Source organism: Nicotiana tabacum, chromosome 22 (assembly GCF_000715075.1).
Source record: "Nicotiana tabacum cultivar K326 chromosome 22, ASM71507v2, whole genome shotgun sequence".
In the NCBI taxonomy this organism is placed as follows: Eukaryota; Viridiplantae; Streptophyta; class Magnoliopsida; order Solanales; family Solanaceae; genus Nicotiana; species Nicotiana tabacum.
Genome location: NC_134101.1, coordinates 46,246,166 through 46,318,254, shown reverse-complemented (window position 1 = coordinate 46,318,254; position 72,089 = coordinate 46,246,166). Strand labels below are relative to the sequence as shown.

Here is a 72,089-nt window from a genome sequence, read left to right as displayed (position 1 = left end):
GGAATTACATGTATGAAAGTTTAGTTGTTGCATATGAATATAGAAACCCCATAAACTCAATGTTTAATACTCATGTAAGTGATGACGATGAGCACCTTACAAATGCAGATTGGGCTAATGTTAAAATGCTTGTAGATTGTTTAGAAAAAATTCATATTGCTACAAATGAATTTTCTGAGAAATATTATCCTACTATTTCTAACTGTTTATTTATATTGCAGAACTTGCAAATTTGTTTGATCATTTTTCAGAGGGTGGGGAAATTTATCAACTTGCTATTGATTCCATGAGAGAAAAAATTAAAAAATATTTTTTTCCTATTCCCTCTATTTATGGTGTTGCTGCATTGTTAAATCCTACTATGAAATTAGGAGGTCCTCAATTTTGGTATAAAACTGTTTATAATGGTTTAGCACTTGAAGATGAGGAGTTGTCTAAACTTCCGGACGCAATAGCCTCAATTAAAATAAATGTTCAAACTATTTATAATGCTTATCAAGTTGCATTAGATCATGCTAGACCAAATGTTCCAACTCCTTCTTCTTCTAGTTCTCAATCATCTAAAAGAACTGCGGGAGTAAGAACACTTAGTGCTTGGGCAGGGTTCAGGGGTTCTCAAGGTTCTAGTACTAGTGATTTTTCACAACTAAATGAGCTTGAAGTTTATTTGTCACAGAAAATTGAGGAAGTGAATCCCGACGGCTCCTTTAATATTTTGGAATGGTGGAAGGACAAAGAAAAATACTTTCCGATTCTTTCAAGGATGGCCCGAGACATTTTAACTATTCAAGCTTCAACAGTGGCATCAGAGAGCGCTTTCAGTCAAGCAAGACTTCAACTCGGTGATTATAGAGCGTCTATGAGGGAGAGCTTGGAAAAATCAGTACTTTTCAGAGATTGGATCCGTTCGAAAAAAAGAAATTTTGGACTTGCTGAATCACAACCAAAGGTAGACGAAGCTTACAAAGAAATGCTAGTTGAACTTGAGGAGGAGGATGCTTCGCCTAGAAGCGGTGATGACCAAGCTTCATTTCCGCCGCCACCAACGAAAATTCCTCCGGACCTTGAAGGATTTATGAAATTTGTAAGAGATACCATATAAATTAATATGTAACTTGTATTTTGGCACATCTTGATTAGTTTCTTTTTCTTCTCAATGGTGGTATTAGCACATTATTGTGCTCATTCCATAGGGGGAGGAAGACTAAGAAAGATATTGCCATGATTTTTTAATGCTATAATAAAAATATAACGCATTGCTTTGAATATCTCTTTACAATATTTTTGTCTTTTTATATATCTTAAGCTATACATATAGTATAATATAGTATATACTATACTATATATATATATATATATATATATATCTTAAGATGTATATATAGTATATAAATCGAATATTAATGTATAAATCTTAAGATGTATATATAGTAAATCGAATATAGCTTATATATCTTAAGATGTATATATAGTATAGTATAGTATATATATTATAACGCATTGCTTTGAATATCTCTTTACAATAAATATCTCTTTACAATATTTTTGTCTTTAAATTTGAATTAAAAATTTTAGGTGACAATTCAATAATATAATTTACTAGGAATTGTCTTAGATATTTTTATTACCATTTCTTTTCTCTAACTTGTATAAAAATAATTTAAAAAATAAAAAGTATTTGTTGGGCCCGCTTAGGACCATTTGGGCCCGCTTAGGACCGGACCGACCCACTTAATACGGGACCGTTAGTTCGTGATCCTGGTCTCGAACCGGTTCCAACAAGAAGCTCGCGAAGTCCGGGACCGCTTAAGACCGGCCCGCCTAGGACCGACCCACTTAGGACCGAGTCCGGCCCACATACCACCCTTACCTAAAGCACTCTAACGTGTTTATTATTCAGGCCCGACCCACATACCACCCTTACCTAAAGCACTCTAACGTGTTTATTATTCATTCTCTCCTTTAAGATTATTGCAGAGGCACGGAGTTATGGAAGTAAAATCGTGGCGAAGATGTTATGAATTTCATTGATACTTGGCCCGTGTAGTAGTTAAAGAAAAGAACATCATATATATTTACAATAGTTGGGCCAACCAATTTGTGAATGGACCAGCAAACTAAGTGCAAACGGAGCAGCTATATCTAGACTCAATTAAATTATACTTAAAAGGTCCACTCTCCAATATGACCAATTATCCTTGAAAGAGAAGCAAATTCCCCTGCCCACTTAATGAAACAATTTTATTGCAATAGCTAGTCCCAAGCAGAGCTTTCCCGTTTTTATAAAAGCCAAAAGCTCATGACCCATCAACACTTTTTAATTTGTTCACCAAGCAAATTATAATCCAAACAATCACAAAAATAGGATAAACCAATGCATTGAACTTTCCACAAAAGCACAGCGAAACACTAACTCAAGCAACTAATAGGACAAAGCAGCAAAAATCAGAAGAAAACTGACAATAAAAAATGTATTAGGAGCGAAAACAGTAAAGAAGAATGAACCTCAAACGAATCTGAACAAACAGAACAAAGAGCCTCCAAACCTAGTCTTTTACAAACTCTTCGATATACTGAACTTCAGATGGACTCGACCGGAGCTAACGAACCACGACCTCATCCGCAACCTCAAACTCGACTTAAAACTTGTGTTCCAAGGATTGTTCGGTTGGAATTTTGGTAGTATTTTGGTACTGTTTCACGGTAGAATTAGCAGCGATTTGAGCTACTGTTTCAGGTCCCTTCTTGCTCGTTTTTGGGTGGTTTTGAGCAGCGTTTTGGGGTGGATTTGAGCAGTTTTGGAGGCTGATTTTGGTGCATTTCAATGGCAGATTTCAGCTGAGTTTTCCCAGCTGATTTTCACGTTGGTTTCAGGTGGAATTTTGAGGAGTTTCATGGTTGTGTAACTTGTGTTATGGAGTCATTTTCGCAGCTGCTTTGCTGGTTTCGAAGGGCTGTTTTACAGCTGGGTTTGGAGCTGAATTTCAGCAGGAGTTTGGGATGGTTAATGGCTGCTTTACATGGTGTTTTGGGGACTGTTTGGTGCTGGTTTTGTACCTGGGTCGGCGGCGGATTTGAGGTCGTTTTGGTGCTTTAATTGTGCTGATTTTGCTGCGTTCTCATGGAGCTTTAAGGGCTATTTTTGGGGCAGCAGTTATGGTTGTTTGATGATGATTTCCATAGTGTTTTGTGGGAGTAAAGGTGCTGTATTTTTAGGGGCTATTTACAGCAGGTTTTTGCTGCCTTTTGGACTTATTTTCACTGGAGTTTGGTGAGGGATTTGAAGTTTTGTTTGATGATATTGTGAGGAAGAAGAAGAAAGCTTCCTTTTTTGCCCATCCCCTCTCAATGTGTCCCCCTTTTTTTGTATGTGTGTTTATATAGGAGGAGTGAGAGTGCTTAAGAGTGTAAATTGGAGAGCAAATTCTCAGAAGGTGCCTTGTGGATAAGGACGTGAGTCATGCATTGTTGAGGAAATCTTTCTCCATATGCTGATCAGTATTTGTGAGTCTATTTCTAACGTGCATTGTGTATTTTTAAGTGTACGGGCGAGTGTGAATTAATTCTTGTCCAAGAAAAAGAGTGCATGTGATTTTTGAAGGAGAGCAAGTGAGTGTGTTATAAAAGACAAGGAAGAATCTTGCCATATGAAAATGACTCATTGACTCTTGCTTTATTTAATATTTTTACTTTTATTTTAAGAGTGTAAAATAAAAATACTAGCTAAATACTTTAAAATCCAGAACATATAATTTTTTTTGTGATTTTTAATTTTTTTAAATAAAACTTACTAAAAAATGAAATAAAGGTTAAAATATGTATATTAAACTTAAAATTATTTACATACTAAAAAGTGTTGAAAAATCCCAAGTATGGTAAAAAAATTAGGTGCTCACACTAAGTAATAATAGATCAACTCTGGTCTCAAAACCACCAATAACAAATAAAAACGACCGATACACGCGGTCCACAACGATAGAATCTCCCACAGGCGTGTAAACATAAATAGGAGAACTCAAAGAATCACGAGATACATCCAAATACAAAGCAAAGTAAGATGACACATATGAATAAGTGGATCCCGGATTAAATAAGACTGATGCATCTCTATGGCAAACCGAAACCATACTTGTATTAAGTGAGTCTGAAGAAACTGTCTCTATCCTACCCAAAAAAGCATAGAATCTAGCATGGCTTCCCCCTCTAGGGTCACCTCTACCGCCTATCCCCCACCCCTAGCTGGCTATACGGGTGGAGCGGCAACAAGGACAGCAATCATGGCCTGAGAAGTCTACGGACCTGACTGAATTTATGGAGCATGAGCAGTCTAAGAAGGTGCACCCCTCCTGAGTCTGGGGCAGTCTCTGACCATGTGGCGGGTATCGCCACACTCAAAGGAAGCTCTCAGTGGGCATGGAGGCTGGGAATGGCTTGGGCCTGGTCGGTTGGGCTAACCGCTGAAGGCACCCCATGCATGAGGTGCACTAGAAAGTGGCTGAGCAAAGTATGCAACGTGAGACCTCGAAACAATCGGAGCACCACTAGAAGCTGAAAGTGCTGAATGAACTGGACAACTCACGTAGCCCCTACCATGATGGGTTGTAGCTGCAGCGTGACCACCACTAAATCCTCTTGTACCACAAGGCCTTTTGGCCTCCCTATTATCTCTCTCACGGCCCCACATACCCTTTAACCACCAAGCAATCTTTACCTCCTGTCGATATAGAGTATCTGCCTCCAACTCTCGAGCCATACTGAACCTAATACTTGTAACGACCCGGTCGGTCGTTTCGAGAGTTATAACCCTATTTTCCCCATTCCTACTTCTTTTTGTGTTATTCAGCTATATTATGTTATATCGGGTTAGTTGGTTCGAGTCCGGAAGGAACTCGGGGTGAAATGAGACACTTAGTCTCATAATTGAAAATTTTAAGTTAGAAAAGTGGACAGGATATGGACCTATATGTAAACGACCTCGGATTTGAATTTTGATGATTCCAATAGTTCCGTATGGTAATTTTGGGCTTAGGAGCATGTCCGGAATATTATTTGGAAGTCCATAGAGGAATTAGGCTTGAAATGCCGAAAGTTTTATTTTTGAGAAGTTTGACCGGGGGTTGACTTTTTGATATCGGGGTCGGAATCTGATTCTAAACATTGGAATACCTCTGTTATGTCATTTAGGACTTGTGTGTAGAATTTGAGGTCAATCAGACGTGATTTGATAGGTTCCGGAGTTGTTTGTAGAAATTAGAAATTTCAAAGTTCATTAGTCTTGAATTGGGGTGTAATTCATGGTTTTAGCGTTGTTTGAGGTGATTTGAGGATTCGACTAAGTTCGTATGATGTTTTAGGACTTGTAGGTATATTTGGTTGAGATCCCAAAGGCCTCGTGTGAGTTTCGGATGGTTAACGGATCAAAAATTGAACTAGAACAGCCGCTGCAATTTCCTTCTGTTGGAAATTGCTTCTACCCAGAAAATGAGCCCAGATCGAGCTCAGGGTTGAGGGCCACGATCGAAGCCCAGATCGAGCTCAAGGTCGAGGGACACGATCGAAGCCATGATCGAGCACAGAGTCGAGGGCCACGATCGAAGGCACGATCGAGCTCAGGGTCGAGGGCCACGATCGAAGCCCAGATCGAGCTCCGGATCGAGAACCAGGATCGAGGGGCAGGACCGAGGACCAGGATCGAGGACCTTGATCGAAGGCCAAGATCGAGGGCCAAGATCGAGGAAGAACCGAGGATGTCTGGGCAGAATTATAAAAATAGGTACTTCGTCCCATTTGCCATTTTTGACAAATTGGAGCTTGGGGAGAGACGATATTTGATATATTTTCAAGGAAAACTTGAGGTAAGTCCCTTGTAATCATTTCTACTCCATAATATTGAATTATCATCGAGTAATCCGACTAGATTACATGATTTTGAGGCGTAAATCAGAGATTGAAACTTAGAAAATTGGAAATTAGATTTGTAGATTTTAGGGTCGAGTTGAGGTCGGATTTTGCTAAAATTGGTATAGGTAGACTCATGGTTGAATGGGCTTTCGGATTTTCTAACTTTTGTCGGGTTCCGAGATGTGGGCCCCACAGGCGAATTTTGAGCCAATTTCGGGTTTTAGTCTAATTTTGAAGCTTTTCTTGTGGAATTCATTCCATTAGCATATATTGATGGTATTATACTGATTATGAATAGATTTGGAGGATTTGGAGGCCGAGTCGAGAGGCAAGAGCATTGCGGGGTAGAGATTTGACCAGTTTGAGGTATGTAACGATTGTAAATCTAGTCCTGAGGGTATGAAACCCCAGATTTTGTATCATTCTACTATTTTTAGTGACGCACATGCTAGGTGACAGGCGTGTGGGCATGCACTGTTGGGGATTTGTGACTTTGTCCGCCCCGTAGCAACTGTAAATATGCATACTTTGTTGAAACCATTTGATACTTATATGTTTTAGAAAGAATTTCAGTAAATTGGGCTGAATGCCATGTTTGGGCCTTGCGCCAATGTTGTTTGGACCCTTAGGGGCTGTTTCTTATCATCATCTCACCATTTTCGATTGAAAATCTATACTCAGTCATGTTTATATTTGTTTACCGCATAACTAAGTTTTATGACTCTATTTTGATGCATATAAATATTTTGGGTCGAATGCCCTGTTTTACTGGAATGCCCGAGGGCTTGATTGGTGAGGATGAGTGTGGATCGGGGATGCCCGTCTGCAACATACTTTATTATTATCGCACGTGAGTTGTCCGTGCAGATTATAGCGCTTGGGCTGAAGGAGCCCCTCCGGAGTCTGTACACACCCCCAGTGAGCGCAGGTACCTACTGAGTGCGAGTGCCGAGTGCTGAGTGACTGGGAGGCAAGAGTGATTGTGAGGTATGCCCGAGTGGCAAGAGTGATTGTGAGGTATGCCCGAGTGGCACGAGTGACTGTGAGGTCTGCCCGGGTGGCTGTTTATGATTTCATCATTTTTGCTCACCTTTACATTGAGCCTTTGTTTGAAAAACTATTGGAAAATAAAAATGATTTTTGTTGGAACTAGGTTTAAACGAGATGTTTGATTCAAATCCTGATTTTTAAGAGCATGTGGTATTTTACTGAGATTTCCTGATATGAACTTTATATGCTTTATTGCCCGTCACTACTGCTCAGTCTTTATTTATTGTTGTTACTTACTCTGTTGGCGTACTCACGTTACTCCCTGCACCTTGTGTGCAGATCTAGGTGTGGCTGGACACAGTAGCGGTTATTGAGTGTTCTGGTTGCAGATTTTCTTGGAGATAACAAGGTAGTTGTTTGGCGATCGCAGTCCCTGCTCTTCTCCCTCTTATCTTTCTCTAGTAGTATTTAGCTATTTTTTTTCCAGGCTGAGTTAGCCTTGATATTGTTAGACAGATTATAGTAGATGTCCATGACTAGTGACACCCCCATGTCAGGCTTTTCTTTTCCGCACTTCTGTTTTTTTTTATTTGAACTCATTAAATAGAGGTTTTTATGTTAAATAACCTTGAAATTATCTTTGAAATGAAAATATCATTTTGTTTTGGAAATGAGTCGGCTTGCCTAGTTCCACGATAGGCGCCATCATGACAGGGGATTAGTTTTGGGTCATGACAGATTGGTATCAGAGCCTAGGTTACATAGGTCTCACGAGTCATGAGCGGGTTTAGTAGAGTCTTGCGGATCGGTACGGAGACGTCTGTACTTATCTTCAGGAGGCTGCAGAACCTTTAGGAAACTCCATATTCTTGAATTCTTGTCGTGCGAATCTGTTGATTCTAGTAACTAAACATCTGTTGTTTCATTCTCTCACAGATGGTGAGGACTCGTGCTACCGGTCAGGAGGGCCAGCTACTAGTACCACCAGCCAGGGTCGCGAGAGGCCGAGGCCGCGGTAGAGGCCGTGGTAGGGGCAGAGGTGCAGCCCGTACAACAGTTGGGGCAGTACCTACAGATCCACCGGTTGTCCCAGATCAGGACCAAGTTCCAGTTGTTGATGCACCAGCTCAGGCACCACATGTGCCTATTGTGATTACAGGCCTTCAGGAGGCCTTAGCTCAGATTCTGACAGTGTGTACTGGCCTTGCTCAGGCGGTCTCTATTTCGACGGCCGCAAAGTCTCAGGCTAGGGAAGGCACTCAGACTCCCATCGCTCGCACACCCTAGCAGGTTATTCAGGGACTTCAGACACCAGAGGCACCACCAGCCTATCCGGTTTCTATTGCTCAGGATTATGTGTTTCCTGCTATGCCTGAAGATGATTAGCGTAAGTTGGAGAGGTTTGGGAGACTTCAGCCACCACCTTTCAGTGGCACAAAGAGAGAGGACGCTCAGGACATTTTGGACAGGTGTTAGAGGATACTCCGTACTGCTGGTATTTTGGAGACTTGTGGGGTCTCGTTCACTACCTTTCTATTTTTTAGGGATGCACTCAGATGGTGGGAGACTTACAAGAGGCGTAGGCCTATTGGTGCAACACCCCTTACTTGGCAGCAATTCTCCGTGGTCGTTTTGGAGAAGTTCATGCCTCGATCCCGCAGAGAGGAGCTGCGTCAACAGTTTGAGCCGCTACGCCAGGGTGATATGTCTGTAATGTAGTATGAGATGCAGTTCTTCGAGTTGGCCCGTCATGCTATCTGGTTGGTTCCCGCGGACAGAGAGAGGATCATGAGGTTTATTGATGGCCTAACTTATCAGCTACAGTTGCTCATGACCAGGGAGCGAGTTTCGGGTGCTACTTTTGATGAGGTTGTCGACATTTCTCGGTAGATTGAGATGGTTCGTAGTTAGGAGAGGGTTGAGAGGGAGGCCAAGAGTCCTCGTGGTCAGGGTGGATTCAGTGGTGCTCCTTTTGGGGGTCAATTCCAGCACGGTAGAGGTAGTCATTTCAAACAGGCTCAGTCAGCTCGGCCATTTCATCAGGGTGCATCATCTGGCCATGGTTCTCACAGTTCTCATCAGGGCCACTCATCACTTAGGGCCCTTCCAGTTCAGAGTTCGTCCCGTGCTCCACCTGTTCAGGGCTCTTCCATGTCAGGTTCTTCTACCAGTCATCCCGGTGCTAGGGGTTCCCTTCAGTTTCTGCCGCCAGCACCAGGGAGTTGTTTTGAGTGTGATGAGCTTGGGCATATGTGGAGGCAGTGTCATCGTCGTCATGGAGGTCTATCTCAACAGAGGAGTCAGCCTCCGACTACAGCCCCAGCTACCTCACCATCCGCCCAGTCAGCTCTGGGTAGAGGTCAGTCAGCTAGGGGTCGCCCTAGAGGGGGAGGCAGATCAGGGGGTGGTCAGGCCCATTTCTATGCTCTTCCTGCCAGACCAGATGCTATTGCTTCAGATGCTGTGATTATAGGTATTATCTCAGTATGCCACAGAGATACCTCAGTTTTATTTGACATTGGTTCCACGTATTCATATGTTTCCTCGTATTTCGCCCATTTTTTGGATATGCCCCATGAGTCCTTAGTTTCATCTGTACATGTATCTACTCCTGTGGGTGATACTATTATTGTGGACCGCGTATATCAGTCATGTGTGGTGATTATTGGGGGTCTGGAGACCCGAGTAGATCTATTGTTGCTCAGTATGGTTGACTTTGATGTGATATTGGGTATGGATTGGTTATCTCCATGTCATGTTGTTCTAGATTGTCACGCTAAGACGGTGACGTTGGCGATGCCGGGAATTCCGAGGGTTGAGTGGAGTGGTTCTATAGATTATGTACCAAGTAAGGTGATTTCATATTTGAAGGCTCAGTGCATGGTTGAGAAGGGTTGCCTATCTTATTTGGCTTTTGTGAGGGATGTTAGTGCAGAGACTCCTGTCATTTATTCTGTTCCGGTGGTACGTGATTTTTCGGATGTGTTTCCTGCAAACCTACCGGGCATGCCGCCTGATAGGGATATTGACTTTGGTATTGATTTGGTGTCGGGCACTTAGCCCATTTCTATTCCACCGTATCGTATGGCACCGGCGGAGTTGAAGGAATTGAAAGAACAACTTTAGGAACTCCTTGATGAGGGGTTTATTCGGCCTAGTGTCACCTTGGGGTGCACCGGTTCTATTTGTGAAAAAGAAGGATGGTTCCATGAGAATGTGTATTGATTACAGGCAGTTGAACAAGGTCACAGTCAAGAACAAGTATCCTTTGCCTCGTATTGATGATTTATTCGACCAGCTTCAGGGATCGAGGGTGTTCTCCAAGATTGATTTGAGGTCCAGTTATCACCAGCTGAAGATTCGGGATTCAGATATTCTCAAGACAGCTTTCAGAACCCGATATGGCCATTATGAGTTTATGGTGATGTCTTTTGGGCTGACCAATGCCCCAGCAGCATTCATGCATCTGATGAACAGTGTATTCCAACCCTATTTGGACTCATTCATCGTTGTATTCATTGACGACATCCTGGTGTACTCTCGTAGCCAAGAAGAGCACTCTCAGCATTTGAGGGCTGTATTGCAGAGATTGAAGGAGGAGAAGCTTTATGCAAAGTTCTCTAAATGTTAGTTTTGGCTCAGTTCAGTAGCATTCTTATGGCAGGTGGTGTCCAGTGAGGATATTCAGGTGGATCCGAAGAAGATAGAGGCGGTGCAGAGTTGTCCCAGACCATCCTCAGCCACAGAGATTAGGAGCTTTCTTGGTTTGGCGGGTTACTACCGTCACTTTGTGGAAGGATTTTCATCTATTGTATCGCCCTTGACCAAATTGCCAAAAGGGTGCTCCATTCAGGTGGTCGGATGAATGTGAGGAGAGCTTTCAGAAGCTCAAGATTGCTTTGATCACAGCTCCAGTGTTAGTTTGCCATCAGCTTCAGGTTCTTACACCGTGTATTGTGATGCCTCGAGGATAGGCATTGGTTGTGTTGTGATGTAGGAGGGTAGGGTGATTTCCTATGTCTCGCGCCAGTTGAAGACCTGTGAGAAGAACTATCCTATCCATGATCTTGAGTTAGCAGCCATTGTTCACACCATGAAGATTTGGCATCATTATTTGTATGGGGTTCATTGTGAGATCTATACTGATCACCGGAGTCTGCAGTATCTGTTAAAGCAGAAGGATCTTAATTTGCGTCAGCGGAGATGGTTGGAGCTTCTTAAGGACTTTGATATCACTATCTTGTACCATCCGGGGAAGGCCAATGTGGTGGCCGATGCTTTGAGTTGTCGGGCAGAGAGTTTGGGAGTTTAGCCTATCTTCCAGCACCAGAGAGACCTTTGGCATTAGATGCTCAGACCTTGGCAGGCCAGCTTGTCAGATTGGATATTTTGGAGCCTAGTCGGGTATTGGCTTGTGTGGTCTTCAGGTCTTCTCTTTATGACTGTATCAGGGAGCGTCAGTATGATGACCCTCACTTGCTCATTCTTCAAGACAGGGTTCGGAGAGGTGATTCTAGGGATGTGACTATTGGTGATGACGGGGTGCTAAGAATGCAGGGCCGGATATGTGTGCCTAATATAGATGGGCTTCGAGAGCTGATTCTTGAAGAGGCCCACAGCTCGCGGTATTCCATCCATCCGGGTGCCGCGAAGATGTGCCAGGATTTGAGGTAGCACTATTGGTGTAGGCGGATGAAGAAGGATATAGTTGGGTTTGTGGCTCGGTGTCTAAACTGTCAGCAGGTTAAGTATGAGCATCAGAGACCAAGTGGCTTGCTTCAGAGGTTAGAGATCCCATAGTGGAAGTGGGAGCGGATCACTATGGACTTTGTAGTTGGGCTCCCACGGACTTCGAGGAAGTTCGACGCTATTTGGGTTATTGTGGATCGGCTGACCAAGTCCGCGCACTTCATTCCAATTGGTACTACTTACTCTTTAGAGCGGTTGGTTGAAATTTACATCCGAGAGATCGTTCGCCTGCATGGTGTCCCAGTTTCCATCATTTCAGATAGGGGTACTCAGTTCACATTGCAGTTTTGGAGGGCCGTGCAGCGAGAGTTGGGTACTCAGGTTGAGTTAAGCACAACTTTTCACTCTCAGACAGACGGGCAGTCCGAGCGCACTATTCAAATATTGGAGGACATGTTGCGTGCTTGTATCATTGATTTTGGGGGTTCATGTGACCAATATTTGCCACTCGCAGAGTTTGCATATAACAATAGTTATCAGTCGAGTATTCAGATGGCTCCGTATGAGGCTTTGTATGGGAGGAGGTGTAGATCTCCGGTTGGATGGTTTGAGCTGGGTGAGGCTAGGCTCTTAGGTACAGACTTGGTCCAGGACGCATTAGATAAGGTGAAATTGATTCAGGAGCGGCTTCACACGGCGCAGTCAAGGCAGAAGAGCTACGCGGATAGGAAGGTCCGTGATGTATTTTTTATGGTTGGGGAGAAGGTTTTGCTGAAGGTATCACCCATGAAGGGTGTTATGAGGTTTGGGAAGAGGGGCAAGTTGAGCCCCCGGTTCATTGGGCCTTTTGAGGTGCTTCAGAGGATAGGAGATGTGGCTTATAAGCTTGCCTTGCCACCCAGCTTGTCGAGTGTGCATCTAGTGTTTCATGTTTCATGCTCCAGAAGTATATTGGAGATCCGTCCCATGTTTTAGATTTCAGCACGGTTCAGTTAGAGGGTGATATGACTTATGATGTGGAGCCGGTGGCTATTTTGGATCGGCAGGTTCGAAGGTTGAGGTCAAAGGATATAGCTTCAGTGAAGGTGCAATGGAGAGGTCACCTTGTGGAGGAGGCCACTTGGGAGACCGAGCGGGAGATGCGGAGCAGATATCCACGCATATTCGAGACTCTAGGTATGTTTCTAGACCCATTCGAGGACGAACGGATGTTTAAAAGGGGGAGGATGTAATGACCCGGTCGGTCGTTTCGAGAGTTATAACCCTGTTTTCCCCATTCCTAGTTTCCTACTTCTTTTTGTGTTATTCAGCTATATTATGTTATATCGGGTTAGTTGGTTCGAGTCCGGAAGGAACTCGGGGTGAAATGAGATACTTAGTCTCATAATTGAAAATTTTAAGTTAGAAAAGTGGACCGGATATGGACCTATATGTAAACGATCTCGGATTTGAATTTTGATGATTCCAATAGTTCCGTATGGTGATTTTGGGCTTAGGAGCGTGTCCGGAATATTATTTGGAAGTCCGTAGAGGAATTAGGCTTGAAATGCCGAAAGTTTTATTTTTGAGAAGTTTGACAGGGGGGTTGACTTTTTGATATCGGGGTCGGAATCTGATTCTAAAAATTGGAATACCTCTGTTATGTCATTTAGGACTTGTGTGCAGAATTTGAGGTCAATCGGACGTGATTTGATAGGTTCCGGAGTTGTTTGTAGAAATTAGAAATTTTAAAGTTCATTAGGTTTGAATTGGGGTGTAATTCATGGTTTTAGCGTTGTTTGAGGTGATTTGAGGATTCGACTAAGTTCGTATGATATTTTAGGACTTTTTGTATATTTGATTGAGGTCTCGAGGGCCTCGGGTGGGTTTCGGATGGTTAACGGATCAAAAATTGAACTAGAACAGCTGCTGCAATTTCCTTATGTTGGAAATTGCTTCTGCCCAGAAATTGAGCCCAAATCGAGCTCAGGGTCGAGGGCCACGATCGAATCCCATATCGAGCTCAAGGTCGAGGGCCACGATCGAAGCCATGATCTAGCACAGAGTCGAGGGCCACGACCGAAGGCACGATCGAGCTTAGGGTCGAGGGCCACGATCGAAGCCCAGATCGAGCATAGAGTCGAGGGCCACGATCGAAGGCACGATTGAGCTCCGGATCGAGAACCAGGATCGAGGGGAAGGACCAAGGACCAGGATCGAGGGCCAAGATCGAGGCAGAACCGAGGATGTTTGGGCAGAATTATAAAAATAGGGACTTCGTCCCATTTGCCATTTTTGACAAATTGGAGCTTGGGGAGAGGCGATTTTTGATATATTTTCAAGAAAAACTTGAGGTAAGTCCCTTGTGATCATTTCTACTCCATAATATTGAATTATCATCGAGTAATCCGACTAGATTACATGATTTTGAGGCGTAAATCAGAGATTGAAACTTAGAAATTTGGAAATTAGATTTGAGGGTCGAGTTGAAGTAGGATTTTGGTAAAATTGGTATGGGTAGACTCGTGGTTGAATGGGTTTTCGGATTTTCTAACTTTTGTCGGGTTCCGAGACGTGGGCCCCACAGGCGAATATTGAGCCAATTTCGGGTTTTGGTCTAATTTTGAAGCTTTTCTTGTGGAATTCATTCCTTTAGCATATATTGATGGTATTATACTGATTGTGAATAGATTTTGAGCATTTGGAGGCCGAGTCCAGAGGCAAGAGCATTGCGTGGTAGAGGTAAGTAACGATTGTAAATCTAGTTCTGAGGGTATGAAACACTGGATTTTGTATCATTCTACTATTTTTAATGACGCACATGCTAGATGACGGGCGTGTGGGCGTGCACTGTTGGGTTTTTGTGACTTGGTCCGCCCCGTAGCAATTGTAAAGTTGCATACTTTGTTGAAACCATTTGATACTTATATGTTTTAGAAAGAATTTCAGTAAATTGGGCTGAATGCCATGTTTGGGCCTTGCGCCAATGCTGTTTGGACCCTTAGGGGCTGTTTCTTATCATCCTCTCACCGTTTTCGATTGAAAATCTATACTCAGTCATGTTTATATTTGTTTACCGCATAACTTAGTTTTATGACTCTATTTTGATGCATATAAATATTTTGGGTCGAATGCCCTGTTTTACTGGAATGCCCTAGGGCTTGATTGGTGAGGATGAGTGTGGATCGGGGATGCCCGCCTACAGCATACTTTATTATTATCGCACGTGAGTTGTCCGTGCAGATTATAGCGCTTGGGCTGAAGGAGTTCCTACGGAGTCTGTACACACCCCTAGTGAGTGCAGGTACCTACTGAGTGCGAGTGCCGAGTGCTGAGTGACTGGGAGGCAAGAGTGATTGCGAGGTATGCCCGAGTTGCAAGAGTGATTGTGAGGTATGCCCGAGTGGCACGAGTGACTGTGAGGTCTGCCCGGGTGGCTGTTTATGATTTCATCATTTTTGCTCACCTTTGCATTGAGCCTTTGTTTGAAAAACTATTGGAAAATAAAAATAATTTTTGTTGGAACTAGGTTTAAACGAGATGTTTGATTCAAATCCTGATTTTTAAGAGCATGTGGTATTTTACTGAGATTTCTTGATATGAACTTTATATGCTTTATTGCCCGTCACTACTGCTCAGTCTTTATTTATTGTTGTTACTTACTCTATTGGCGTACTCACGTTACTCCCTGCACCTTGTGTGCAGATCTAGGTGTGGCTGGACACAGTAGCGGTTATTGAGTGTTCTGGTTGCAGATTTTCTTGGAGATAACAAGGTAGTTGTTTGGCGATCGCAGTCCCTGCTCTTCTCCCTCATATCTTTCTCTAGTAGTATTTAGCTATTTTTTCCAGGCTGAGTTAGCCTTGATATTGGTAGACAGATTATAGTAGATGCTCATGACTAGTGACACCCCGATGTCGGGCTTTTTTTTTCGCACTTCTGTTTTTCTTTGATTTGAACTCATTAAATGGTGGTTTTTATGTTAAATAACCTTGAAATTATCTTTAAAATGAAAATATCGTTTTGTTTTGGAAATGAGTCGGCTTGCCTAGTTCCACGATAGGCGCCATCACGATAGGGGGTTAGTTTTGGGTCGTGACAATACCATAGTTGAGCCCCTCGATAAGACTCGCTCATTAACTGTAGAAACCAAAGCGGGTGCAGGCCCGGACAAATCACTGAATTGGACAGCATACTCCGACAGTGTCATAGCACCCTGGCACAACTGCTCAAACTTCGCGCGCCATGCATCCTGAAGGGTCTGATGAACAAACTCTCTCAAGAAAACTCTGAAAACCGATCCCATGTAAGTGAAGCTGCATCGGTTGGTCTATCCACCTAGGATGCCCACTACCACTGATATGTCGCTCCCTTTAGTTGGAACGTAGTAAAAGCAACCCTACTCGTCTCCATAATACCCATAGTGCGGAGAATACCGTGGCACTCCTCAAGAAAGACATTTGCGGTCCTCTGAAGCCAATCCACTAAAAGTAGGAGGATGATACTTCTTAAACCTCTAGAGCCTAAGCTGCTCCTTCTCAGACGTTGGTGCCCTAACCAGGGGCTACATCGGAGCAACGGTTTGTACCGGTATAACCTCTAGGGCCTAATCAATCTGGACCTGCTGCTCTGGGGTACAGGCCACAGGAGTTTGTGCTCTTCCCAAAATCTGAGATGTGGCTGGTGCAAGTGAGATCAACCCCGCCTGAGCTGAGGTACCGAACATACTCAGTAACTATGCGAGGGTCTCCTGAAGTGCTGGGGTGGCAATAGGCGCCTCGAGTGCCTGTCCCCTGACTGGAGCTACTGGTGGCTTCTCTGTCGCAGCTCGGGCAGGTGCTCTGGCTGTACCACATGCCTCTCCTCGGCCTCGGCCTCTGCCCCGGCCTCGTTGTCTCGCGTCTCTAGTAGAGGGCGCGAGTGTCTGATCGTCGGATCCAGCGGTGCGTGTCCTCACCATCTATCAGGGAATAGAAAGTCAAAGATTTAGTTTTCTAAATCAACCAATTCTCACGATAAGGAATCAAAGAAGTGATGTTTTCTTAATACCTTTGTAGCCTCTCGAAGATAAGTACAGACGTCTTTGTACCAATCTGTAAGACACTGCTAAATCTGCTTATGACTCATAACACCTATGAACGTAGAGTACCAACTTGTCACGACCCCAGTTCGCCCTCCGTGAGCTATCGTGATGGAACCTAGTCTCTATGACTAGGTAAGCGTAATATCTGATAACAATTGAACAGATGTAAATAACAAAATACTTAAACCCAGTTTGATAAACTCATATAACTTCTGAAAAGAAAAATCTCAACCATACAATCCCCAAGAACTGTGGAACAGAGTCATAAGTACAATTGAATAAACTAAAATATCTAATACATCATTGTTTGAGAGAAAATACAATAGTAAATGAGAATAAGGGAAGGTGACTCCAAGGCCCACGGACGCTGAGTAGACATACCTTGAAGTCTCCAATAAAGGCAGCTAGCAGGTAATATCTAACGACCGGCATGAGCAGACACACCTGGATCTGCACAAAAAAATTATGCAGAAGTGTAGTATGAGTACACCACAACGGTATCCAGTAAGTATCAAGCCTAACCTCAGTAGAGTAGTGACGAGTCCAGGTCAAGACACCTACTATGATATATTTAAACAGTACAAAAATGCAGTACAGATATATAATAGAAAGTGAAGAAACAACTTATATGAAACAAGGTAATAGCATGAACTAGTACTGGAAATCAACAATGGAAATACCATAAAAGAAGCAACTAAAGGGGATACAATGATCATGTACAGACAACAACTGCTAGAACAATAAAGAATGAAAAAACAAGAAATATTCCCACCATAACATTTTGCAACATGAAATAAACAGCAAGAATCACAACGAGGTACTTCCTCGTGTATATTGAAATCAAAACCGAGGTACTGCCTCGTATAATCAAGAATCATAACCGAGGTACCGCCTCATATTCACATTACTCAATTTCAATTACAATTTTTCCTTATACCGTCGCGTGAGCCTTACATTTGAAAGAGGTTTTTGAAAACATTTCTCCTGAAATAGCTACACGCACTTTATCCCACCTTATGACGCCGTGTGGCTTCACGTAGTTCCCCGACAAGCAACACGCACATAAATCCCACCATATACCACCGCATGCACATTAACCCCAAGCCTTATACCGCCGCATGCGTGTCAATATCATATCACAAGAACAATTTGCACCACAAGTGCCCATATATCACAACTTGCCAACAACAACAACAATACCAATGTTTCCACAATAATAGCCCATGGCTGCACCACAACGTATATGAAAAATGTTTCCACAATAGTAGATGAAAAATGCTCAATAAGATAGATGTTTCAATAATAACCAACATCGCCTCAACGTATTAACAACTTTCACAACTTCAATACCAAATAACTCAACAATGAGAGAAATAATGTATAACCACGATATTAGATAAGATTAACTCACAATAAAAGAGATAGCATTTAACAATGAGTCTCAAATAATGGAAATCAACAAGTAAAGGGATAACATGAACAATTGTTTCAAGTAACGAAAAAACAATAAGGAAAGAGATAACACGAACAATAACTTCAAATAATGATAATTAACAATGAAGAGATAGCATGTAACAATAAAAGAGGCAACAAGTTCAACTAAAGCATGAATATAATTTAGCAAGTAGGATATAGAACAAGTACTAAACAAGTCAATTAAGGCATGTAAGGATAATCTAACACAATTAAGGATAAATTGACAATGAGAATTTAGAATATGATATGGCATTTCGATTAAAGCATAAAAATAGTGTAAGTAGCCTAAACCGGTCAAATACCACGTACAACCTGTGTACCCACTCGTCACCTTGCGTACACGGATTTCACTTAGCACAATTGAAGCAAACAATATCAATCCTAAGGGGTAGGTCCCCCCCCCCCCACACACACACACAAAGTTAGGCAAGACACTTACCTCAACTAGGCTAACTCAACACTCGAAAATAGCTTTTCCCTTAAAATATGCCTCCACACGGCTCAAATATAACGAAAATCGACTCAATATAATCAAACAATGCTAGGGAATTCAATTGCAATAGATAAAGTTAAGATCTTTACACTTTTCCAAAAAAGTCAACAAAGGTCAACTCGGGGCTCACCCAATCAAAACCCAGGTCCATTCTGTCGACCCATGATCCCACGAGTTCATATATGTGATTAGTTTCAAGATCTGAGTCCAAAGCGACTCCCAAAACCCAATTTCTTATTTTTTAAAAACTTAACAAATTTTCACTTTGATTCACAGGATTTTGATGTTAAAATCTAAGATATGTTGATGGAATATGATTAGAAATAGATTAGAATCAATTACCCAAGGTTTGCAGGTGAAAATCCCCTCTCCAAATCGCCTTCTACCGAGTTTAGGGTTCAAAAATGTGAGAATGAGTTCAAAAATCCCGTCTCCCAGCACTTTAACCAGTTGCAGATGTCGCATTTGCGACACAGGGTTCGCATTTGCGAACCCTCGCAATTGCGGACCAGGGGAGGTTTCATTTGCGACAACTGCCCCTCACTTGTCGCCTTAACAAATATGAGCTTGGTGTTCGCATTTGCGAGAGCATAAGACATTAGATTTTTTCCCATTTCAGTCCAAACCACTCCGGAACATGTGTGAACCTCATCCAAACCTATGGGTGTCACGACCCAAAACTAAACCTGTCGTGATGGCGATTATCATAAATTAAAAAAAACTAAAACACGTTTACATAAGTAAAACATCTCATAAAAACTGATAAAAACCATCACAACTCGATACAAACGTTTTCCCAAAACTAGGGTGTCACTAAGTACATGAGCATCTATACAAATACAAAGTCTGAAACTATGTCAAGAAAGCAAAAAATGATTAAATAAATTGAGCAATAGGGGAGGAGAATCAAGGTATGTGGACGCCAAGCAGCTACCTCGATAGTCTCTGAATGACTGAAAACTCTGATAATCAGCAACCACCATGATCGGAAACACCTAGAGTTGCACACGAAGTGCAGGGTGTAGCGTGAGTACAACTAACTCAGTAAGTAAAAAGCTTAACTATTGGGCTGAATGCATTGACGGGCATCACAGGTACAATTCAATTACAGAAATACAATACAGAAAGGTAGACACGCTTCCAAATTTAACAATTAAAGCTCAAACAGGTAAGATATGTAATGTTCAATTGAAACAAGATATGGTACATCTCGATATCTACATGTCAGTTATGTATGCCAGCTGAAGTAAAAAATAGTGATGAAATCATAAGCATAATCTGAGAACTTCAATCACCCAATCCTCTCATTCACTCCATCCTCACAGTCACTCAATCCTCACAGTCACTCAATCCTCCCAAACGCTCGGCACTCGCACTCAGTAGATACCTATGCTCATTGTGGGTGTGCAGACTCCGGAGGGGCAAATCCAACCCAAGAGCTATAACAAGCCAGTCATGGCATGAATCAATAAAACATGTTGCGGCGTGCAGCCCAATCCCATACATATCCTCACAATCAGGCCCTCGGCCTCACTCAGTCATCAATCTCTCCAGTCTCTCGGGCTCACAAGAATCATGAAAATCAGCCCAAACAATGATGATATTATATATCAATAAATGGCACAGAGACTGAGATATGATATGCAAATAATATATGTGAGTACGTAATTGCAATTTTAAGCAAATAATTAGACATGCAATACGACCTTTGTGGGTCCCAACAATACCATTGTATAGCCTAAGCATGATTTCTAATATGACTTGTAGCTAAATTTCTCTAACACATGGAGAATATACGGATAACGACAAGATTATTCAACTATACAGTTCCACGGAATCGACCAAGTCACAATCCCTACGGTGCACGTCCACACGCCCATCACCTAGCATGTGCGTCACCTCAACACCAATCAAATAACACGCAAATTCGGGGTTTCATACCCTTAGAACCAAGTTTAGAAGTGCTACTTACCTCAAACCGTGCAAATCTCTACTCCAATAAGCCCTGGCCTAACGAATCGGCCTCCGAATGCCTTAAATCTAGCCATAAACAATCTGATACAATCAACACGAGCTAAAGGAATTAATTCCATAAGAAAATACTAAGTTCTTAATCAAAAGTCAAAAAGTCAACTCTAAAGTCGACCCCGAGCCCACGTCTCGGAATCCAATAAAGTTTTAAAAAATCGGAAGCCCATTCAACCACGTGTCCAACCATACCAAATTTACTAAAATCCAACACCAAATCATTACTCAAATCCCCAACTTAAACTCTCCAAATCTCTAGCCTTAAACTCCCAAAATTCCACCTAAATAACACACCAACTAGCTGAGAAATTCAATGGGGAAACAATATTATTGAATAAAAATGATCACAAGTGACTTACCTCGAGAAACCTCTCGAAGTCCCTCTCAAAAATCGCCTTAGCCTCAGCTTGAAATTTCCAAAATAATAAAATTCAAGAAACCCTCGAGTTTTAAACTCTGCCTAGTGCTTTCGCACCTGCGGGCCAAAATTCCGCTTCTGAGGGACCGCATCTGCGGTGAAATCTCCGCACCTGCGCCCCAAAATCCGCATATGCGGAAGTGCTTCTACGCCCGAACTTCAGCTTCTGCGGAAACACCTGACCACCTCAGCTTCTCCCATTCTCCGCTTCTGTGACCTTTTTTCTACATGAGCGACTCCACTTCTGCGGCCACCTCTTTGCACATGCAAAGCTCCCTTGGCCAGACTAACTTTTCTTCTGCGCCACTCCAGCCGCACCTGCGACCTATCCCCTCGCAGGTGCGATCACACCAGAAGGCCCCCAGCTTCAGCAATGCTTCATGTCTCATTTTTTATCTGTTAACCATCTGAACTCCACCCGAGGCCCCCGGGACTCAACCAGACATACCAAAAAGTACGAAAACACAATATGAACTTAGTCGAGCCCTCAAATCACATCAAAAACTCGAATCGCACCCCAATTCAAGCCTAATGAAAACTAAGGAATTTCAACTTCTACAATCGATGCTAAAACCTATCAAATCAAGTCTGATTGTCCTCAAATTTTGCACACAAGTCATAAATGATACAGCGGACCTACTACAACTCCCGGAACCAAAATCCGAGCTCGGTAACCACAAAATCAACTCTCGGTTAAACTTCTCAATTTCCAAAACTTCTAATTTTCCAACTTTTTCCATTTCAAGCCTAAATTAACTGTAGACCTCCAAATCACTATCCGGACACACTCCTAAGTCCAAAATCACCCAACGGATCTATCAGAACCATCAAAACTCCATTCCGGATCCATTTACACATAAGTCACCATTCGGTCAACCTTTTCAACTTAAGCTTCCAACCTTGAGACTAAGTGTCTCAACTCATTCTGAGACATCTTCAGAACCGAACCGACTACCCCAGAAAGTCACATAACAACAATTTAGCATAGTATAAGCAGTAAATGGGGGAACGGGGCTACAACACTCAAAATGACTGGCCGGGTCATTACATCCTCCCCCTCTTAAACAAATGTTCGTCCTCGAACGGGTCTAGAAACGTACCTAGAGTCTCAAATAGGCGTGGATATCTGCTCTACATCTCTCGATCGGTCTCCCAAGTAGCCTCCTGGACTGGCTGACCCCTCCACTGCACCTTCACTAAAGTTATGTTCTTTGACCTCAACTTTAGAACCTGCCGATCCAAAATGGCCACCGACTCGACATCATAAGTCAAATCACCATCCAACTGAACCGTGGTGCAATCCAAAACATGAGACAGATCGCCGACATACCTTCGGAGCATAGATACATGAAACACTGGATGAACACTCAACAGACTAGGCGGCAAGGCAACTTGTAAGCCACATCTCCAATCCTCTGAAGCACCTCAAACAGCCCAATATACCGAGGGATCAGCTTGCCCTTCTTCCCGAACCTCATAACACCCTTCATGGGTGAAACCTTGTGTAGTACCTTCTCCCCAACCATGTAAGCAATATCACGAACCTTCCGATCGGCGTAACTCTTCTGTCTAGACTGTGTTGTGCGAAGCTGATCCTGAATCAATTTAACCTTGTCCAAAGTATCCTGAACCAAGTCAATACCCAATAGCCTAGCCAGCTCAAACCACCATATCGGAGACTGACACCGTCTCCCATACAAAGCCTCATACGGAGCCATCTGACTGCTCGATTGGTAGCTATTGTTGTAGGAAAAATTTGCGAGCAGTAGGAACTGATACCAAGAACCCTTGAAATATATTACATAAGCGCGCAACATATCCTCCAATATCTGAATAGCGTGATCGGACTGCCCGTCCGTTTGAGGGTGAAATGATGTACTCAGCTGAACCTGTGTGCCCAACTCTCGCTGCACGGCTCTCCAAAATTGTAATGTAAATTGCGTGCCCTGATCTGAAAATGATGGACACCGGCACACCGTAAAGGTGAACAATCTCGCAGATGCAAATCTCTGCCAACCACTCTGAAGCATAGGTAGTCCCAACTGGAATAAAATGTGCAGACTTGGTTAACCATCCACAATCACCCCAATAGCATCAAACTTCCTGGAAGTCCGCGGGAGCCTACAAAATCCATGGTGATACGCTCCCATTTCCACTTCGGAATCTCAAGCCTCTGAAGTAATCCGCCCGGTCTCTAATGCTCATACTTCACCTGCTGACAATTTAGGCATCGAGCTATAAACTCCACTATATCCTTCTTCATCCTCCTCCACATATAATTGCCTCAAGTCCTAATAAATCATTGCGGTACCCGGATGGATGGAATACCGCAAATTGTGGGCCTCCTCAAGGATCAACTCACGTAGCCTATCTACATTAGGCACACAAATACGACCTTGCATCCTCAACACCCATCATCCCCAATAGTAACATCCTTGGCATCACCGTGCTGAACCGCGTTCTTAAGGACAAGCAAATGGGGATCATCATATTGGCACTCTCTGATGCGATCATATAAAAAAGACCGAGAAACCACACAAGCCAAAACTCGACTGGGCTCCGAAACATCTAATCTCACGAACTGGTTGGCCAAGGCCTAAACATCAACTACAAGCGGTCTCTCACCAACAGGAACAAATGCAAGCCTACCCATACTCACAGCCTTTCTACTCAAGGCATCGGCCACCACATTGGCCTTCCTAGGATGATACAAAATGGTAATATCATGGTCCGTTAGCAGCTCCAACCATCTTCGTTGCCTCAAATTTAGATCCTTTTATTTGAACAAGTGCTGGAGACACCGATGATCTATAAATACCACACAAGACACACCATAGAGATAATACCTCCAAATCTTTAATGCATGAACAATGATTGCCAACTCCAAATCATGAATAGGGTAGTTCTTCTCATGAGGCTTCAACTGGCGCGAAGCATAAGCAATTACTCTATCCCCCTAATCAAAACACACCCAATACCAATATGAGAAGCATCACAATACACTGTATAAAAGCCAGAAGTTGAAGGCAAAACTAGAACTGGAGTTGTGGTCAAGGCAGTCTTAAGCTTCTGAAAGCTCTCCTTACATTCATCTGATCACCTGAATGGAGCACCCTTCTAGGTCAATTTGGTCAAAGGCGCTGCAATAGACAAGAAACTCTCCACGAAGCGACGATAATAACCGGCCAAGCCGAGAAAGCTCTGAATCTCAGTAGCTGAGAATGGTCTGGTCCAACTCTGAACCGCCTCTATCTTCTTTGGATCCACCTTAATCTCTCCGTTGTACACCACGTGCCCCAAGAACGCCACCTAACTAAGCCAAAACTCACACTTGGAGAACTTGGCATAAAGCTTCTCCTTCCTCAGACACTGTAATACAATCCTCAAATGATGGGTATGCTCCTCCTGGCTACGTGAGTACACTAGGATATCATCAATGAATATTATGACAAATGAGTCGAGATATGGCTAAAATACACTGTTCATCAGATGCATGAATGTTGTTGGAGCATTGGTCAGCCAAAAAGACATCACAATGAACTCATAGTGACCATAACGGGTCCTGAATGTCGTCTTTAGAATATCTGAGTCCCGAATCTTCAGCTGGTGATATCCAAACCTCATATCAATCTTAGAGAACACTCTCACTCCCTGAAGCTAGTCAAATAGCTCATCAATGCACGGAAAAGGATACTTATTTTTTATTGTAACTTTGTTCAACTACCTATAGTTGATGCACATCCGCATAGTACCATCCTTCTTCTTCACAAACAGAACCGGTGCACCCCACGACGATACACTAGGCCTGATAAACCCCTTATCAAGAAGTTCCTAAAGCTGCTCTTTCAATTCATTCAACTTAGTTGATGCCATACGATACGGAGGAATGGAAATGGGTTGAGTGCTCGACACTAAGTCAATACCAAAGTCAATATCCCTGTCAGGTGGCATGCCCGACAAGTCTGCATGAAACACATCCGAAAAGTCTTGCACCACCGGAACAAAATCAATAGTAGGGGTATTAGCACCAACATCCCTCACAAAGGCCAAATATGTCAGACACCCCTTCCCAACCATCTGTTGGGCCTTTAAATAATAAATCACCCTACTAGGAACATAATCTAGAGAACCTCTCCACTCGATCCTTGGCAACCCCGGCATTGCCAATGTCACGGTCTTAGCGTGACAATACAGAATAGCATGACATGGAGACAACCAATCCATACCTAAAATCACGTTGAAATCGACTATACTGAGCAATAAGAGATCAACTCTAGTCTCTACTCCCCCAATAGTCACTACACACGACTGATATACACGGTCCATAATAATAGTATCGCACACCGACGTAGATACATGAATATATGAAACTAAGGACTCACGGGGTTTAGAAGTGTTATTTACCTCAAATCGTGCAAATCTCTACTCCAATATGCCCTGGCCTTACGAATCGGCCTCCGAATGCCTTGAATCTAGCCATAAACAATTCGATACAATCAACACGAGCTAAATGAATCAATTCCATAAGAAAATACTAAGTTCTTAATCAAAAGTCAAAAAGTCAACTCTAAAGTCGACCCCCGAGCCCACGTATCGGAATCCAATAAAAGTTTAAAAAAATCCGGAAGCCCATTCAACCACGAGTCCAAACATACCAAATTTACCAAAATCCAACACCAAATCGTCACTCAAATCCCCAACTTAATGTCACGCCCCGAACCTAGGAGCGAGACAAGCACCCCGTGCCTCACCTAACCTGGCGTACCAAATTGCGACTAAGGGACTCTGAACACATAATGTCATACTTTGGCCATGGGGCCACCTTGCAAGACAATTTGCGAAGCAAAATATAAAACTGAATGGAAACTAGCACTAACTAAATATCAATATAAAGCTAGGCCGACAAGGCCGTCATAGCTACTACAGCTGACAAATCACCAATTTATACAAACCCAACATACTGCACTAACCAATAGGATATGCCTACAAGCCTCTACTGATAGATGTACTGTGATCGGAACAGGGCCCCGACCTACCCATAACATATATACAGATATACATAAGATGTACAGAAAACTCTAGTCCTGGCAACTCCGAAAGACGTGGAGCTTACCGATCAGGCGGAACTCGGGAAACACCTACTGAGGAGGTCTACCCGTCTGTCTGTCTGAACCTGCACGCATGAAATGCAGCGCCCCCAAAAAAGGGACGTCAGTACGAAATAATGTACCGAGTATGTAAGGCAATAAAATAACTGAAATCTGAAACTGAACTGATAATATGATAACTGAAATTAACTGGGAGTCAAAGATGATCTGGAGATATACTTACCTGCTGATACTGACTCAACTCCTTCAATATAGTAAGTAAAATAATTGTACGGCCTTATAAAGCTCGGTATATATAACTGCTCTGCCATAGTAGGCTCGCTTATAGGCGCTCGGCCATACTAGGCTATGTATCTCGACCATGCTGGGCTCGCTCATAGGCGCTCGGCCACAGTAGGCTCGGTATATAACTTTCCATCTGATCAGAGGTTGCCCAATAGGGGCCTGCCCATCGATTATAGCTCGATGGTAATGAAAATACTGTAATACTGTATATATAGGCTTGCTGCTCTCTTGACTGAAAGAAGACAATACTAAAATTGAATATAGAGTCTCGATAAGGAATAATATTGTAACTTATGAGACTAGAATAGTGTGAATAAATTCATGAATATGAACTTCTCTTTTTGTCACATTACTAACACATGTAGCTACGAGATCATGCCAAAATGAAGGAAGGCTTAGCCTTAACATACCTTATCACAATCTTTTCAATCACCAAGTTGAACTCACCTCTTCGCACCTTAATCTACAAGAATGATAATAATACTATCGTTAAGTTACGAAAGGTACAACTATCGCACAACGAACGACAAACCTATTTTGTATTAAAACGGGCAGCATCTCCCCTATAATATGCCCTTCCTCCAACTTCAAGATAACACCAACAATACAAGGACAGAACAATAACAACATATATACATCATTTTCCAGCCCTATATACACCATCAAATACTACAAAACAGCCCAACACACCCCAATCTCTTCGTACACAAAACGACCACCGTAGTAGTGTCAAACGACCCGAAAATGTTATGACGAACGACCAGCCAACCACCCTACATTTATATGGTGTTTATAAACCCCCTTCCTCCTCCAAAACTCCACAAAATAGTAATAAAACACGCAGCCCAACAGCAACACAAAACAGTCCACAAAACAGTCCGCTACAAGTGAATAACTCGAACTCACGGCTTCCGATCACCATCCCGTGAGTTCTTACAAGTATAGAACGACTTACCATGAATTTACAGAAGAAAAAATGGATGAAAGAGAGAAGTAAACTCACCTTATTTGTTGGATAACTCAGCTCCTATCTTGGTTCTTCAAACTCTAAGTTTTACCTCCAATTGGAACTTGAAAGGGAGAGAAAATCAATTAGGGTTTGTGGGAAATTTTTGGGAGGATTCTTTGCAGAGCTTATGTCTGGTTATTATGCTCTATTTTAAGTCTAATATATGAAGAAAATAGGCCCTTAAAAGGCCTCTTTGGACGACCCGAAATGGCCCATTTTTGGGCTTTCATTTAAGCAAGTAGGTGACACACCTACTTGTCACCTAGCAGCTTGCGCAGTATCGCAAAAATGCACATATCTCTCTACTCCGATGTCGTATTGACAAATGGTTTAATGCGTTGGAAAATAGACTCATAGATCTTTAATTGGATTGGTGGAACACACCATAACTCTAAGTATATTGGGAGAAAATTGCAGTTACATTTGACCCAAAGTTTCAGTAAAACTTATGAATGTAACTTGTGATGACTTTCATCGACTTTTGTTCCACAACTCGCTTGACTTAAAAACATAACACACGGATGTAATATGACTAATATAAATCATAACATAATCTCTTTATCATGTTAATCACCCTAGTCTCACCCCAAAGGTACATGTTATAACATTCCCAACTTGTCGACTTTCGATGAAACATTGTTTTATTTAATTGCTTTAGCTTCTGAACTGTCCAACCCTCTTTGTACTTGTTGTTCATGATCTTCAATATTTGTAACCTCAGAGGTAACATGATTAACTTACTTTATATACTTTTAAATATTATCTCATTTTTTTGTCCTACATTAGTTTGCTTACGATGCATTTTTACATACGAAAATATAGGGTGTAACATCACTCCCCCCTTGGGAACATTCGTCCTCGAATGTTTACTCTTGGAGACTTTGGAAACTTTTTCCAGAGTATCCTTCGTACACTAGGTTAAAACCAACCTGCACGTAGCCAGAAACATACTATGCATGCCACACATGGCCAATTTTTATAAATAGCAGCAATTTGCCTCACCGACCGTAAATCATAAATATTGAAAGTGAAAAATAAAAGCTTACCTGATGACCAGCTAGCCTACATAGAGCTATGTTGTAGCGTCCCATCTCGAACCATATCTTCATTTTGAAATAGGTGGGGGTATTTAGACTTCATTTCTTCCTCCGATTCCCACGTCATCTCTTCTACATTCTTGCTCCTCCATAAAACCTTTACGGAAGCTACCTCCTTATTTCGTTGATTGCGGATTTGTCGGTCTAGGATGGCAACTGGAATTTCCTCATATGACAAGTCCTCTGTAATCTGTACATCATCCGTGGGCACCACTCGGGTAGGATCGCCAATGCACTTCCGTAGCATAGATACGTGAAAAACCGGATGGACAGACTCCAATTCTGAGGGCAACTCTAACTCATAAGCTAGTTGGCCCACTCTCCGAATGATCCTATAAGGCCCAATATACCGTGGGCTAAGCTTTCCTTTCTTGCCAAACCTCATCACGCCCTTCATAGGTGATACCTTTAAGAATACCCAGTCATTAATCCTGAACTCTAAGTCTCGTCGCCGCACGTCAAAATATGACTTCTGACGACTCTGAGCTGTCAACAGTCGCTCCCGGATAACCTTTACTTTCTCTATGGCCTGCTGAACCAGGTCTGGCCCATGTAACCCAGATTCTCCAACATCAAACCACCCTATAGGAGATCTGCACTTACGCCCATACAAAGCCTCGTACGGAGCCATCTGGATACTGGAGTGGTAACTGTTATTATATGCAAACTCGATAAGAGGTAGATGTTCATCCCAACTTCTTTTAAAATCCAACACACATACTCGTAACATATCCTCGAGCGTCTGAATTGTGCGCTCGGCTTGTCCATCAGTCTGTGGATGAAAAGCTGTGCTGAGATTCACCTGAGTCCCTAGACCTCTCTGAAATGACCTCCAAAAATGTGCTGTAAACTGAGCCCCACGGTCAGATATAATAGAAACTGGTACTCCGTGTAGCCGCACTATCTCCTTAATATATAACTTTGCATAATCTTCTGCTGTATATGTAGATCTGACCGGTAGGAAGTGAGCTGATTTCGTGAGCCTATCGACTATCACCCATATGGAATCGAACTTACGATTAGAACGAGGTAAACCCATGATAAAGTCCATGTTTATCGCCTCCCATTTCCATGTCGGGATCTCTATAGTCTGCATTAGCCCTCCGGGCTTCTGGTGTTCTACCTTCACTTGCTGGCAACTAGTACATTGGGCGACAAACTCAGCAATATTCTTCTTCATATCATTCCAACCAGTACATATCCTTAATGTCATGATACATCTTCGTCGATCCAGGGTGGATGGAATACCATGAATAATGTGCCTCTGACATAATCCTGTCTCGTAGCCCTGCTACATCTGGAACACACAAACGACCCTTGTATCTGAGAACCCCATCTCCCTTGAGCTCTAACAATGGCTTCTTCTGCTGCGGAACTCGCTCTCTCAACTCGACCAACTCTGGGTCCTCGTACTGCCTTTCCTTGACTTCAGCTATGAGGGATGATTTTGCAGTGTTTTGGATTACAACTCCACCATCCTCAGAATCTACTAACCGAACCCCCAACGAAGCCAATTGATGAATATCTCTAGCTAATTGTCTTTTCTCGGGCTCTACATGTGCTAAGCTACCCATAGATCGGCGACTTAAGGCATCTGCTACAACATTAGCTTTCCCTGGATGGTAGAGAATGTTAACATCGTAATCTTTCAATAACTCAAGCCATCGCCTTTGTCGCAAATTCAACTCTTTCTGCTTGAAAATATATTGTAGGCTTTTATGATCAGTAAATATATCAACATGAACACCATATAAATAATGCCGCCATATCTTAAGTGCATGGACAACCGCAGCTAACTCGAGGTCGTGGGTCGGATAATTCCTCTCGTGCTTCCTCAACTGCCTTGAAGCATATGCAATTACCTTCCCATGTTGCATCAGGACACATCCTAACCCGACACCTGATGCATCACAATACACGGCATAACCCTCTAGACCCTCTGGAAGTGTTAGAACTAGAGCTGAGGTCAACTTGTTCTTAAGCTCTTGGAAACTCCGCTCACAAGCCTCTGTCCATTGAAACTTAGTTTCTTTCTGTGTCAACTTCGTCAATGGTGCCGAAAGGGAAGAAAAACCCTCTACGAACCTCCGATAGTATCCTGCTAAGCCTAGAAAGCTACGAACCTCTGTCGGAGTGGTAGGTCTAGGCCAAGATTTCACGGCCTCAATCTTCTGAGTGTCCACCTTTATCCCTTCATCTGATACAATATGCCCCAAGAATGCTACAGACTTCAACCAGAACTCACATTTAGAAAACTTAGCATACAACTTACGATCACGGAGGGTTTGGAGTACCGCTCGCAGGTGGTCCGCATGCTCATCCTCTGAACGGGAATAAACCAGAATATCATCAATAAATACTATCATGAACAGATCTAAAAATGGCCGGAATAGGCTATTCATCAAGTCCATAAATACAGCGGGTGCATTAGTCAACCCGAAGGACATGACAAGGAACTCGAAGTGGCCATATCGGGTCCTGAAGGCTGTCTTCGGAATATCTTTTTCCCGAACTCTGACCTGGTGGTACCCCGACCTCAAATCAATCTTGGAAAAGCATCTAGCTCCCTGCAACTGATCAAACAAGTCATCGATCCTTGGAAGTGGATACTTATTCTTAATAGTTACCTTGTTCAACTGCCTATAATCGATACACATCCTCAGCGAGCCGTCTTTCTTCCGCACAAATAGTACCGGTGCACCCCAAGGTGAGGTACTGGGCCTAATGTAACCTTTCTCCAGCAAATCTTTTAACTGCTCCTTCAACTCCTTCAATTCGGCAGGTGCCATTCTATACGGAGGGACGGATATTGGTTGAGTTCCTGGAAGCAAATCGATGCTAAAATCAATCTCTCGCTCTGGAGGAATACCTGGAAGCTCATCTGGAAACACATCTGCATACTCTTTGACTATGGGAATAGACTGAAGTGTAGGTATCTCAGCATCTGCATCTCTAACTCGCACAATATGATAAATGCACCCTTTTGCGATCATTTTCCTCGCCTTCAGATAGGAAATAAACCTACCTCTAGGTGTTGGTGTATTACCTACCCATTCAAGGACTGGCTCACCCGGAAAATGAAATTTGGCTACCTTTGCTCGGCAATCAACTGTGGCATAGCAAGCTGCCAACCAGTCCATGCCCATGATAGCATCAAAGTCCATCATCCCTAGCTCAACTAGGTCAGCTGAGGTCTGACGACTACAAATTGTCACCGTACAACCTCGGTAAACCCGTCTAGCAATAATCGATTCTCCGACCGGTGTAGATACCGCAAAAGGATCACCTAGTATTTCAGGCACTATACCAAACTTCCTCGCGACAAATGGGGTAATATACGATAAAGTAGATCCTGGGTCTATCAAAGCATAAGCATCGTGAGAGCAAATGGTTAATATACCTGTCACAACGTCTGGTGAAGACTCCTGGTCCTGTCGACCCGCTAAAGCATAGATACGGTTCTGATTACCACTTGAACTGGAACCTCTACCTCTGCCTCGACCTCTACCAGCCGAAGACTGAGACTCACGCCTTGAAGGATGCACGGACATAGACGATCCTGTTGCTGAACTCGCTGGTTGTGCCATTCCCCCAGAATCTCTATTTGGGCAATCTCGCATCATATGCCCCGGACGCCCACATGTATAACAAGCATCAGAACCTGCTCGGCATTGACCCAAGTGTCCTCTACCACAGATGTCACACCGCGGAGGAAATGACCATGTCTGCGCAGAACCTCGTTGTCGCTGCAAACCCGACGCCCGTGAGCTCTCACCTGGTCCTGACTGAGTATAGCGGTCATACCCGTAACCCTGTAACTGAGGTGGCGGAGGCCTAGGTGGCCGTCCGAAGTACTGGGTCCTATAACTACCCTGAGATTGCTCCTGAGACCTGGGAAATCTCATCCTCTTACGTTGCCCTTGCTCAGCCCTCTCTGTACCCTGCTGCCGACGCCTACCCCTTTCTATATTCTGGGCGAATGCCTGAATCCGGGAGATATCCATACTATCCTGCAATGCAGCGGTGGCACATGCCTCGGTTAACTCTGGGGCTAACCCTGCTATAAACCTGTGAATCCTGTCCCGCATAGTAGAAACTATGGATGGTGCATATCTGGCCAATGAGTCAAAACGGAGACTATACTCTCGAACACTCATATTACCCTGCTTGAGGGCTAGAAACTGATCGACTCGAGCCTGTCGGATCTCCCGCGGTAAGTACTGGTCAAGGAAAGCATCTGAAAAATTCTCCCAAATAGCTGGAGGTGTATCACGTCCCCTGGACCTCTCCCATCCCTCATACCAAAGGATGGCTATATCTCGGAGTCGAAAAGCTGCTAGCTCAACTGCCTCTTTCTCCGTGGCATGCATAACACGAAAGATCCTGTGAAGCTGATCTATGAAATCCTGCAGGTCCTCCCTCTGATCTGTCCCCGTGAACTCTGGGGGACTCAAAGCAATAAACTCTCGGACCCTTGAACTCCCAGACCCCTCAGAAGTTCCTGCACTAGCTGATGCCCTAGCATGTTGCTGGGTAGCTACCAACTGTGTCAACAAATGCACCGCACTCCTTAAGTCCTGATCTGATGGAAGTGGAGGGGGAACTGGATGTGCAGTTTCCCTAGGAATCTCCGTAGTTGGTGGAGGAGCCGGTAATGGCTGAGTAGGGGTCTCCCCTTGAGCCTCAGACTGGGCCCCATCTACTGGGGGTACCCTGTTGGTCCCCTCACCTACTACTGTATCTCTCCTCTGGCTAGCCGTAGTCTTCCTAGCCACCGTCATCTGTGCATGCAAACACCAACACATAAGTTTAATTCAAATTTCCTATAACTCAGTTCTATAGCACGATTTAGATTTCAAAGAAGTGTAACCAACTCCTAAATGCCCTGTAGTTCCTTGCTTATATAATGTGGTGCACAACACATCTATAAACAAGACCCTACTAGACACGGCTTGTAGACTCCCTAGGACAGAACTGCTCTGATACCAAGTTTGTCACGCCCCGAACCTAGGAGCGAGACAAGCACCCCGTGCCTCACCTAACCTGGCGTACCAAATTGCGACTAAGGGACTCTGAACACATAATGTCATACTTTGGCCATGGGGCCACCTTGCAAGACAATTTGCGAAGCAAAATATAAAACTGAATGGAAACTAGCACTAACTAAATATCAATATAAAGCTAGGCCGACAAGGCCGTCATAGCTACTACAGCTGACAAATCACCAATTTATACAAACCCAACATACTGCACTAACCAATAGGATATGCCTACAAGCCTCTACTGATAGATGTACTGTGATCGGAACAGGGCCCCGACCTACCCATAACATATATACAGATATACATAAGATGTACAGAAAACTCTAGTCCTGGCAACTCCGAAAGACGTGGAGCTTACCGATCAGGCGGAACTCGGGAAACACCTACTGAGGAGGTCTACCCGTCTGTCTGTCTGAACCTGCACGCATGAAATGCAGCGCCCCAAAAAAAGGGACGTCAGTACGAAATAATGTACCGAGTATGTAAGGCAATAAAATAACTGAAATCTGAAACTGAACTGATAATATGATAACTGAAATTAACTGGGAGTCAAAGATGATCTGGAGATATACTTACCTGCTGATACTGACTCAACTCCTTCAATATAGTAAGTAAAATAATTGTACGGCCTTATAAAGCTCGGTATATATAACTGCTCTGCCATAGTAGGCTCGCTTATAGGCGCTCGGCCATACTAGGCTATGTATCTCGACCATGCTGGGCTCGCTCATAGGCGCTCGGCCACAGTAGGCTCGGTATATAACTTTCCATCTGATCAGAGGTTGCCCAATAGGGGCCTGCCCATCGATTATAGCTCGATGGTAATGAAAATACTGTAATACTGTATATATAGGCTTGCTGCTCTCTTGACTGAAAGAAGACAATACTAAAATTGAATATAGAGTCTCGATAAGGAATAATATTGTAACTTATGAGACTAGAATAGTGTGAATAAATTCATGAATATGAACTTCTCTTTTTGTCTCATTACTAACACATGTAGCTACGAGATCATGCCAAAATGAAGGAAGGCTTAGCCTTAACATACCTTATCACAATCTTTTCAATCACCAAGTTGAACTCACCTCTTCGCACCTTAATCTACAAGAATGATAATAATACTATCGTTAAGTTACGAAAGGTACAACTATCGCACAACGAACGACAAACCTATTTTGTATTAAAACGGGCAGCATCTCCCCTATAATATGCCCTTCCTCCAACTTCAAGATAACACCAACAATACAAGGACAGAACAATAACAACATATATACATCATTTTCCAGCCCTATATACACCATCAAATACTACAAAACAGCCCAACACACCCCAATCTCTTCGTACACAAAACGACCACCGTAGTAGTGTCAAACGACCCGAAAATGTTATGACGAACGACCAGCCAACCACCCTACATTTATATGGTGTTTATAAACCCCCTTCCTCCTCCAAAACTCCACAAAATAGTAATAAAACACGCAGCCCAACAGCAACACAAAACAGTCCACAAAACAGTCCGCTACAAGTGAATAACTCGAACTCACGGCTTCCGATCACCATCCCGTGAGTTCTTACAAGTATAGAACGACTTACCATGAATTTACAGAAGAAAAAATGGATGAAAGAGAGAAGTAAACTCACCTTATTTGTTGGATAACTCAGCTCCTATCTTGGTTCTTCAAACTCTAAGTTTTACCTCCAATTGGAACTTGAAAGGGAGAGAAAATCAATTAGGGTTTGTGGGAAATTTTTGGGAGGATTCTTTGCAGAGCTTATGTCTGGTTATTATGCTCTATTTTAAGTCTAATATATGAAGAAAATAGGCCCTTAAAAGGCCTCTTTGGACGACCCGAAATGGCCCATTTTTGGGCTTTCATTTAAGCAAGTAGGTGACACACCTACTTGTCACCTAGCAGCTTGCGCAGTATCGCAAAAATGCACATATCTCTCTACTCCGATGTCGTATTGACAAATGGTTTAATGCGTTGGAAAATAGACTCATAGATCTTTAATTGGATTGGTGGAACACACCATAACTCTAAGTATATTGGGAGAAAATTGCAGTTACATTTGACCCAAAGTTTCAGTAAAACTTATGAATGTAACTTGTGATGACTTTCATCGACTTTTGTTCCACAACTCGCTTGACTTAAAAACATAACACACGGATGTAATATGACTAATATAAATCATAACATAATCTCTTTATCATGTTAATCACCCTAGTCTCACCCCAAAGGTACATGTTATAACATTCCCAACTTGTCGACTTTCGATGAAACATTGTTTTATTTAATTGCTTTAGCTTCTGAACTGTCCAACCCTCTTTGTACTTGTTGTTCATGATCTTCAATATTTGTAACCTCAGAGGTAACATGATTAACTTACTTTATATACTTTTAAATATTATCTCATTTTTTTGTCCTACATTAGTTTGCTTACGACGCATTTTTACATACGAAAATATAGGGTGTAACACTTAAACTCTCCAAATCTCTAGCCTTAAACTCCCAATATTCCACCTAAAAAATACACAAACTAGCTGGGAAATTCAATGGGGAAACAATACTATTGAATAAAAATGATCACAAGTGACTTACCTCGAGAAACCCCTCAAAGTCCCTCTCAAAAATCGCCTTAGCATGAACTTGAAATTTCCAAAATGATAAAAATCACAAAACCCTCGAGTTTTAAACTCTGCCTAGTGCTTTCGCACCCGCGGGCCAAAATTCCGCTTCTGCGGGACCGCATCTGCGGTAAAATATCTGCACCTACGGAGTTCACTTAAGTCCCCAAACTCCGAACCTGAGCCCCAAAATCCGCATCTGCGGAGTGCTTCTGCGCCTGAACTTCAGCTTCTGTGGAAACACCTGACCACCTGAGCCTCTCCCATTCTCCGCTTCTGCGACCTCTTTTCCATAGTAGTGACTCCGCTTCTGCGGCCACCTCTTTGCACATGTGAAGATCTCTTAGCCAGACCAACTTTACTTATGCGCCACTCCAGCCGCACCTGCAGCGTCGCACCTGCGACCAATCCCCTCGCAGGTGCGATCACACCAGAAGGCCCCCAACTTCAGCAATGCTTCAAGTCTCATTTTTGATCCGTTAACCATCTGAACTCCACCCGAGGCCCCCGGGACCTCAACCAGACATACCAACAACTACGAAAACACAATACGAACTTAGTCGAGCCCTCAAATTACATCAAAAAAACTCAAATCGCACCCCAATTCAAGCCTAATGAAAACTAAGGAATTTTAACTTCTACAATCGATGCCAAAACCTATCAAATCAAGTCTGATTGTCTTCAAATTTTGCACACATGTCATAAATGATACAACGGACCTATTACAACTCCGGGAACCAAAATCCGAGCTCGGTAACCACAAAATCAACTCTCGGTTAAACTTCTCAATTTCCAAAACTTCTAATTTTCCAACTTTTGCCATTTCAAGCCTAAATCAACTACGAACCTCCAAATCACTATCTGTACACACTCCGAAGTCCAAAATCACCTAATGGAGCTATCAGAACCATCAAAACTCCATTTTGGAGCCATTTACACATAAGTCAATATCCGGTCAACCTTTTCAACTTAAGCTTCCAACTTTGAGACTTAATATCTCAACTCATTCCGAGACATCCCCGGAACCAAGCCGATTACCCCAGCAAGTCACATAACAATAATTTAGCATAGTATAAGCAGTAAATGGGGGAACGGAGCTACAACACTCAAAACGACCGGCTGGGTCATTATATCGGGGCTCCAAACCAAACATTCACACAAGTCTAAAAATATCATACGAACTCGCTTACGCGATCAAAACACAAAAATAACATCTAAAACTACGAATCGAACACTAAAACACATGATTTTCAAAGAAATTTTCAAGAACTTCTAGAATTACAACTAAGCGCCTGAATCCTATCAAATAAACTCCAGTCGACACCAAATTTTTCGGACAAGTTCTAAATACCATAAAGGACCTATCCCGAGTCCCAAAATCAAATTTTGATCTCGATAGCTAAAGGTCAACCTACAGTAAATATTTTTAACTTTTAATTGTCAAATTTCGACAAATCAACACAAATCAACCTACGGATTTCCAAAACTAATTCCGGCCATACGCTCAAGTCCGAAATCACAATACAAAGCTATCTGAGCCATAAAAATACAGTTTCGATGTCTTTTTCACAAAAGTCAAAGTTTGATAAATATTTTTAAATTTAAACTTTTAAGTCAAGAATCAAGGGTCCAAATCAACCCAAAGGCTTTCCGGAATGAAACTAACCAACCCTACAAGTCATAAAAGCATAAACACGCATATGTGAAGTATGAAAAAGGAAAACGGGGCGCAACTACACAAAATGACCGATCGGGTTCATACATACATACATACATACATATATATATATATATATATATATATATATATATATATGTGTGTGTGTGTGTGTGTGTGTGTGTGTGTGTGTGTGTATGTGTGTGTGTGTGTGTGTGGGACTCATGCATAGGTTTTATATAAATGATTTTGACATGTATCATGTTTTTATATGAGAATTGAGATATTGATATCTTATTTGATATTCTTTATTTTTAAAGCATGCCTAAATTTCGTATGAACTGTGTTTTGAGCTTTCGTACTCGTTGATGATACCATACTTATTTCATATTTTATTTATGCGTTCACCTGACTATTTGATTGTTAGCGAGTGCCGATATTGACCTCTTGCTACTACTTCTTTGAGGCTAGACTTGATACTTACTAAGTGTTATGGTTTTGTACTCATATTATACTTCTGCACATTTTTGTGCAGGTTCTGAGGTTGGTGTTAGTAGTGTTCATCCAGTTGAGTAGGAGCTCCAGTGGAGTCTTCGTGATAAGTTGCTTTACTCGATTCGATCTGCAGCACATGGAGCCCCCTCTCTACTTATCTATTTTGTCTATCTACCTTCCTTCTCGAACATACATTGTAGTTCAATTAACTCTCTTTATTCATGTTAGATGCTTGTGATAGTTTTGATACAGGGTTTTGGGTATTATAAACAGTTGTGGTCGTGTTTAGACCGTGACTTAGATACTTACATTTGTGATATTAATTTTGAGACAATTTTTGCTTTCTTATTATATCATGATTTTGTTAAATATTTAAATAATCCGCTTTAATAATGGTTGATTGAGTGTTGGCTTGCCTAACGAGCGGGTTACGCGCCATTACGACCTTTGATTGTGTGGGAGTCCAAAAATAAATTCCATAATTATTCTTTCCTATTTTCACTTAGGTATTGACAAGGGTTGCAGTTGACTGATTCAAATGACATATATCTGGTATATGAAATATATACACATGACATATAGTTGTATACATGTAACGTACCCGGTATGTATATGAAATATTATATGTATATCATTTATATATTATATACATGCCACTTGTATTTTTTTAAAAAGTAAGTTGTTTTATCAATATTGTTTTGTTCTGATCTTATCTACATCCCACTTATATAATATGAGCAAATTAACACTTAGCCTTTGAGAACAAGTGATGCTTACTTTTAGAACTACTTATAGTTATTGTCACATACAACAACAACAATAACAACCCAGTAAAATCCCACTAATGAGGTTTGGGGAGGGTAGTGTGTACGCAAACCTTACCCTTACTCCGAAGGAGTAGAGAGGTTATTTCCGAAAGACCCTCGGCTCAAGAAAATAAAAAGACAAAAGGACAAAAGGAGACAATATTAGTATCACCACAACAATCATAGAAAAAATGAAAAAAAACAAAATGAAATCCAGAAGAAATATGCAAAGCAAAGGGAGACAATATTAGTATCACCACAACAATCATAAGAAAAATAGGAATACCATGAAATCTAGAAGAAAGATGCAAAGCAAAAGCGATAGCTAGTAAATAGGACCTGAACTGAAAAGCGAAATAGTAAGACACAACATTGCCACTAGCTATCTTAGACAAAAACCCTACATGGCTAGTCCCACAATGGTACGAAGTAAGACACGACCCAACTAACTCCTAACCTACAACCCTAATACTCGACCTCCACATCTTCCTATCAAGTGTCATGTCCTCGGAAATATGGAGCCACACCATATCCTACCTGGTCACCTCTCCCCAATACTTCTTAGGCCGCCCTCTACCTCTTCTCGTGCCCTCCACAACCAGTCGCTCACACCTCCGTACCGGAGCATCTGGGCTTCTCCTCTGAACATGTCCGAACCATCTAAGCCTCGCTTCCCACATCTTGTCATCAATGGGATCCACGTGCACCTTCTCCGAATATCATCATTCCTAATCTTATCTATCCTAGTGTGCCCGCATATCCACCGCAACATCCTCATTTCTGCTACTTTTATCTTTTGGATATGTGAGTTCTTAACGGGCCAACACTCAACCCCATACATCATGGCCGATCTAACCACCGCTTTATAGAACTTACCTTTGAGTATCGGTGGCACTCTCTTGTCGCACAGGACTCCAGATGCTAACCTCCACTTCATCCATCCTACCTCAATACGGTGTGTGACATCCTCGTCGATCTCCCCTCCCCCCTGGATAACCGAACCAAGGTACTTGAAGCTGCCTCTACTCGGGTGACCTTCGAATCAAGCCTTACATCCACGCCCACTTCCCCTAGCTCAGCGCTGAACTTACACTCCAGGTATTCCGTCTTCGTCTTGCTCAGCTTGAAACCCTTAGACTCAAGAGCCTGTCTCCAAACCTCCAGCCTCTCGTTAACACCAGCTCGCGACTCATCAATCAGAACTATGTCATCGGCGAATAGCATGCACCATGGCACATCTTCTTGAATATGGTGTGTTAACGCGTCCATCATCAGGGCGAATAAGAACGGACTGAGCGCAGAATCTTGGTGTAATTCCATTACAACCGAAAAATACTCAGATTCGTCTCCTACTGTCCTAACCTGAGTCTTAGCCCCGTCATACATGTCCTTAATTACCATAATGTAGGGAACCGACACACCTTTTGCCTCCAGGCATCTCCAAAGAACTTCTCTAGGAACCTTGTCATACGCTTTCTCTAGGTCAATAAACATCATGTGCAGATCCTTCTTTCTCTCTCTGTACAGTTCCACCAACCTTCTAACAAGGTGTATAGCTTATGTAGTCGAACGACCCGGCATGAACCCGAACTAGTTATCGGATACAAACAATGTCATCCTCACCCTCGCTTCAACTACCCTCTCCCACACTTTAATGTATTCATTGTCACCTAATGAATATAATTTTTTTTTATTTTTAGCGTTGGGGTAGCTTCAAACTCAAGTATTATTGAAGTTTCTTTGGGAGAGGGAGAAGGAGAAGGAGGGAGGGGGCGTCTCAACTTACCCCAAACTAATAAAGATCCCAAGTATTAGATTTCAAATGTGAGCACTTCATATTTTTTGGATCTTTATTGAATGCATTGTATGTCATACGAAAGTGGTAACGGAAAGATTGATGAGGATACCGTGAGAGACGGGTGAATTGGAGGGAGAGAAAAAATTAGAAAGATTAGGATGTGTACGTTTTATCAAAATTGGAGCCTAAAAATAATGAATACACTGGTTAGCTTAAATTGCTACAAAATAAAAAGAATTCTTACGTTGGAAAAATGTCTGAGAGTGTTAATAAAAAAGTAATTAATGTTTCTAAAAAGGTTTTCTTAAATTATTGTATTTGTGGATAAGTAAGGCACAATAATTATTCACCTGTGATGTGTATATACTCTCTACAAATAGACACCATTCTCCTATAGGTATCACAATTTCTTAGATATTTTATTCTTATGTCCCTATAACCGCTGATTAATATCGTTGTTTCATTATGATTTAGTATCGGATATTGTGTCTTAGTCTCTATTATAACTATCGATTTAATACATTACAATTCTCTCTTTAGTACCGCACTGTTATTGTTACGAATAAGATGGTTTAATGTGGATGCCCGTTCAATTTTCTTATACATTTTATTCAATGAATCTATATACTTATCACATATTTCAATTGAAGAATTGTAACTTTTAGATGATGTTTACACCTTATAAAAGGTATTTTACCTTTTGTATTAATATAGAATTGAATGGGAATATTCTTTTCTCTCAATTCTTGTTTCATTTTGCTCTTATTTACAATACATATAAATAAAATTTCTATTATTATCTTAATAACAGGGCATACGAGTTCTATCCTGTATGGCCAAGCTTCTCCAACGCTAAAAGCATTTTTTTTTCAAACAAAGTGCTTTCTTTTTTTAAGTTGAAGTATTTGGCCAAGATTTTAGAAGAAAAAAAGTTGCTTTTGAAAAGAAGTAGAAGCCGTTTTGGATAAGCAGAAAAAATAACTTTTCTCCAAAAATACTTTTTTGAAAAATACTTTTGAGAAATTTAGATCATTTTGTAATATTCCAGCGGTTGCCGCAAGGAATGACGTCATAGCTCCTGCAAAAGTAATAAAAATCAAAGCCGTAGGTTCCCAATAACATCAATTAGTTGATTAAATATTAAATTGAAATATAAAGTAAAGGTTCCGGTGTATAGAGAAGACCTCACCGTTTAAGAAGTAACCATAGAAACGAAGGAACCCACTATTTATTTTTTGATTTCTTTTATTTACTAGATTTTTTATACCTAGGACTCGTTCTTGACAGATCCGATCAGGCGTTCATAATCTGGAGTAAAATGATTCGAACCTTTGCATGCCGGTACCAAAAACCGATGCCTTACCACTTGGCTATACTCCACAGGTATTCACTTTTTAAAAGCTTGGCCAAATATTAATTACTATTCAAAATTTCTTTTCAAATTAATCAGCCAAACACGAACTGCTTCTAACCAAAAGTACTTTGGAGAAAATCACTTTTGAAAAAAACCATTTCTCAAAATAAGCTTATTCGTTGTGAAGTTTGGCCAAACAGACTATTCGTCACGTTACAAAAAGAGAATCTTACGTGAATGTAACAAAAAAACACTATTTACCAATAACTAGCCATTTTTAGTCATGTTATAAAAAATAACCAATTATATACAACATGAAAAAAATATAGGAAATCAAAGATTTTTTAATGAGTATTATTGCGACTTGTTGAAAACACATTGATGAGGCAATATACAAAATTTGACAAAGCTTGAAGGTGAGTTAAACTAGTTTGGAGTCAAAATTCATTACCAATGATATACAATATTAAAAAACTTAGGCTAAAAAGGATTTTTTTTTTCCCGATGTGAATGGTTGGAATTCGTTGAAAACATATAGATGAAGCAATATACACAATTCGAGCAAGATTGGAGGTGATTTGGACTTATTTGGTATCAAATTTATAGTTACAATCGAGTTTAAAAAATTCTCTAGCGACACATATATCAAACTTATATCACGTATGTATCTCACATACATGCATACATGGATATACACGTGATACATATTTGATACACATATGATACTTACGTGATACACAAATGATACACATATCATATTTTTTCATGTTAATCTTCTAATTCGAATTTTCAATTCAAACCACCTAAAAACTCTACCAAATCATCCCAAAACTGAGATTCACACTCTTTAATATGTACGCAATATATTTCAACAATACCCACTAAAAAAGAGCAAAAAATTGATTTTTTTGATGACAAATAGCTAATTGGCTAATATTAATAACATTTGACTAATACAGTAATAGTAATAAGTCGCTCACGTACGGATAGCTAATACAGTAATATTGATAGCATTTGACTAATATTGATAGCATTTAAATTGACTAATTTTTATAATAAGTCGCTCATGTACGGACATAACTTGTAATTTCCCTTGCAAAAATGTAGCCAATGGGTTCCAAGAGGAGACGAACTTGCTTACCAACCGCGGAAAGTTCCTCCAACTGAGTCCACCTTTTAACTGAAGAATATGTATGGTTACCAATAATATTTCTGAGCTTCATTCTTGCATGTCCATTTCTCTTCCTCGCTGCAATCTTTGATTTCGATAAGACAATTTCACGAGGAAGAGAGGACAGGAACATGGGTCTGGAAATCTTGGAACCTAACACTTGCATTCGTGGTTGCTGTACCAGCCCGAAAATCCCCATTCATCTCCCTCTTCCTTCTTATTCTCTCTCTCACCCTATTGCTCGAGGTCTTTATTCCTTTATAAAAAAATTGAAATCTATATAGACATTCAATTTTTACTAATCTTGATTGGTTTAAGGCATTTGATTGCAGGGGCTGAAAGTGTGGTGTATGAAGCCATTCTTGATGGTAAAAGAGTTGCTGTGAAAAAACCCATCTTGTCCACCTATGAGGATATTGATAAATTCCATAAAGAACTGCAATTATTATGGTGAAATTCATCACTTTATTTTGTTTGAGTATAGGGCTGTGTTGTTTATATATGTTTGAGATTGATTAGTTTTTGTCTTTATGTGTTTTTTTGTGAATGGTGTATGGGCAAAGCTAGTAGTTCTAACTATGAGCAAATTGTTTGGTATGGGGTTCTGTGGTTGAGCTCGGTTAATTTGTTCGAGTGTCTTGTTGTTTAATGTGGTTTGAATATCCACTTTCTATGACACTATTACTGTATAGGGAGTCAAACAGCTTCTTTGAGCAAGAATTTTTTATATAGTTTTTAAAATATTCTTACTTATAAAAAGTTGTAATTTATATAGTATTTTTATCGAGTTTCTGAATATTGTAGTTAAGAAGATTCAGAATTTGATGTACAAACTGAGAATGAAAATTAGAAGATTTGACACTCATACTTTGAACCCCTTCATTGTTTTTGAACTAGAGGGAATAACAAGTTGTGTCACTTATACAAAGAAAAAGAATGATATAGCAAATTGGCCATTTCTAAATGGCAAAGCTAGTATATTTACCTTATCTTTACGTATGAGAAAATTGTGATTTATGGTTAAGCTTTTGAGCTTGGCTAATTTATTTGTTTGTGAATTTTTGTTAAAATGCTGTTTGGCTATAGCAAATTGGATCATCCGGGGATAGCAAAACTACTGGCGGCGCATGCCAAGCCGCCAAATTACATGTTTTTCTTTGAATTTTACGAGTCCGGAAATCTTGCCGGGAAATTACACGTGGATGAATGGAGCCCAAGTATAAGACAGGCACTTGAAGTTGCAACTCGTCTAGGTGTGTTATGCATTTGCATTTTCCAGCTGCTTGTCATTTTATGTGTTATCATGGATAGTGCGTGCTCCCTCTGTTTCAAAAAGAGTTGTACTATTTCCTTATTAGTCCGTTTAAAAAGTATTGACACCTTTCAGTATTTCCTTAATAGGGAGCATTTGTAGCCACACAAATGCTATGACAAGTTTCAGGCCACAAGTTTCAAAAGTTTTACAGCCACACAAATATTATGGCTTATTTAAGACCACATATCTGCAAAGTCTTCCCTTATTTATTAAAGTTTGTGCCAAGTCAAACTAGGACAATCTTTTTGAAATGGAGGGAGTAATTGTTTTCTTTTTTCCGTTGTAGGGATGTTAGCTTATCTAATAAAGTTAATGATTTGAAGTAATGCCAAAGAATTTATAATGTTTTCCACCAAGGTGAACAATTAATATTGTGAAACTTGCATTGAGAATGGGATCTGTTAGAATGTGATTAAACAGATATTTATCAAGAAAAAGAAAAGAATGTGATAAGGGAAAAATAATAAATGAGCTTCTATTGGAAGTCTACAATACCAGATTGTGATTCATTGATGATAGCACATATGGACTGAAATGGGGAAAAAAAGGGCATGGATAATGCTAGAATCATTAGTAGACAACTGAACTGCTGAGATTTAGTAGTTTAGTAATTATTTCAACTATTGAGAATTTATTTAACCATGATGAAGTATATAGAAGAAGATCATTGGGTAATGGAACTGAAACAGAAAATAGGAGGAGGGAAGCCGGAAGCGAGTACCACGGCGTTTCAGTAAACAACGACGTTTCAGGAAACGCCATTGCATTTTGTTGATTACTGGTCTAGTAATTTGTGGATCTTACTGAAGAAAGAGTAATGTGCTAGCTAAGATGTTTTTTCCTTCTAAAGTCAAGTATCTCCCACTCTCTTCCTCCTCGGTTTCTCCCCTAAATCTGGCCATTCTTTCAAATGGTTCTAAACATAAAAGATGGTTGCTTAGATGACATTTCTTTCTCCAAACTCTTTTTGAAATCAAAGCACACCAGCTAGTCCTAAGTAAACATGGCCTATGGCCTAATACATAGTGATATCTAAAACCATATCCCCCTGCTGCTCTGTCGTGTTGCTGGCTACATAGGAAAGCTGTATTGAGTCGTCTAGGCTTCCTTCTTTTCTCTCCTTTATTCCTCTCTCAATGAAAATGAATCAATTCAATTTTAGCAAAAATTACAATACTTTTCTCCTTTTACAGCAAAGGCCCTACAATACCTACATAACCTCGGGATTGTGCACAGGGATGTGAAACCAGCGAACATTCTTGTAATGTCTTTGATCTTCCTGATTCTTCTGCAGTTTTTATGTATATCCTTGTCAACTTTAAATAAGTTTAACCCCTTCAGAAGCCCTCTCTCAATTACCTCATGCTATAATTCATTGGCACATTTGTTTTTGCTATACTGCAGCTTGATAGACAGCTACAACCACGTCTTGCTGACTTTGGTCTGGCAGAATACAAAAAGAATCTTAAACTAGTTTCCACTGAAAACTGGAAATCTACTGGCAAGCCTACTGGAGGTTTCCATAAGAGGAATATGGTTGGTACGCTTATTTACATGGCACCAGAGGTGCTGAGGAAAGAGATACAGACTGAAAAATCTGATGTATATAGCTTTGGAATATCAGTGAAGTAAGTTTTGCGGTCACAAGCTGCTTTTGCATCACACTTAGAAATGCAATTGATTCTGCAAGTTCACTTACCTGATACTAACTTGTAATGCCTAACCTCAATATAAAATGTATGCTGATTGGATGTTGTTTTGCGTCTGAACAAGTAGCTTCCTAAATGGTTTAGCATCAATCTTTGGTTGTCACAATGCTGGTTGGATGGACTTCTCCACGAAGATGGAGTGGCAAGACGAGTGGAAGCACCAAGGGTTGAATATTTCTGTACAAAAAATTCAAATGAATTCAATCCAAATAAATCTTTTAGCTGCATAAACTCTAGAGAGAAAAGATTAGCATAAACATGAAATGTGCTCCATTTAGGTTGGGGTAATAGAATCCATCTATAGCAAGCAAAAACTCATTCATTCACATGCCAAATACAGGTTCTGATCTACCCTAAACTGCCTCACATGTTCATCTTACAGATACTGGAAATATGTACATTTAGGGTCCACAGATATCTCGTAAACACATTAACCCTCAACCTTCATACAGATTACTCCACCTGGACTGAATGTTCTCTATGTTATGATATATAGAGCATAAACATGGATGAATTTGACAACCTGACGTGAAAAGGATCTTCTGAGAATTTAAATGGAATGCTTCAGCTTTGACTTCATCTAAGTCATCATTTGATGAAGTTGATTCATATTTACTGCCAGCTTTTGTTATCTGTCAGCTACTTTACCTTGTTATCTTGATGTCCTATCTCTGCAGCAACATGGATATGTCAAGATTCTTGTGTGTAGAAGCAAGTTGATTAGCTACTGTATATTATCTCTAGTTTGAAACCCTAATTGTTATCAGATAGAAGAATTGCTCAACAAAAGACCTTCCGAGTTGCAAATGTGTTTCGGGCATTGTTTTCCCCACCTTGGATATAACTGACTTCCTCAGACTTTGCATGCAAGAATTTTCATGAGTAACTGCCCAAGTTCTGTGTTCAGTCTTAGTTATTGAAAAAAAAGATTAGCTTTTAAAAGTGAAGTACCCCTTGCTACCTCCATAATATTGTGGATAAGGATTTAAGAACTACGTATGGGCAACTCCTGCATGCAGAAGAACATGCGACCTCTTAAGGCCTCTGAAAATTTCTTCCAGAAAGTGTGGTTTCAAAAACTTTTGTGTGTCCCCATGATAATAATTAGAGACATCATTGATGCTTGCACCAGCCTCGCGTTTATTTTCTATTATTATCTTCTTTTTAATGGATCACGACAATGACTTGGTTGTTTCCATTATGAGCTAGTTTTGTGTTATTGTATTCAATTTACTCGCAAATCCTTTTCCCTTTCGTTAGTAATACTATGATGGGCTGCATGAGGCAGCAAGTGTTTATTTGTCCTCACCTTATAGCTGATACCAAGTAATACTCAGATGTGTCTTTTATTTGGAACATTTTATGAAACATTTTTCGTATTCTGCATTTTAAGAGCAAGTTCTTGTGGATTCATAATGTTGCAGTGAGCTGCTTACTGGCGTAGTTCCGTACACTGATCTCCGTTCAGAGGCACAGGTTGGTCTTTCTTTCACTTCCTCAAAATGTCAGCCTTTAATTACAACAACAAATACACCTCAACCTCAAGCTTGTTAGGGCCCGCGAATTGTCAACTTTTATTTAACCTATCATCTGTAAGTTAAATTTTACCTTTCACAAAAAAAAAAAAAAAAAAAAAACTGCATAAGGTTGTTGGTTATTCTTCAGTTCTATTTTTTTTATTGGGTAAACAATCACGCACAACATAAATGAATGTCTTTCCAGAATGTAGAATGAAAAGAAGAGAAAGAGAAATGCAGAATGAGAAAAGAGGAAGTAAGTTTGGGAATACCCAGATAAATTATTCTCTCAAGCTATTGGGGGTTTAGATATTGATGTAAACATGCTATAAAATTGGAAGGAATACAATGAATACCTTTTTAGCTACTTGTTGTCTTATTACACTGATCAAAGGCATACTCACTCTTATCCTGTTACTCTAATTTTATTTATTTATGCCTATCCTCACAAGGTAAGGGTAAGGTCTGCGTACACACTACCCTCCCCAGACCCCACGGTGTGGGATAATACTGGGTATGTTGTTGTTGCTGTTGAACACTTATGAGATAGGAGCAATTTTATGGTTAATAGGATTCGTAAGAAGCTGCTCTCCTTTGAAATGGTGGAAGAACTCTTAAGTTTTTTCCTCCACATACGAGATGGTAGTTGGCTTTAATTCAAGAGACTGATTTCCGGATATATGATTCTTTTAAACATGTAGAATAAGAACTTACGAGCAGTTGATTTACTCTGTCACATATCTTAGATGCTTACTGGTTCCTATATCTGCTTATGATAGGCCCATACTGTGCTTGAAATGAACTACACTGAGCAGCGACTTACTGCAGCCGTTGTATCTGAAGGCTTACGGCCCGTTCTAGCTGATCTTCGATCCGGTGCTTCAGCTTGTTTACTCTCTTTGATAGAAAGATGTTGGGATAAAGATCCGCAAAATAGGCCTTCTTTTGATGATATTGTCGTGGAGCTTGGTTCCATTCTGGCAGATGAAATTGGAAGGAGCCGTACAGAAATGGTGTCAGCGGATTCTTTTATTTCTTCAAATGGTTCTGATGGTGCAAATATCCAAAGCTATCAGGAGAATATTAGCTGGTTCGGTCAGGGTAAAGAATTTTCGAAAAGGGTCCCTATTGCCCTTGCTGCTAGCGCATGGCTGGATCATTCAGAAGATCATGTATATAGTCCAGTTCTATCTTGGGGTTCCTTTGCATCATGTGGAAGAAGGGAAACGATGGAAGATAGACACTTCCTTATGCCTCAAGTGTGTGATGAAAAGGATATTCACGTCTTTGCAATCTTTGATGGTCATCGAGGTAGGATATACAGTACTTTTCTGTGTTAGTGATTTTAACTGTTGAATCAAATCACCACTAAATCACCACTGAGTATTCTACTTGTGGGAGAAAAGTAGTAGAATTTTGAAGAAAATGGATTGAACAAATTTCTTAATTCCTATACATTATACCCTTAGGTTAACTATCATCGTAAGGGAATAAGTAATCTTTTTACACTGCCTAATTGAATGTTCTTATTTGCTTAATGAGATTGAAGAGCTAGAAATGTGGGAGTCTAGTAATTTTGAAGGAACACATTGGTATCATATGTTGCTTCATGTGTTTACTATTTGGTTTTTGATGAACGGGAAAATAGTATCGAACATTATATAGTATCGAACATTATATTGCCTTTTTTGTTTGTTCATAATAATAACAGTACGAAACTCAACAACAATTAAAACTAGAATAGCAATGGTAATAAAGTAATTGTACTTTTTGACACCTAAGTGATTGTACTTTATGGTTAAGCAAACAAGGAGGTGGTGGCCTTTACGAAGCCCTTTTTTTCGTACGTAAAACTTATTAGAAAAATATTTCACTGGAATAGCAGTCTTAATTAGTGTGCCTACAGGTTCAGCAGCAGCTGAGTTTTCTGCTGGAGCCTTACCAGGATTTTTGCAGAATCTTGGTTCAGTTAGCAGGTTTTACGTGCTTAACTTGCCTCTGATTGTTCTCCAATTTCATTCGTGTGTGAATGACCAAGAAGTTTTTTAGAGAGACGAGGCACACAACTCATGGATGTTTATGACTTTGCAGTCCCTCTGATGCGCTTTTTGAAGCATTCATAAAGACAGATGTTGCATTCAGGACACAACTTGATTCTTGTCGCAAACGCAAGGGAGCAGTTCAGAAAGATTGGCACCCTGGTTGTACTGCAATAGCTGCTCTTATCGTCAGAAACAAACTTATTGTTGCTAATGCTGGTGATTGCAGAACAGTCTTGTGTCGAGCTGGTAATCCGTATGCTCTAAGTAGGGTGAGATGTTCATTTACTTAGCCTACTTTCTGATGAAATCAGATGGCTTTGCATTTGCACTAATATATGGTACTGTTTTAGGATCATGTTGCAAGTTGTCATGAGGAGCGGGAGCGTATTATCCGTGCAGGTGGCCTTGTCAAATGGCAAGTGGATACATGGAGGGTTGGTGATGCGGCTCTCCAGGTTAGTCTTTCCAGTTTCACATCTTTTTTGGCACTATCTGATGATTTTTCTAGTATACAGAATTCTAGCATTCCTGTCAATTGTTATATTCTTGTCCATTTTTGCCCCTTGGCTTGGATATTCTTGCATCCTTCTATGCGCGTGTATATTCTGCAAATCTGTATTTATGTATTCCTGGTTGGTTGGAGTCTTACAGTTCCGAAGTTATATTTTTTATCAGGAGAATCCCCTTGTCTTATGTCTTATGATTTTCACTTTCCTTCCGATCCCAGTTCCATTTTAAATAAACATCCCCAAAAAGCTATTTGATGTTAAAAAAATGAAGGAGTACTAGTGCATGTACGAAATGTATATGCACATTACCCGATCCATTTTAGTGAGGGAAAGTGGTGTCTGTGTTATATTCCTTCAAGAGCAGTTATAAAATATGTAGATATCATTAGCTCAATGACAAGTTCTTATAAACGTTATAAATGTATTAATATCATAGTAGCCAATTAATGCAGTACCTTGACTCATTCTTCATGTATTGTATGGCGAATGGTTAGTTGATGACTTGTGTTATATTAGTATGGAAAATTTTCCAAGTTTAAAATTATATGAAGGGGTGCTAAACACCTCTAGACTAGTGGCAATTTAATCTGGTTCAGTATCCGGCTGAGACCAGTGATAAATAGGATATATTATCTTAAAAGTTGGTGATTTAGGCCTTATTGTGGGGAAATAAACAATTGGTGATTTAGGATCTTAGAAAATATAGAAGTTTTATTATCATTAAATAATCTGATTAATTTTACTTTCACTAGGTCACTAGGTCTATCGGTGATGATGATCTGAAGCCAGCTGTAACTGCGGAACCTGAGATAACTCTAACTACTCTTTCTGCAGAGGATGAATACATTGTAAGTATTACTACTGTTAATTCTTCCATCATGATGGCATTTACTTTACTCAAGAAGAAAATATCATTCCATGATACTTCAATGACTACTTAATGTTGTCAAATTTTAGTGGTGAATCTATCTTTATGAAATTCTAGTAGTGAATCTATCTTTATGAAATTCTAGTAGTGAATCTATCTTTATGATAATATGTGACAACATTTTATGCACTTCCTGACCAAATTAGTTGATTCTCCTTTTAGACTTAGCTTCTTATTTCTGGTTATATCTTATAGATAGTAGTAATATATACTGCCCCACATCAGAAAATAGCTGTGTAGTACTATGTAATATTATAGATAAATAGGGCTATCAATAATACAGTTTTTCCGTATCATTATTTCTCACATGGTATCTGAGCGGCAGTGAGAAAACATTCAGACAAAAACCCTGCCAAGCAGTTGCCGTGCTTCAATTTTCGGTGACCTTTTAGGGCTGTTTTGCATTATCTCCCTTTTCTTCAGTGTTGTGCACAATCCAACGCTAGCACAAGGTTCCCCTATCACAGGCGGCCAAACCCCAGTTAGGCTCTCCGGCAAAGACCCCTCCACGCGCCAGTAAGAACCTCGAATCCGCCGGCACGTCTAATACGCGCGCCGACGCGTAAAGCACATTTCGACCAGATTTTGACAAAAATTCTTCAAGACAGACAGACTCCGGGAAGTTTGAAATTTTCTGGCGAGCTACTGTGATTATCCTTTGATTCTTTTTTTGTGTTTGGTGATATTTTGCTAGAAAAATCTTCAAATCTATCATGTCATTATGGTTGGATATTTTTGGTTCCAAAAACACATGAATTGGAAGTTCAAGTGTTATGATAACTCCGGAACCCTTACTGCCCTTGCTACAACCTTCCTTTGTTGGGTTGTGGTGCAAGGGTCAAGGTATTCAATATTACTTAACCAAAAAGGCTAGAGCAGGAGATGAAAAAGCCAAAGTATTTTGGGAGAAGAACGATGCTCAATTATGCAGTATCATGTGGTGATTTATTGATCCCATGTCTATGCCTTTGTTTGTCCATTCTAGACATGTTATTTCGTTTAGAAAAAGGCTCACACTTTATACACTAATGACATATCTCGTTTCTATGATGTGATATCGCGGATGACAAATTTAAAGAAACAGGAATTGAATGTCTACTTACTTGGGACAAGTACAAGCATTCATGGAGAAATTTGAGAAGTTGATGCAGCTTTTGCTAGTGTCGAAAAGCAACAAGAGTAACGATAGAAGATGTTTCTAGTTCTTGAACTCGCTGGATTTCCTAATGACCTTGATTCAGTATGCGATCCGATTCTGGCTAGTCTAACTGTCATCCTACAGTTGATGTACATCAATAATTAACCAATTATTCACATAATTAGGTAATATATGCCACGCCTCAACCTCGGGAAGCGCGACCGGCGCTCAACCGAGTGAACCCGATCGAGCAAGCATGCTAGACACTATCTACCCGACTCACCTATGATCCAGAGAAGGCATGCTCTCATTAGTTAGGCAGTAGAAAGTTCATACATATATACATTACTAAGTCGTTTCATTTTGTTACTGTTAAGTTTCAAAATACATACATCTTCATGACTGAGTGGAACAAGAACCCAAAATACAACATGATCCGTTGATCTTTCTAACACCCATATACAACCCACATAGTGTCTACGGAGCCTCTAAAGATACAAAAGAGAGTAAAGATGGTGCCGGCAACAAGGTCCCGGCTATACCTCAAAAAGTGACCACAATATAAACAAAAGGTACAATACATGACCCCGAAATGAAATGGGGCTCACCGAGTCTGCTGAAAGAGGATGCAACACTATCTGTGATCAACACTGTCTGCTATGGAACCCCCTGCATCCATTTAAAGATGCAGCGCCCCCGGCAAAAGGGACGTTAGTACTGTCGAATACTACTAGTATGTAAAACTAAAACACTGTCTTAATAGAATGAACAATAATACATGGGGAAACAGTCAAGAATGCAATATGAGCTTTAAATAACACTAAAACATCAAGTTAAGGATTACATAGATTTTTAAGTCGATTTCCACGTTATTAGGTTGAGTGGTTTTTAGTGCCAATATGCCAGAATCCACAATACCACCGTGTTTTTACACGGAGTCCGATCTCGGCCCGATCGGCTAAGCCATCTTATTTGAGACATCAACCATATTCACAATTTCATCCACAATACCACCGTGTCCTTACACGGAGTCTGATCTCTGCCCGATCGGCTAAGCCATCTCATTTGAGACATCACCCCTTTTCAATCAGCCATCTCAATTCATATTTCTTTCCCATCTTTTCAATACAATGGCACGAGTGACCCCAATTATAAAGTTATTCTTGGCGCTTGGCTGTATTTCATGATTCAAGTTCTTTTCCACATTCCAACATTATGACTATCATCAATAACAACACGGTTTTTCATTCAAGACTTTTGATTTCACATGTGAGCAATTTAGAATGTAAGACACATAGAGGCTTTTCACACAATTTGGCATAACAGTCTTTAATCGAATTTGACTTGAATTTTCGGCATTTTTAGCACATATTCTAAGTTTTGAACATTTCCTAAGATGACGAGATAACATGATGAAAGCATGGGAATACATATTACACATATATTTTCAGAACAAGCACATTCGGGATAGCAATTTCTAGGACGTTTATTTTGGGACTAGCATCGATTTCATGAATATCATGGGATTCAATTCTAAGAAGAGGGGGTTTAGCCAACATACCTCAATTGAGCTTCTTAAAACTCTAATATGTTCCGGAATATTAGCAACTTCAATCTATTTTAGCAATATAGCAAAAATTGAACAAAAAATTAGGAAAACGATCATGATTCTAGCTCACTTGAGCATTTTATCAAACACTATGTGTGTATTAAGGTTCCATGGCCCTTTTATGAAAGACTTCACCATCCCACACCCCATTTTTTTCTATCTTTAACTCACAACCTCCCCACGTACCTTAAGAATACATGCATGCAAGGTAAGCACTCTCATCCCCATGAACTACCTTACTAATTGCCCATTCTAGTTATATTTCGAATTTAAGAGCTTGGTGATAGAATCTTACCTCTTAGGATGAAGACCTAGGGTGCTTCTCTTGATAATCTTCAAAGGCTTAAGCAAGAATTGAAGAGAAATTTTTGATGAGGATCACTTTCTCCCTCTAGGACTCTCTCTCTCACTCCAAAGATATAAAAAATAAGCTCAAAATAGTCTATGGGATGTGTTTTAACGGAACAGGGTCGGGTTTAAAAACCCAAAAAATAAAGCTCCGGAACAGGTTCTGCGGTCGCATATGCGATCGCATAATGATTATGCGGTCCGCGAAATAACCGCGAAAGGTGGCTTTGGGAACTGGGCTAGCCTGCTTCACTCTGCGGCCGTTTTGCGGCCCGCATACCTGTACTGCGGTCGCATAATGCGCCGCAGAACCTCCCTCTGCAAAAGTCTAAGGATGACTATGCGACCAAAGTGCGGCCCGCGAAACGGTTATGCGGTCGCATAATTGGTCGCGAAATTGACATAAAAAACACCCCAGAAAACTGCCTCAGTCTGCGACCATTCTGAGGTCCGCACAGTATTTCTGCGGCCGCAGAAATGCCTACTTCTGCCCAATATTTTTCTTCAACTCCCCAGGCACTGTTCAATCCAAAAAAGTCCGAACCGCGGCGAGCTTTCTAAGCCTACTTCGGCATCACGAAATCCGGGTTTTTTAGGAAAATTTTTACGGGGCCTTACAATCTCATCACAGACAACTGACTCAACCGTTATAGCATCCTAGACAGTGAAAAATCGGGCATCTCAGACTATGGAGAATAGACGAGAAGGAGGTCGTTTTGGAAGATCTCGACCCAAGTGTTCTTATTGTAATAAGCTTGGACACACTCGTGATGTGTGGTATTCTTTGCATGTTCGACCACCTAAAAATGCTCATGTTGCTCAAACCGAGATTACTGGTAACTAGTGTTTTCTTTATCTGAAGGGAAATATAATGAGTTCCTTCATTATCGAGCAAGTAAGCATGCACCTCTATAAGTAGCCTTTGTTGCTCAAACTGATACTTCTGTTGCTGATAATACTTTTGCTTGTGTTTCCTAGTCTACTTCTCTTGGATCGTGGGTCATGAACTCAAGCGCCTCTGATCATATTTCTGATAATAGGTTACTTTTGTCAAATATTGTTTATTCACAATCTCTTCCCAATATTACTTTAGCCAATGAAGTCTAAACAAAAGCAAAAGGAGTTGGACAAGCTAATCTACTATCCTCTGTCACTTTAAATTATGTTCTTTATGTCCTTGGCTGTCGTTTTAATCTTGCATCTGGTAGTCAGTTGACTCATGCCCTCCATTATAGTATATGTTTTATTGATGATTCTTTTGTTATGTAGAACCGCAGTACGAGACATATGATTGGCATAGGGCGTGACTCACAAGGCCTTTACTACCTTGCCTCGCTCAATCCCTCCACAACATGTTCAGTTAAAGATCCTCTAGACCTAATTCACAGACGTTTCGAACCTCCGAGTTTGTCCAAGCTTCAGAAGATGGTGCCTAGATTGTCTATACTAGATTATGAGTCGTGTCAACTTGGGAAATATGAAAGTGGCGGAGATGAGGATGATGAGATGGATGTGTGGGCATACTAGGAGGAATATGGTTAGAAATGAAGATATTCAGGGTAAGATAGGTGTGGCCTTCGTGGTGAACAAGATGGGGGAAGCGAAGTTGAGATGGTTCGAGCATGTGAATAGGAGAGGTCCGGATGCCCTAACGAGGAGATGTAAGAGATTGGCAATGGTTGGCCTGAAAAGGGGTAGAGGTAAGCCGAAAAAGTATTGGAGGGAGGTGATTAAGCAAGACATAGCACAACTTTAGCTTACCGGGGATATGATCCTTGATAGGAGAGTGTGGAGATCGAGAATCAGGGTAGAGGGGTAGTAGAGAGTCGAGCGTCTTTCCTTTCATTCTAGTAGTGGTAGTGATATTCTCGTATTTACATATTGTTAGATTTCTATTACTGTTTGAAGATGCTATGTTTTGATTTTACTATTATCTTGCTGCTGTTACTGTTTTTTTGACTTTTTTTACTGATGCATATCTTTTTTCTGTACTGTTGTGATTATGTATGCTTGCTTTGAGTCGAGGGTCTATTGGAAATTGACTCTTTACCTGCACAGGGTAGGGGTAAGGCTGGTACTCTCTACCCTCCCTCGACCTCACTTGTGGGGTTATACTGGTATGTTATTGTTGCTGTCAACTTGAGAAACATACCCGAGCCACCTTTTCGCGTAGTGCTGAGAGTCATGCAAAGTCTGTTTTTTCTTTAGTTCATTGTGATATATGGGGTCCTAGTAAAGTTGGTTCAATCTTAGGATTTCATTATTTTATTAGTTTCATTGATAATTACTCAAGATGTACTTAGATTTTCCTAATAAAAGATTGTTCTGAGTTATTTTCTATATTCCAGAGTTTTGTGCTGAAATAAAAAATTAATTTAGCGCTTCTATTCACATCTTTCGTAGTGATAATGCCTTAGAATACTTATTTTCCTAATTTCAGTAGTTTATGACTTCTCAGGGAATTATTCATCAGACATCTTGTCTATATACCTCTACAGAGAAAGAATAGGCACCTTAGTGAGACTGCTTGCACACTTCTCATTGTGTCCCATGTTCCACTATGTTTTTGGGGCGATGCAGTTCTCACGGCTTGTTATTTGATTGATCGGATGCCTTCATTTTCTATCCAAAGTCAGATTCCATATTCACTATTGTTTGCTCAGTCACCCTTATACTCTCTTCCCTTCGTGTTTTTGGGAGCACATGCTTCTTTCAAACTTAGCTCACGGGAAGGATAAGTTAGTTCCTTGTGCTCTCAAGTGTGTCTTCCTTAGTTATTCTCAAGTTCAAAACGGATATCGTTGCTTCTTACCTGATCTTCATAGGTATCTTATGTCAGCTGATGTCATATGTTTTGAGTCTCGACCTTACTTTACTTATTTTGGCCACCTTGATATTTCTGAGGTCTTACCTATACCAACTCTTGAGGAGTTTACTATAGCTCCTCCTACATCCTCAGTCACATAAGTCTTACCCATACCGACCGTTGAGGAATCTAGTATTGCTCCTCCTAGATCTCCAACCAAAGGAATACCATTCTTGACTTATCGTCATTGTCCGCGTCCAGCATCAGGCTTAGCTGATTCACATCCTACACCTGACCCTGCTCCTATTGTGGACTTGTCTCCTCCTAGTCCATTGATTTTACTTCGGAAAGGTATGCGGCGGTCCATACTTAATCCTAATCCACGTTATGTCGGTTTAAGTTATCATCGTTTATCATCACCCTATTATGCTTTTGTGTTTTCTTTGTCCTTTGTTTCCATCCCTAAGTCTACATGTGATGCACTGTCTCATCCAGGATGATGACATGCTATGATTGACTAGATGTCTGCTTTACTTGCGAGTGGTACTTGGGAACTTGTTGCTCTTCCTTCAAGTAAATCATCTGTTGGTTGTCATTGAGTTTATGCAGTCAAAGTTTGTCTAAATGACCAGATTGATTGGCTTAAGGCCCGCCGTGTTGCCAAAGGGTATACTCAAAATTTTTGGGCTTGATTACAATGAGACTTTCTCTCATGGCTAAAATAGCATCAATCCATCTCTTTCTATCCATGGTTGTTGTTCGCCATTGGCCTCTCTTTCAGTTGGACATTAAGAATGTTTTTCTTCACAATGATCTTGAGGATGGAGTTTAAATAGTGCAACCACCTGATTTTGTTACTCCAGGGCAGTCTAGTAGCCTTGTATGTCGATTACGCCGGTCATTCTATGGTTTAAAACAATCTCCTCGAGACTGGTTTGGTAAATTAAGCATAGTTATTCAGGAGTTTGGTATGACTCGCAGTGAAGCTGATCACTCTGTATTATATCCGCATACTGCTTCATAGTTGTGTATTTATTTAGTGGTTTGTGTTAGTGATATAATTATTACTGGCAATGATTAGGATGGTATCACTAGTTTGAAGCAACATCTCTTTCAGCATTTCGAGACTAAGGATTTGGGCGGATTGAAGTATTTTCTAGGTATGAGGCTGCTCATTCTAGCTCAGGCTTATTATTTCACAACAGAAGGATGCCTTAGATATTCTTGAGGAGACAAGAATGACGGGTTGAAGACCCATTGATACTTCTATAGATCTGAATGCTAAACTTCTGCCAGGACAGGAGAAGCCTCTTACTGATCCTGCAAGATATAGGTAGATGGTTGGTAAGTTGAATTACCTCATGGTGATAAGACTTGTCATTTCCTTCCCGTGAGCATTGTAAGTCCGTTTATTGACTCTCCTTGTGATAGTCATTGAGATGCAGTTGTTCGAATTCTTCGGTATTTAAAATCAGCGCCAAACAAAGAACTATTGTTTGGGGATCGAGGTCATGAGCTGATCGTAGGATATACAGACATTGATTATGTATGATCACCTTCTGATAGACGTTCTACGTCTAGATATTGTGTTTTAGTAGGAGGTAATTTGGTGTCTTAGAAGAGCAAGAAATAGAATGTGATGGCTCGATCTAGCATAGAAGCATAATATCGAGTATTGCCTATGGCAACATGTGAGTTAATTTGGATCAAACAGTTGCTCAAGAAATTAAAATTTGGTGAAATCAGTCAGATAGAATTTGTGTGTGATAACCATGCTGCCCTTCATAATGCATAAAACCGGTGTTTTATAAGAGAACTGAACACAATGAGATTGACTATCAGTTCGTCAGAAAAGATACTCGCAAGCGATATTATTACAAAGTTTGTGTAGTCGAATGATCAGCTTGCAGATATTTTTACTAGTCCTCGTATATGTTATATCCGTAACAAGCTTAATATATATGATTTATATGCACCGGCTTGAGAGCAAGCCTTAGATAGTTGTAATATACATTGTCCCACATCAACACTTAGTTAATTAATCAATAATACAATTTTCCCGTGTCAATATTTCCCACAATATCCACACAGGTATATTTGGGCATTTTGTAGAAGTGTTGGGTATATAAACATACTTTTTGTTGCACAATCAGTTCCCACAAATAACATACAACTAATGATGTGGATTCCATTTTGTCATTAGCATGATTTTGCACCCTAAGGTGTGGCCTAGTGGTCATTGAAGTGGGTGAGAACCATGAGGTTCAAAATCTAGCCGAGGCAAAAGTTACTAGGTGATTTCTTCCCATCTATCCAAGCCTTGGTGGATAGAGTTACCTGGCACCTGTTGCTGGTGGGAAGTAACAGATATCCTGTGAAATTAGTTGAAGTGCGCGCAAGCTGACCCGGACACCATGGTTATAAAAGAAAAATGATTTGTTGGTTTGAGGCCCCATGTTTTCTTGACCTTTATTATGTCCTTTGTGGTCAATCATAATACTTTGACTTTGAAATGCATGAATACGTTCGGACTTTTTGTTTTTGCTTTCATCGCTTTGTCTGGTTTGAATTGGGTTGATTGTTAGTGAGTATTTTAGGTTGGGAAAGGGAGTGGATGAAGGATGGGAAGCTCTTGGCTGATATTGGAATTTGTAAATTGATTTAAGATCATGGGAATATGCAAGGTCAAATCAAGGAATTTATAAGAGAAAAAGGCTATGAGACCTCCACATAAATGGGAAAATGTGGATGTTCTCATATTGACATAAGAATTTTTTATTTCGGTTTTGTAAGGGAGCCCCCAACTATTTTGCAATTGAGGGGTAGTTGTTGGTTAAGAAAGGTGAGCCCAGCAGCCAAACCTTCAAATCCTTGTTCCCATTAAGAGTTACCTAAATCTCAGTTCATTTTGTTTGTCATTTATTTTATTTTATTATATTTTATTTATAATAGTGTTCGGGTCAGCTCATGTACACCTCAACTATTCCACCTGTTACCTGCTACCTTTCATGGTAGAAGTTGGTGTTAACCCTACCCTACTAAGGTTTAGACGTATGAAAAAGAAATCACCTGGTTTTTTTTGTCTCTACTTTGTTTTGAACATTGATATCGATGTTTGCATCCACTTTATTGACCACTATGCTACATACTTGAGTGCCCATCTAAATTGAAGTTGACTTAATGTTAGGACGTTTTATCTTGAAGGATCCTTTGGTATGCAGGATGAGCCACCAAATCAAGTTTGATAGGTTTTTGGTCCAGTCTTTGCTAGTAGCTTTCTATGCCTCCAGATGTTGCTGGGTCATTTATTGACCTGTTCTAGATGCAGTAATTCTAAAGGAGAAAATAGGACATTAAGGTTGATTAGGCATGTGGTAAGAAATGTGTTAGCCCCTTGTATATAGAAAGAGTAACACTTTCTCATGACTCCTCTTTTTCTTTTTCTTCATTCTTCCTCTTTTCCTCGCCCCTTTCGGCTAACCTCCTGTTAATGCCCATGCCCTTGTACAGTTTCCGTCCTCAACTTCTCTGGTGGTGCTCTCTTATTTCAGCACCACCAGATATTCCCTTCCTCCATTTCCCGTTTTCATACATCCCTTTCCTCCACCCACTCTGCTCACTACCATCCAACTTTAGCGCAACATCACCCACAAAATCCTCTCATAGTCCGGCCACCTAGATATGCTCCCAGCTCTTTGCGTCGGCCCCCTTTCTCCCCTCCTTTGTCTTTCATGCCTCTTCGTATGACATATCATTCCTCTTGACAAAATGGCGACTTCTTAACTTCATTCAGCCTACCTTGGTGACTTCTTAACTTCTTTTTCTCTTGCTTGGCTGGCTATTGCTTCTCATCGTGTCTTGTTCGATGTATTGAACAAATAAAGAGTACTATAAACGTGGTGCACCACATCATATTTTGCCTTCTACTGATTTATCTACATTTACCATGGTTGAAGATATAATTAAGAAAATAAAAGTATGCTCTATCTAACAACTTAAGCTTTTAGATGAGATGGTCACACATTCAACATGATATCAGAGTAGGTAAGGGGAGGTTTCAAGTCTCACCGCCATCCAACATCAAAAAGAATGTTCAATTGCTTCTTGACCCATGAAAAAGATCCAAGCCCACACATGAGGAGGTATTTGAAAACATAATTAAGCAAATAAAAGTGATCCAAGCTCACACATTGAGGAGGTATTTGAAAACATAATTAAGCAAATAAAAGTGATCCAAGCTCACACATTGAGGAGGTATGTTGAAAACATAATTAAGTAAATAAAAGTGTGTTCTCCCTAGCAACTTAAGACTTTAGATGAGATAATCACACAATTCAACAACCACATACCTTTATTTTCTTTTTCTTTTGTTAGTTATCATGTCTTTGACACTTTCTTTCTAATCTTGACTTGATAATGTGGCTGGATATAGTTACAATTTTTAATGATATAGTTACATTGAGATTGTTACGAGGAAAAGCTGAAGATGCAATATAGGTTCTTTGTGGTTGGCAGAGGTAGAGCCAGAATTAGATCTTTATGGGTTCTAAATTCTGGTATAGCGACATCAGGTGTTAGTAACTGCGTTTTGAATTTGATTTTTGTATATATTTTAGCAGATTTAATACAAATACAAGGTTTGGACTGAAGCTATCGGTTTGGCGAAATCCGTAGGTAACCTTCTAGCTTCGCCCCTGGTGGTTGGGTAAGTCCAGGAGAGGCAAGGAGCTTTCTTTAGAATCTAGGACGTGAGGAGATGCCTAGATATCTTACCTTTCACGTATTATTCGTTGTTATTTTTTGAAGTTTGCTGAAGATCTTTATGATGTAGACAAAAAACATTAAAGAAACTCTCATAAAGAACCCAAGGCCAAACCCTGTATTTCTAAGCTTCAGATCAATCTGTTAACCTTTAGTGTGTTACACTGAGGGTATACAAAGATATGTTCTTTTTATGTTAAGAAATGTTTATACGGCTTATGGTAGTTGCAGCAGAAGGCAAATCTTAATGTTCATTTGCTTATGCCTTACTCAATTGATCAGGTAATGGCCAGTGATGGCCTTTGGGATGTTGTTAGTGAGACAGATGTAGTGAACATAATCAGAGACACAGTGAAAGAGCCAGGAATGTGCTCAAAGAGGTTAGCAACAGAAGCTGCGGAACGAGGCAGCAAAGACAACATAACCGTTATTGTTGTTTTCTTACGTCCAGTTTCCACAGCTGAGAGAATTTATTAGCTCTGCTGTCATCATTCATCATTTTTTGCAAGATTCTTTCTGTGAAGTGTAGATCAGCATACAGGAACAGACGCAACGTATTTAACCAATAAGAGTTATTTGGATTCAGTTCATTGTGTGATTTCAGCTTGTGGTAAAGGATTTCTGATCTGTAATCTTGATTCGAAGCAAAATTATTCTCTTTTTGGACATGTTAAAGAACTGATACCGATTGGACAAAGATACTGATGAGATCCACTTCCTTGATTTGAAATCCTTTCTAAGTAGCGTTCTTGTCTCAGATGTTCTTATTTAATAATTATTTAGGTTAACTCAAATATTAAAGCAAGCAAAGTGACCCTAATGATAATATTTGTCTGATATACCAGTGGAACCTCTGGGTCATTTGAAATAATCTTCAACTATTATTTCAAATATTTTGAAACCATGATCAAGGGTAAAGCTCAAGGCGTGCACTTTTGCATCACAAATGCGGGATACATTTAATAAGGGCACACTTTGAGTCCCAAACTTTGGTGGTTTGGAACATCCAAGAGGACACCTGATCCACACTCTCTTCCCTTAGTAATGGGGAATTTCAAATCTAAATGATCAAACAAAAAAAGTACTTGGGCCATTCTAAACTAAAGGTATGTTAATTTCCCTTATGGTGAAAACATCAACAATATCCATAGGGCTGTGAGAAATTCAAAAATGACTAGTTTTTTTCTCGGGTTTCTTTGCCAATAGACCAATCAACGGTGCTCTATCGCAAACAATATTTAGTTGCTACAAGCCAAGCCCACGGCGGTTCCTTATTCCGGTTGTAAAGCGGAAGAAGAGGGAGAATGGGCACAACCCTACTAGCAGCCCGCGTTTCCGACCCGAAAGGAATGGAAAATGAAAGGCCTCAAACCTGATATGTGAGAGGAGATGTCTTTCTTTGGGAGCTGCTAAAGAAAGTGTCTAAACGCATTCAGGGACCATGGTTGGTCACCGAGGACTTCAATTGGTCCTTTCTCTCTCCTCAGTTGCTTCTTGATCCAATAAAGGTTTTGCTTGTCTTTCCTTGCTACCCGATGCGAACAATCAGTCGAAGGAGCGGAGCTTAGAGCCTTTACTTTATGTAAAGCGCACTCACTTTAACGGCGTACCTTTTGCATGATGGGTCAGCAAGGAAATGACGAGAGTCATTAGTTCAAATCCAATAGTAGGTAAAATCGACCGAAACCCCTGCTTTTGTCAGCATGACAGCAAGCACGGTCTGACAACAAGGAGTCAATTGAATGGTCAAAGCATAGGTTGCTTCCACCTGTGGCCTTTTTCGACCAACACCTTAATATCAAGGAACCAGCCCTTTCCTTCGCGCTTGGTAGGCGCTTCGCTGTAGCCAAGCTTACTGCTAGCCTATCGGCTAGGCGTATACTATGTTCCAGAGCCTTTAGTTTAGTTGCAGACCTAGAAGCTACTATATATAGATAGTGCCCGATTTCTATATCCTGCGTGCGACTCAAAACTCTTATCTCTCTAGCTCATGGATAAATCACCTGCCGGAAAGGAATAGCCGGAATAGAATGAAGGAATGATTCAATCTTCCATCATTCTCGTGAGCCAAGGAGATCTTCTCTACAATAGTGAGTCCTTTAACAAAAACACTCATTTTTCCTTAACTATTTTTTTAGGGAGAATCAAACTAATTCTTTGAGCTAGAGAGAATTTTATAGAAAAAGTTACAAAGCTCTCCTTCAAATATTCCATAAATAAAGGTAGGTCAGAATTGGTAAAAATTGAATTAACCAGTAATTGAAAATTAGTTGCAGATTCACAACTAATTGAAATTTAACTATTTTTAGATGCAAAAAAAAAAAAATTTGAACAAAAATACCTCTATTAAAAACAGAATAAATAAATAAATAAATAAATAAATATATATATATATATATATATATATATATATATATTAAACTCATAATACTATACTCAGAGTTCAAGCTTCTTTAAATCCATCTCCAGCATATTACGTTGGAGTTGGAACAGAGAAAGAGGAGAATTTCAGTTTTTCATCTTTTCTGTCTTTTCAAACTCCAAGATCCTATCCTGAAATTTCACTTGTTAGAAGTTCCAACTCCAACAACTCTTCATGAATTTCTGCTTTTATATCAACTTCAATATTTGTTTTGAACTCCAATATATTTTCATGAACTTCCAATGTTAACTCCATCTTTTTCATGAATTCCAACATTTTTTGTGTGAACTTTATCATTTTTCATAATTCCAACACTTCTTTTACCAACTTGAGCAGTTTTCTGAACTCCAAAATTTTATCATGAACTTCCAACATTAACTCTAGTGAATTCTAGTATCTTTTCTTGAACTCTAGCATCTTTTTACGAACTCCAGCATTTTTCATGAACTTCGTAATTTATTTCATGAACGCCAGCATTTTTTCGTGAACTTTATCATTAACTCCAGCATTTTTACAAGTTTTCATAAATATTTTTAGTTGAACTCCAAAAGGCAAACCTTTATTAAGTAGTGCCTAAAGCTAATGGCAAGGCAATATGTCTTGATCTCGGCACATACGTATTGGGGTATGGCTAAATTAGGCTAATGATATAACTTTAATTCAAATAAAGAGTAACTGACACAAGAAAGAGGAAGGAGTCAAATTTTTAGGGCTTAATGTGATGGGAATATTAGCAAGAAGAAGAGAAAAAGACGCTAGAGGTTTGGTGTTTAGTTTGGGGTATGTTTGTCCAACTCTATATAAAATGGCTAGATTTTAATTAATTTTGAAAGTTTGGTTACTTTTTAATTTTCGGTATGGAATATGGCCACCTGACACTAATTTTCGGGGCAAGTACGCAGACAACCATTCTCAGGGATGCTATTTAGAAATTAGTCATTATTTAATTTGTCCTGAAATTTTAAACCAAAAATTCTAACTTCAGGACAAACCTGAAATTTTTGTCTTGAAAAAATTAAACTTAAAATTAAAATTCAAAATTATTGACTAATTTCTAAATAACAATCCTTTAGAGTGACTACTTAGAGTCTGTGCGTCACCCAAAGTTGAGCTCGCATAGAACATTTTTTTTTTTGGCTTCATTTCTCACCGAATAAATTTTTTAAAAACAAAAAAGAGATAGTGTGTAATCGCACAAAACGGCTCCGTGTGAGGAATGAAAAATCCATCCACAGATTCCTATCAAAATGCGAAACATTAACAAAAACTTGTTATTGGTCCAATCATAGCATCGTCGGTCATTGCTTATTTTTGCTACCGTCGACGTGGCATCGGACCTTGGCTCGCATAGAACATTGGATGGCCTACTTTATCTTTAGGATTATTACGGCCCAGAATCTGCCGGATGTTCTAGTCTGTCTATTTTGGCTAAATTATTTCTTTAGACAAACTTACCCTTTATAGCCCTTCAAAATTTTAATAGCCCATATTTTTGTCCATTGACACAAAATGACTCTCCAGCCCAAACATATAATATTTAATAGCCCGAAATATCTATTTTATATATTTTTTTGTATAGTGATAGTCTATTTTGTATATTTATTGTATAATGACAGTCTATTTTGTATAGTTACAGTATATTTTGTATATTTTTTTGTATAGTGACTATTCTATTTAGTATATATTTTGTATAGTGACAGTCTCTTTTATATATATTTTGTATAGTGATAATTTATTGTATATAAATTGTATAGTGACAGTCTATTTTATATATTTTTGTATAGTGACAGTCTATTTTGTATATATTTTGTATAGTGACAGTCTATTTAGTATATTTTTTGTATAATGACAGTCTATTTTTGTATATATTTTATATAGTGATTGTTTATTGTATATAAATTGTATAGTGACAGTTTAGTTTTGTATAATTTTTTTATAGTGATAGTCTATTTTGTATATATATTTTGTAATATACCAATATTCAAAAACAATGCTCTTGATGTTGACATCAACAAGTGAGGAATGAAGTACTAATTAAAATTGTCTTCAAGAAAAAAAGTTGACCTTTTTCACTGGAGAATTTTGACCAAGGAATTGCCTTTTCCAATATCATCTTCTTCTTCATCATCATTATCACACAATCGCCACAAGAATAAGGACAATTGCCTATTAATATTATTAAGGTGTAACTTATAAGCAATATATGACATTCCCATATTTTATGAATCTCTACACCTGACACAAAAAATTCTCCAACATTTAGGACACGCCCTAATCAAAAACTTCTTTTTATCACCAATCAAAACTCCTGTACAATCCAAAAAGGGGCATTCGATTACCAACGGCGAAACCAAAACCTCCGTTTCTCTGATCGCATCTTCTACTCGATTGAGAAAATCTCTAGGCATTAAAGACTCAATATCCAAAATTCTCTTGCAACTGGAAACAGGGCATTTCACTTCTTTTATATCTTCATCGATTTTTTCTCCTATATAATTTTTTATGCGTTCTTCACAATAATAGTGCATGCAACTGCTTTCCCGTATCAACGTATTAGGGGGTTTCGCATCGTCACAAATTTCACAATAAGTGCAAGACGATTCCCCCTTTTCCCAAATATTTTATTAGTTAACCGAATAATTTTGCTTTTTTAACCAAATAATAAACATTAATTTCGAACAGTATATATCCCCTCTATTTGGAGCATTCTTGAAGAAGAAGAATTTTTGTGGGAACGCCCACTATTTATATAAGCAAAGAGAGAACAGTGGGTAGAGATTGAATTATAGAAGAACAAAAAAGTGATATGAAGACGGTCGTCAGATGAAGGCGGTCCCTCGGGAGTGGATCACGATGGAAGGAGTTGATTGGTGGTTCAATACGGAGGCGGCGCGTGCTACGGCGGCGTTCAGCAACGGCTTCTTCGGCTGAGGAAAATGCATATGATCGCTGAGGGAGAAGGAAGTTAGGGTTTTGAGTGACAGTGGTCTTGGGCTAGCCTTTTAATTAGTTTTAGGCTGTTAATTATATGGGGTTATTTTGTGACTATCAGGTGATATAAATTTGACCCTAGTAGCTACAAATGAACTTTGCTCATTTCTTTATTACTCGATTTAACCCAATTTTAACACTTTAGCCACCAAATATTGTAAAACTCTAGCCCTCCCTTTTCTCTCTCCCACGTGACATTTTCACCAATTTTCAATCTCCCTTTCTCTTCCATTTTCCTACGGTGCATCATCTCTTTCTCTACTTTTTCCTAAGATCTCTTTATCCCAAATCTCCATCACAATAAATAAACCCCTTCTCAGGCTACCAATCTCTACTATTGCTCGTATTGTTTCTGCTTTGGTTCTGATTGATATTTCCAGATGAAACCCTTTCTCTTGGAATTCGTATATTTGGATCCCAATCCCTATATAAAAAATCAATCCAAATCAAACATGTGTTGGTCTTCCTGCAATTTGAAGCTTGTATAGGCCAAAATCCGTCTTCAGGATATTTAGCGTAATATGGCATTAAAAAAAGTTATCGGTCGAGCTCGCCCAAGACGTAGCGAGGTCAATGGCCGAGGTGCCGACATGAGCCATGGTCAAGATGTCGATGATTATCGCCATCAAGATATCAGCAAGGGTCGAGGTCGAGATTGACTATTGATGATAAGACTTGCAACGGCTAATTTGTCAAGACAAGGTACTAAAAGGGAATATTCTAGTGAATATTCCCATAGTATAGGGTTTTCTAGGAAAAATGTCCCATATATATCGAAATAAGAAGACAATGATAGGGACATGTAATATTGATTCTGATAAGAACACTTTTGAGAAGAAGACTCCCTCTTTGGCAGAAATACAAAGGTCACCTTTATTATTGGTGATATATTATTCCTCACTTTTCCATCAGATTCGAGGATTGTTCATGCGAATCCTGGATCTATCTATCTTTCATTATTGTCAGGCTAAATATACGTCCCACCCATCCATAATTGGGTGAATCGTTCCCTTTATTTACTTAAATGCCATTTATTGACATTTATTGTTAGCTATAATACCCTTAACGTCCTTGCTTTAAGAGTATTTTGTATTTATTGTCACCAACCATATACGGAATCTATCTTATCTACTATACATTTTTGTGCTTAATATCTAGAGTTATCATCCTTGGTTAGATTTAACCCCATACTATGTAAATTTAATAGTTTAACCATAGATTACATATTTTGGTCAAACAATTTGGCGCCGCCTGTGGGGAATTTCTAACCAAGTCATTTAGTTTCTTCAAGATCTACTACCGGCACTGGTAGCTGACATAAAAAAACGAAAAGAAGAACCTTTTTTTCTCTCTCTGCATGCACAGATCTAACATGGCAGGTAACAGAGAAGAAAGAACAAGAATGATGAGTGACCTCCCAACCAACCTTATGGACATCATCTATGAAAGCTCTGAAGTAGTGGACGAGGACACAACGCCGAACGCCTCCCCTAGGCGAGGAGGATCTCCCATTCCCTACTGTAGCATCACAAAATCTCTCGGCAGGATAGCCTCCACATCCATGGGAGAGGATACACCGCCAACAATAAAGAAACTCCTTGAGGTCTGGCTGACCGATACACTAACCAACATCCTCCATAAACCCGCTCAGGACACCGACACAGCAATTACGAGAACCCGTGCTGCGCCACCAATAAACGAACAACACGATCAACCTCTCCCCCACCCGCGACGACAGGTATCACTCACAATGTTGTTAACAATGCAGGCAATGATGCTCTCATAGCCAATCTAAAAAGGATGGAGGAAATGGAAAATGAGAACAAGGCACTTCGGGATCAAATGAGAGAGCACCAAGAAAGTGTCGATTAAATACCGGGCGCTCCTAAGTTATTACCGAAGAGAGATGTCGGTCGGTTCGTCGAGCATCCGTACAGTGATAGTGCTGCCCCACATGCCATACCAAAGACTTTCAAAATGCCGCCTTACCTAAAAAATACGATGGCACGATCTACCCCGAGGATCATGTGACCCACTACGTCATCGCTGTGAAAGGCAATGACCTCGCCAAAGAATAGGTATCCTCCATTCTGCTAAAGAAATTCGGCGAGACCCTCACGGGAGGGGCATTAACCTGGTACTCGCAACTGCCAGCTCGTTCCATCGAAACCTTTGAGGAATTGTCGATAAGTTCATGACTGTCACGCCCCGAACCTGGAGGCGAAACCGGCACTCGGTGCCTCACCTATCCTCGCGTACCAACTTGCGATTAATGGACTCTGAATATATAATGTCATACTTTGGCCATGCGCCACATTGAAAGATAATTGCGAATACTGACTAAATATCGATAAAAAAGAGGGGCCGACAAGGCCGTCATAACTACTACAGCTGGCAATCCAACAAAATGTACATAAAAGGCCTACAAGCCCAACATACTGCATTAACTGACAGGATATGTCTGCAAGCCTCTACTGATGGATATACTGTGATCAGAACAAGGCTCCGACCTACTCATAACATATATATATATATATATATATACAAGCCCTACATACTGCATTGGCAACTCCGAAGGGTATGGAGCTTATCGATCAAGCTGAACTTGGGTAACACCTAATAAGGAGGTCTACCCGTCTGTCTGTCTGAACCTGCACGCATGAAATGTAGCGCCCCCAGAAAAGGGATGTCGGTACAAAATAATGTACCGAGTATGTAAGGCACTATACTGAAAGCAGAAACTGAACTGATAATATAATAAATGAAAGCAACTTGAAGTCAATGATAATCTGAAGATATGCTTACCTGTCGATACTGACTCAACTCTCTTAATATAGTAAGTAAAATAGTTGTACGGCCTTATAAGGCTCGGTATACATACAACTGCTATGCCGTAGTAGGCTCGCTCATAGGCGCTCGGCCACAGTAGGCTCGGTATATAACTTACCATCTGATCAGAGGTTGCTCAATAGGGGCCTGTCCATCGATTATAGCTCGATGGTAATGAAAATACTGTAATACTGTATATATAGACTTTCTTCTCTCTTAAATGGAAAAAGGAAATACTCAATTGAATATGAAGTCCCGATAAGGAGAATATTGTAACTTACAAGACTAGAAAAATATACGTAAATTCCGGAATATAAATTTCTCTTTATGCCTCGTTATCAAACTCGTGTAATTACGAGATCATGCCAAAATGAAGGAAGGGCTTAGCCTTAACATACCTGAAGTAGAGAAAAATCTGTATGATATTCTCGGAAAAGGTTGCACCGTACTCCTTTAGAATCGCAAAATCTCACGTTGCTAAGATGCTAAGAAATCTCGTTGGAATTTTTGTTGCTAACGCTGGAATTCTTGTAGATGTTATGAATTCTTCTTTGTCTTGTAACCTTTTCAATAAGAAATCATTATCAGATTACTATTTGAATATCTAATGTCCAAAGAAGCCAAAATGCCCATTTCTTTAAGTCTTTACACGTAGAAGGATTTAGTGTTTAGTATGTGACACCTTTAGCTTGCCACCTTTCTTTGTGAATAATGACTCATTTAATTGATCTACCTTGCTGCCACGTTTTGGAATTTAAGCTTATCCATAATTCTAGTTAATTATCCACTAATCTCCTGATTAACTTATTAATCTCCCACTAACTAATATTTAATCAATTACCCACATACTTAAGAATTATCCCAAATTATTTAAAATATTGCTCATTTTTAGCATACCTTATACACCTCACTATCATGGCCATGTGGTACCTTATATGGCACTACTCCATAAATACCGGGTATTTTAGCTGGGGCCATATTTTATCCCAAAATGTCAAACTTCGACGAAATTCATTTTCTTCGATTTGCTTACCCTCTCACCTTCACCAATTTATTCATCACTTGTTTAAAATAGCATAATGCTTATAATCACGAAATAATTTCATTCCCGAACTTGCGTCGATTAACTTATGACGAAACTTTATCGTACGAAAATGCGGGATGTAACATCATTCCCCCCTTTGGAACATTCGTCCTCGAATGTTGACTGATATACTTATAATTTTCATAACTTATGTCCTCTGAATACTTTAGTACTTTCCTTGTCATCTAAGCATCTGTTATGTGAATAATTCTAAGGGCCAGAGCATTCCCCTCTTTAAGCTTCTTTCTCACACCACGACTTGTAGTCGGAATTCTTCTAATCTCTTAACTGTTGCTACCTTCTGTCATAGATCCGTTTATCCATCCGTATGACTTTAATGCCATAACTCTTACTTTTATTTATCGTTATTGAGGGCTGCTATCATTCCTGGATATTGAATCCCCGCGGTTCTATCCTTCTATCCGAAGTATGGACTATTCCCAACCTTCTACATCTGAGTATCTCATATGTTGTTAACTTTTACCTTACTTACCTTAAAATCTCGTATCACATCTTCTATATCTTTCATGACCTCCTTTCCACATAGGTATAATTCATATTCACAACTTAAAGCTC

At 40.2% G+C, this 72,089-nt stretch overlaps 1 protein-coding gene and 1 non-coding gene across 2 annotated transcripts; one reads left to right on the top strand and one right to left on the bottom strand.

Annotated features, from left to right (window-relative positions):
• Positions 1 to 43,395: 43,395 nt before the first annotated feature.
• On the top strand, positions 43,396 to 62,917 carry LOC107785034 (protein kinase and PP2C-like domain-containing protein). The gene is made up of 12 exons (XM_075243485.1): positions 43,396 to 43,751; positions 43,838 to 43,955; positions 44,592 to 44,758; positions 46,014 to 46,081; positions 46,225 to 46,448; positions 47,954 to 48,005; positions 48,826 to 49,357; positions 49,953 to 50,022; positions 50,138 to 50,357; positions 50,439 to 50,543; positions 51,350 to 51,445; positions 62,470 to 62,917. Exons 1-12 carry the CDS (start codon positions 43,637 to 43,639, stop codon positions 62,662 to 62,664), a joined length of 1,962 nt encoding a protein of 653 aa, XP_075099586.1. The 5' UTR covers positions 43,396 to 43,636; the 3' UTR covers positions 62,665 to 62,917.
• Positions 62,918 to 65,791: 2,874 nt separating this feature from the next.
• Positions 65,792 to 65,947, bottom strand: LOC142176915 (small nucleolar RNA snoR2/U65). Its single transcript, XR_012705718.1, has one exon. It is a non-coding gene; the product is annotated as a small nucleolar RNA snoR2/U65 (small nucleolar RNA).
• Between the last annotated feature and the right edge of the window lie 6,142 nt (positions 65,948 to 72,089).

What these genes read in the sequence shown, in the direction of transcription:
- LOC107785034 (XM_075243485.1), top strand. Translation starts at nt 43,637, where the DNA reads ATGGGTCTGGAAATCTTGGAACCTAACACTTGCATTCGTGGTTGCTGT. An exon ending in TGAAGTTGCAACTCGTCTAG is followed by an intron (nt 44,759 to 46,013) that starts GTGTGTTATGCA and finishes CTCCTTTTACAG; the next exon opens with CAAAGGCCCTACAATACCTA. An exon ending in AGCTTTGGAATATCAGTGAA is followed by an intron (nt 46,449 to 47,953) that starts GTAAGTTTTGCG and finishes ATAATGTTGCAG; the next exon opens with TGAGCTGCTTACTGGCGTAG.